This window comes from Schistocerca piceifrons, chromosome 1 (assembly GCF_021461385.2).
Source record: "Schistocerca piceifrons isolate TAMUIC-IGC-003096 chromosome 1, iqSchPice1.1, whole genome shotgun sequence".
Taxonomy (NCBI): domain Eukaryota; kingdom Metazoa; phylum Arthropoda; class Insecta; order Orthoptera; family Acrididae; genus Schistocerca; species Schistocerca piceifrons.
Window position 1 is genome coordinate 157,391,839 of NC_060138.1, and position 72,089 is coordinate 157,463,927.

General features: G+C 42.3%; 1 protein-coding gene across 1 annotated transcript; it reads right to left on the reverse strand.

Annotated features, from left to right (window-relative positions):
- Nucleotides 1-33,497: 33,497 nt before the first annotated feature.
- Nucleotides 33,498-39,204, reverse strand: LOC124730605 (trypsin-1-like). The gene is made up of 7 exons (XM_047248502.1): nucleotides 39,151-39,204; nucleotides 38,774-38,872; nucleotides 37,930-38,069; nucleotides 36,102-36,190; nucleotides 35,571-35,687; nucleotides 35,150-35,327; nucleotides 33,498-33,668 (listed from the first exon to the last, which is right to left on the reverse strand). Exons 1-7 carry the CDS (start codon nucleotides 39,197-39,199, stop codon nucleotides 33,525-33,527), a joined length of 816 nt encoding a protein of 271 aa, XP_047104458.1. The 5' UTR covers nucleotides 39,200-39,204; the 3' UTR covers nucleotides 33,498-33,524.
- Between the last annotated feature and the right edge of the window lie 32,885 nt (nucleotides 39,205-72,089).

A 72,089-nucleotide genomic window follows, 5' to 3' on the forward strand; every position in this document is an offset into this window, starting at 1 on the left:
GTGGGTTGTTACAAGGCGCCTGAGACCGCTGGGTACCCCGCGCGGCAAAATTGAATGTCACAGGGCCAAATTCATTCCTTTAAACGCGATTTACGCTAGATCCTTGGACAGGTTTATCACAATTTCAACTTGAGGAGAGTACTGTGGCATTTCACATATGAATACAAGAGTCAGAGGACAGTTAATAAAATTAATAACTCCAACTGGTATATTATAAGTGATAAAAACAAGTGGTCCTCAGTTCCTCATTTAATAAAAACTCTTACAAGATTCTATCACAACTGAAAATTCATTAGCATGTTAGCCAGGTGACATTGTGTGAACTTTGCTGTGTTTTGGGAAAAGATAGTAATTTTACCACGGTGATAAGAGAAATGTAGGCGCTACTCAGTACTTGCTACTGATGATGCTTTCTGATGAAGAAAATAGGTGAGAAGTCCTACTGACATAATTTCGACATTAGCCTGTAACGTAGTGCACTTTTAATAACGAACATTGAGGGCTGAAACTTGTGGACGATTTTATTTATATACCACACTGATCTGCGAAATATCAAAGCAATTGTGCCTATCCATACTTAAATTGATTTCCTGAATGATTTCGCGTCAGACATCACTTTATAAGTTAAAGATATAATCTATTTTCATCTTGATGAATTGATGAGATTGGCACAGTGTGTTTAAGCGAAAAGAAAAAGGCTTATTTCTGTCCCCTGAATAGTAGTTCTAGATAAAACATATTTCGTAACTCTGAAGGTGTGATCACACTGACAACTTGCAGCACCCTTTCGGCTGGACATAATCGGAAAATGGATTATCAGCATCTTTGACGAACTAAAAGATACTTAAGTTGAACAAGAAGTCTTTCACTCATATGATCAAAAACATGATGCGATATTTAGTGTGAATATTTTCATGTTCCTTGGATCATTGAGGTATAGAAAGTAAATCATGGCTAAGTTTCAGTAGAAGCTGTTCATTTAAAAACACATTGGCTTACAAGATTCCGTTGAAGTTGCAATAGAAGGAGCAATTTATTTTTGCCTGACCCATTTTACTTTCAGAGAAATGTCGTCAGTGGCGAGCTTTCTCTTGTTGCTATGTAAAAATTTGTTTGCTTTTTATAAAAAATCAGTGCATTTTACGTAATATCACCTCACTAACATGCTAATGTAGTTGCAGTTGTGGCAGAATCCTGAAACAGTGGTTTATTAAATGAGAAAATGTGGACAATTCAGATTATTAGTTTAAGAAAAAGCACATTATCGTTATAAAAAATAAGATGTTAATACATCCAATTATGCTACTGCTAAGCCCCGCTAATTCTCATTTCACAAATTATCGATGAGTTTAAAAAAATTCTTTTATTCTACTGAAGACGTGTGCACTTTCTCATGTATCGTGAGAAATAAGAAAGTTGCACATGTTGAACATATGGCAAAATACTCTCCTTTTTGCATGCTATCTCTTGTATCCCGCCTGGAAGGCGCCGCGTGGGTCTGCTCCTGAAAACTGAAAGTTTGGCCGAATGAAGGAAGCGAGCAGGAGCAGGTGAGGTAAAACACGTCGGTACTGCAAGTAAGTAAAAGTGGTTTACTGGTGCAAGAATATATACAGAGGCAAACATAACTTTGTATGTAGGTGCAAAGCCTTAGACGCGTCGTAAGTAGAACAAAGTCTCTATATGAAGAGAAGCTGAAGCGAGGTGTCCTGGCCGTCTGCTCTTGATCAAATGGGCAGAATCTGGAGCAGAGCTCGTAGAACTCCACGGCGCCGGCTAGAGGGCGCTGTCGTCGGAGTCTGTCGTAGTGCCAACTTAAGAACTTTCATCTACGCCATGGCATCGTAGCTATCGATACCACACTATAATTTGCCAAGAACTCGTTTATGTATCTTGATCCTTGCAGTAGATACAGTCCATGTTACGAAAAGGTGATTCTTGCTGTACCGTTTGTGCATGCGAGCAGAAATTATCTCGCTTCGTCCATTCGATTTTCTCGAGATTGAACGGGTATGTAGATCTCCTCAAGTTTCAACAAATATACAGTATGGTAGCTATACTTCGTACACAGCAATTTATAACCTAGTCTGTCTCTGCAGCTGAGTTATCAACATAATTGGCTACCATACAAAGGATCCCGGTTCGATTCCTGGTACTCACAACGATTTTTGCTTCGTAGAAGAACTGGTATGGGATTCACTCGGGCTTCTGATCACAATGATAAACTACTTGATGGAGTAATAGCAACTCCATACTCTGAAAAGTCTGCAAAATGGCCAGGACAGTGGTGCGTTGACAGCATGCCCCACCGTACATCTGCATGGCGCCTCAAGGCAGCAGATAACATAATGATCGGTAAATATCCCTAGTACCTTTACGGCCTTTCGAGGAGCTCGTAATGCACGACCTAACATGCACCGAAAGGGAACTAATAATGACTTGTTTTTCATTCCAATCTATTTTAATTTCATTCAGTCTGATACTTAATTGTGAAATGTCGCAACAGCTATGGCCATTAGCAAAATAATACGCTACCTATTTTGATGGTAACGAATGGAGTAACTGGATATGAAAGAATCAAATTTTATACCGAATAGGCCGCGAGAGGTAGCCTTGCCACGGCTCGCGCAGCTGTCCCCGTCGGAGGTTCGATTCTTCCCTCGGGCATGGGTGTGTGTGGTATCGTTGGAATAAGTTGGTTTACGTTAGATTAAGTAGGGTGTAAGCCTAGGGACCGATGACCTTAGCAGTTTGGACCCATAGGAACTTCCCACTATTTTTTTTATACCGGACAGTTTCTTAAAACTTGTGTGAGAAAGATTCAGAACAGCCTACGTGCCCACGCTGCGATCTCACTGTGTAATGCATCTGCCGCCTGCCACGTCAAAGTGGGCAGGCAGTGTGTCACTGATTATGGAAAGCCGGCCGGCGCATGTTTGCTGTGGTCGGTGCTGGCAATCGGTTGTCGCTGTATGCTGTCTCATTAGATGGCACCGGGATGTACTTCTCGCTAGTTTAAGATGCCTCACACGTGCCGCCGCTATGCAGTTAACCTGCTTTCTTGCTGGGCTCAAAGTGGCACTGAAAATGGTCGCCAGATAACGTCTTCAGAGGTTCCCGATAATATCAGTCAACAGCTTCGTCACAGTGCATTACATCTCCTTCGTCAGTTTTTGGCGGTATAACGGTTAGAATCTATTTCACCCGCTAACTGTTCTATACTCTTTGGATGGAATGGTAGTAAAAATATCTCCGTGAACCCAAGCGAGTGCTGAATTGTGGCTGTTATTATTAAAATTACGCTGAATGCATGAAAAAGCAGTATTTGTTTCGAAAAGAATGGGGCGACTGTTTAAACTAGCACTATAGATGTATCACTATAGATAACAAAAAAGTGAATGACAATTTACGAGAATAGTGGGCTGTAACATAGACATGTGCAGAATTTTGAACAGAAAGCTATCAGTAGTCGTAAACTTAAGACTGTAACACCCCCGACCCCTCAGTGTACAGAAAATAAACATACAGGCCGAGAGCGTTAGCTGCAGTCCAGGAGAGCGAGCCATCCCTCTGTAAACACACTGCTTAGACTTGAGTCACATGGTCCAACTGAACATACTGCCTGCCTGCCGCAGGTCGCTACAGGCATTCAAATGGTTCAAATGGTTCTGAGCACTATGGGACGCTACAGGCATTATTCACAGTTAGAGGTACACTATGCTCGAAGATGCCAGCATCTAAGTGCTCCGTGATGAACGCATTCGCCTCCAGTCCCCGTAGGACACCTGAACGTGCTGCAGCTCTTCACACACTGTGCAACAGAATTGAAAGATCATTTTTCCGAAACCCCGTATTTGTCTCCCATTGTTGTGCATAAGTTTGAAGCTCGATTGAAATGTGCCCACAACCTTTCTTTGAAATGGTACAATAGCCTGGCGCCCTGAACGTCACCTTCGGCCTGGACGATGCTTCGAACAGCGAGGTGTCGACACATTACATGAGAAGTTCATGAGAGCAGTAAGGCGAGTTAATGATGACATATTGGCACCACTGGCACCAAATTTCACCAGAATTCTGCCCAACGACGCAGTGGCCATATGAGAGGAAAATATTTCATACTCACCAACGCTCAGAAACTACACGAAAAGCCTTTAGGGGGTATAATAAGGGGCGTCAACGAAACCACACCTTTCCTTGTGGCACGGATGTTCACACATTTTGCGGTCGAAAACAACAGTTCAATGAGCGATGAGCAACAGAATGACGTCCTTGACAACTTTTGACACTGCTGACACACTTCTCTAAGTTTGTTGTGGGGCTGAATCCCCACTGAACGTGAACTCACCCATCTGAATTTCAGCGTAACCGTAAATTTTGCTTTTGTGTAGAGGTCTGAACGACTAGGGACAGTTCGAAACCATTCGACGAAATTTGAACATGATATGACATTGTGCTTGTGCTTTTCTACTCTCCTGTTTCGCGTCCTCCTGTAGCGCAATCACAGAGAATGTGACATTGACATAAGAGTGAATACGTGGACAAGGTTCCCTCTAAGACCACCTCCCGCCAGTCTGGAAAAACCCTCGATGGCACACGCCTACCTTTACTGAGAATTTTAAAATGCGCCTGTTCAGAGACACCCTGTGAATTAGAACTAGGCGCCTGCAACCTGGCAACCTCTTGAGAACCCTCCGATTCAGTCGCATCCAATCTAATAATCCCATCCTCTATTACTTCCTCTTTCATGTCGAACATATCTTTTTCACCTATACTATTGCTGTTCACTTCAAAATCCATAGCATACCCTGCAGAGCTCCAGCAGTGGCGTCAGTTTACAGTTTATAGTTTACTGCTTCAACGTGACTTTGTCCCCACACCACAGTATACCTTTCATGAAAGCAGCAACACGCCAGACGTTCTAGTACATCCCAACAACAATGGATGTCTCACTACAAAAGACCTCCATCCAGTTGGAAGTCATCATCTACCTATGTTTCTCACCATCTCCTACACACCATTTGTCCAAGTGCACCCCTGATCCCAATTTCTATGCAAAAGTTATCGGAGACTACTCCCATGCCAACTGGAATGCCTACACAGAATCCGTAGATAAACAAATTTGGTAGCAATATCCTAATGCTCCAGTACCCTTACGATATTCTGCATCCCATAGCCTTACTCCAGCAAACCCTGTCAGAAGCTACATCAGCCCACATCTTCACCAAGTTCTTATATCTTCATCGCCTCTTCGATTATAACCTTCTTGCTTATAAAGCTCCTTCCTATTGACTAATGGCTGGGAAACGTTCGCACACTATGGGAAAATATAGAAACATGTCAGGAATTTACTAAATGCTGAACATCACCGGGACTGGTGTCAGACAGGAACCAGACGGAATGCTACACACCCCAATAACTCTTCCATATACTGGAACGCGTTCCACAGACTTCTTCTCCAATGACTAGTTCCTGCATCTCACGCATCTCCTAGTCCATCAGCTCAACATCCACAAATCCGCTATTTTAACTCCCTCAATCAGTAGAAAGCCAATGGCCATGTATGGCATTTCAGTCTCCTTTTCAAACCGGGGAAAGGCAATAAAATTTACAGCATTTTGGTCTCCTTTCAAAACTCGAGACTTACGAACTTCAAGGTTAATTACATACACCTGACTTTATCCTCCCTCCCTAATCGTCCACCCTTCATCACCATTAACAACAATTCCCCTACTGCAGATGTGACAAATACTTCGTCCTTACTTCTCTCCTTATCGCTTCTACACTGCTGATATGCTCAAAGTGCCTCCAAGACTCCATCTCTTCCTGAATGGTGATGACACTGCATTCCTCACCCTCTGTCCTACACCACAGAAATCCCAGTGAACCCTCCAAATCCACCTCAATTACTGTACCTCCTGGTTTAACCAATTGCTCCTCAAGAGCAACCCTTCCAAAAGCCAGGCAATAATTGTAGGACAAACTACTCATACCTTCTGTTGCAACGACATCTACCTTACCATTTATGACCGTGATATGCAGTTAACTAATGCATTAACATATCTTGGACAAACAATCGATTGTCAAGTAACATGAACATTTGACCTACTAACCAACCAACAAAAGCACACCACAGATTTCAACTACTAAAACTACTAACACATCACATTAGAGGACTGTATCCTTCCACTCTCCTTCACACCTACAAAATGAACTCTGCCTCACTTTCTGCATCTGCTTACCTTCCCCCAAAGACATACTTTACCAACTCGTCAAATTTCCGCCTTCTTCACTCACACTGGACACCTATGAACAATCTGTACCATCTGCAAATTGGACTACAATAAAAATGGTTCAAATGGCTCTGAGCACTATGGGACTTAACATCTAAGGTCATCAGTCCCCTAGAACTTAGAACTACTTAAACCTAACTAACCTAAGGACATCACACAACACCCAGCCATCACGAGGCAGAGAAAATCCCTGACCCCGCCGGGAATCGAACCCGGGAACCCGGGCGTGGGAAGCGAGAACACTACCGCACGACCACGAGATGCGGGCTACTACAATAATCCTAGTGTTTCGCACCTACTTTTCAAACCTACTGCGCTCTTGTGCCTCGACCTACACACCCTGTCAACTCTTCACATCCACTCCCAACGAAATTTCAGCCATCTTTCTTTCTGCCAGACCGTGAATTCTGTCCCAACCCTTAACCATGCTACCAGCTATAAATCCATCCCACCCATTGCACGTCAGTGCTTCCTTTCCTCACCACATCTCGCTATCCCTTTTTTCCCTCCCCCATCCATGCATATCCACATTTCCTCTTCAAACTGTGGCCTTAACAATACCACACTCCTCCCCTCTTGTTTCCCAACACCCTCTCCTACTCAACTGATGCTACACATCAGTCCTCCATTCTTATACCCAACCTCCTACCCTCTTCAATGTTCAGCCCTCTCCTTGAACAACAGACAACCTTGCCCAAGCAGGTTCTTCAAGTTTTAGTGACAGTGAAGTACTGTATTTTTAAGATAAATGTTTTACGTCGTGTTTTAATTGTATTCTTAATGTTTTAGTTTTGCTTTTTTATTATTACTGTCAAAATTAAAAACGAAGAAAGCCACGTTTCACATCTCATTAAAGCCTCCAGAAATTTCACCTTTCTTTTTTTAATTCAGGTGTTAACAACTCACCTTTATGTAAGTTTTTTTTGTCTTTATTAGATTTACTTATTGCTTGGCTGAGAATGGGACTGAATCTACTGCTGACAGCCAGTACCCCCACCTGTATATGGCGAGGGGGATGAAATAACAATACAAAAAGCTATGTGTACAGCAACGACCACACACAGTTTCATATATATAACAGCATTTTGCTGCAAGTAACACTCATTTTCTTCTATAAGTCCAAAAAAAAGTCTCATCATACATAGAAAGAATGTAGCATTTACTGACAATGTGCACTCTCATGTTGAATAATGAGCATGGAAATTCTGTTCCTGGAAATGTGATACGTTTTTCTGGATATGTTTTGTGGCATTCTACTTAAATTAGCGAATTTTAGCACCGAATCTGCTGCCTCCTGAGCAGCGAAGAATAAAATGTAGTTAGTTACTCAGTTTTAGACTCACCAGTTGACATATGAAGGGCTTATTTCAACAGTGGAGTAAGTCCATTTTTGTTCATTGTGAGATACAGAGTCGTAAAGTTAAATGAGTGCTGAAAAATCTGCATTTGAGATACCAGAAATATCCAAGCAAACGGCTTCTTTCTAGAGATGAATCTTTCTTTCTGTTTGTTTCGATCATTAATTTCAGAACCATTATTGGCAGAAAAGTGGAGGTAATGGACTTTTACCACTATTGAAATAAGCCCTTCATATGTCAGCAACCTCGACACTGAATATTTACTTCTAAGGATTCCTGCTTCAGTATGTGTCTATGTTCTACGGATAACATCGGGATTTCTAAATAATTTCTTACGAATGGAGTTGTGGTTACCTTAACATGGGTGCTTGAGCAGGAAGTACGAGGGACACTTCTTTCTCTACCAGTTTCGTTTGAAAAAATGCCGAATTTGTAGTGGAATGTCGTGGAATATTCCCGCTTCAGTCCCACTAGTATAGTATAGTAAGGTATATATATCGGCGCTTTAGGCAGCCTTCAAAACAGGGTCTGTAATGGAGATGCGCTGCACGTAGAGCAGATATTCATAGGCACTTGCAGGATGTCTACGGAGACCTGTATGTGTTCAAATGCCCAGTGAGTCGGTGGACGACGTGTCTGTCATCATCGCAACAAGGTCGCGCATACCTGTTCATCTCCCGTGCCAGCCTTCCGCCCACAACTGTGACTCCTGCAGTGCTGGCACACACATGCTGCTTTTCGAGGTGATCGACAAGTCACTGTCAAATACCTCGCAGCCAACTGTATGTCTTTGTTCGTTGCGCTGACACAATTGTCCACGAGTTGGGGCACTAAAAATTGTGTATCTCTTGGTTCCTCAGCGCCTAATGGAAGACCATAAAGAGCACATCTGTCCGGAATTGCTTGAGAGTTATAGGGCTGATCGTGACAATTTTTGTCCAACATCGCCACCGACGATGGAACATTCATTCATCTCTTGGAACCGGAAACAAGACGTACCACTTCTCCTCAGGAGAAAAGCTCAAAGCAGCATGCTAAGCCGGCAAAGTCATGGCGGCTTTCTTCTAAGGATCTGAAGAGTTCATTCTATCCTCCCTCATGGTGCCACCGTCATCTCTGAAGTATGTTGTGTTACCTTCAGGAAACTGAAGAAACGACTTCAGCGTGTTCGTCGCCACCAAAATGCAAACTAAACTTTTCTCCATGACAACGCAAGGGTTCACACAAATCTGCGGATCCGAGACCAGCTCACAAAACTTGAGTGGACTGTTCTTCCTCATCCAACCTACAGCCCATACCTCGCACCTCCCGAATTCCATTTGCTTGGCCCAGTTAAGAAGGCACTCCATGGGAAGCAGTATATGGACCACGGGAAGGTTATTACTGAGGCAAGACGTTAGTTCTGACCACGACCAATGGAGTGGCATCATGTGGACATACAAGCCCTCCCAGGAAGATGGCGTAAGGCCGCCGCATCCAGCGGGGATTATGTTGAAAAATACAGTTCTGTAGGAAAAGGGGTGCATTGGAATCCTGAAAAAAACTTACCTGCTTACAGAAACAAATATATTGCATTACTTATTCAAGGTCCCTCGTGTTTCATTGGCCAAGGTTGCGACTGTTGGGCGTCACGCTATCTACTTGAAGGAATTCAGATAAATGATTCAGATGGCTCTAAGCACTATGGGTCTTAGTATCTGAGGTCATCAGCCCCCTAGACTTAGAACTACTTAAACATAACTAACCTAAGGACATCACACACATTCATGCCCGAGGTAGGATTCGAACCTGTGACCGTAGCGGTCGCACGGTTCCAGACTGAAGCGCCCAGAACCGCTCGGCCACACTGGCCGGCGAACGACCAATGATGTGTGTCATGTCAAAAGGTATAGTCTCGTTCCATATGGGCAAGACGGTTGATGGAGACATCATCTCTTTCTGGAAAGACCGTTATAGAAGTGAGAGCGCTTGTCATAGGCTGTAGAATTGGATTTGGGGCGTTGAGAGCTGGAGGGTTAAACCTGACATATATCTGAAAAAGTCTTATGGCATGTGCGAAACACCCTAATGCTGTTGTCCTCTGTTGTATTGAGTCCTACTAGCAGAGCGTGCTTTTTGCGAGTTAAAACATTTCTACAAGCTTTCTAAATCACTGTAATGAATGTCAGAAACTGAAGACATCCAACATGATGACCCAGATGTGTACAGACAAGGTGTGTCGCCTCCAGGAAGGTCACTGTACATTTACACCCTTGTCAGTGAGTGCTAGCAGTTTGTCTCTAATGATATCATTGTAGATCCAAATGATCATATGTTAAACTCCACTCATTTTTCCTATAAACAGAAATAAATCTACTGTTCAGTTTAGCGAGCACTGAATTTGTAAGTGATAGTCAAGAGTTTACTAACACAAATTGTAATTGTTTTACATTGTACCTAATATATCAGACATTTCCAACAGTTTTATAAATGGAGGCAGACGAGGAATCTAAAGGTTTGATCAACTTGGCGAAACTTTTTCGTTCTTGTAATCGACTGGTGGTGTAATGGGTCCTTTTTTTAGCAATGTGGTTTTATATGGAGCCTGAATGTTCCCATAGGATTTTTGACAGATACTGGTGTGGTACGTTCAACGAGGATTCTGGTTCGGGAAGTCCGTTGCCAGTCAAGGCTGCAGGTGTGAGAAGACACACACATGACCACTTACAAAAATCTTCCACTGCAGTTGTACTTTCAAATATTCCTGACTATTGTCCAACTTAGAGTTATGCAAGATCACGGGGACTTTGATTTTATGAATGCTACACTGAGGTATTTCACACAAAGTTCAGTCTGAATATATTACATGAAGTGGAAATAGCCAGGGAAATATATATATATATATATATATATATATATATATATATATGGGTAATAGTTTTGGGGGTTCTCTACATCTATATCTTTACTCTGTAGACCAATGAGAAATGTATGGCGTAGGAGGCATTCATTGTACCAGTGTACGTTCGTATATAGAGATTGGGAAGCTTAATTGATTAAATGCTTCCATGCATGCTATAATTAATCTAATTTGGTCCTCACAATATCTATGGGAGCAGTACATAGGGGGCTGTAGCATGTATACATGAAGCTATACAACTCTTATGTTTATTCACATAAACAGGGCAATATATATGAAGTTTCATGGAAATAGGTCAGTTGAGCTAAGTGTAGAATCCAAGATGAAGACTTGTAAAAATTCAAGGTGAAGACTAATTATAAAATCCAAGACAATGATCCAAGATCTTTGCCGAGTCCACTCAAGTAACAGTCCAAGGTAATGGGCCTTACTAAGTCTTCTGACAGCTTACGTCACTTGTGCTAAGTTTAGAATCCAAAATGGTAATCCAAGATGATGATATGGTTGTCAAATTCTCGATGACAATGTGAGACTCCAAAGTTGCGAACCAACACAGCAGACCTGAAGTTTCATATGCAGCCTGCAATGTTGCCATCCAAATTGATTACTCCAATTTCTGTGGCGCTGCAGACACATACTCAAACAAATCATCCACAGCATCCAGGCCAACTCGATATCAAATGGACTGAGCACTCATGGTATGCACACCAAGTGACAGATTGAACATCATGAAGTGCCATCCAAATAGATTATTCCAATTTCTGTGGCACTGCAGACACATACTCAAACCAATCATCCATAGCATCCAGACCTACTCGATGTCAAATGGACTCAGCGCTCATGTTATGTACACCAAGTGACAGACTGAACGTCATGAGGTGTCATCAGAGATCTGCAGAGAAAACTGACTCGCGCAATCGATTGTAGGTATCAACCTATTCCTCTCTCAAAATTTTCATTATTGTTCATTGTGTATATGTCTGTGTATTTTCATGGTTTTCATTTATTTCAGCCTCAGCACAGTATCTCCCTAACATAGATGATGCAGTGCCTAATACATTTGTGCTGCAGCAGAAATCAAGTCAGCACATAGCTGCGCTTGCTGATACAGCTCCCAACACGTTCGGCATTTTTTCAAACGAAACTGGTAGAGAAAGAAGTGTCCCTCGTACTTCCTGCTCAAGCACCCATGTTAAGGTAACCACACCTCCATTCGTAAGAAATTATTTAGAAATCCCGATGTTATCCGTAGAACATAGACACATACTGAAGCAGGAATCCTTAGAAGTAAATATGTCTGTACACTGAACTGTTTCCAGACTTGAAGTTTCCACTACTCCGACGTCTGCGCTACTTGTGGTACCACTGTTCAGTCATTTCTGAATTCTTATGTTCACCACTATTTACCATCTAACCACCAAAAGATCAAAACTTTTTAATGTTGGTGGAGCACCCGACATATACTTTGAAGTAATAGTAGAAGTAGAGACTGACCAGCTGTGTAGACATGCTACAGTACACTGATATAGATTGGAGTCAGCTGTACAACGACCTGAAATGCATCGAAGATTGCGTGACAACCATCTAAAACCCCTTCCCTCAAGACATCGATATCTTCAATATCAGCACGGCATCTATCGACAACATGTTTGGAAGTGGTACACTGAAGTTAACATCTCAAGATCCGGCAAGTGCTGTGTCTTCATGTCTCATGCAACAGCGTCGTAGTGTTATTGTCCAACAGACAGTTCTCGTCCACATATGATCTGTTTCTGAACTGCCTTCGTGATGTTGAGATACTTCCATGGCCAGCCAGATCCCCAGATCTGTTCCTGGTAGGACTTAGTATCACACAACTCGGATGTCAGCTCTGTCTCAGCGCCAGTAACCAGAATGTGAAGGACCAACTGCAACAGCTGTGGGGTACCTTGCCTCAGAAGAGAACATAACTGCTTTATAACTGCCTTCCCGACTGCATTAGGCTGGCATCCAGGTCAGAGGTGGTGCAACGTCCTACTGATAAGCGCGCTCATCAAGCCAAGTTGTCCGTCAAGTTGTCTCTAGTTCATAACCAATGAAATAAGTCACATGCCCGATCAACTAGCCTCATTTCCTTTTGTCCTCCCCTTCTGAATGCTTCGGTGGTGGTAGCGATAAGTTTCGTGTGGGACCTAACTGCTCAGGTCATCGGTCCCTAGGCTTACGCACCACTTAATCTAACATAAACTAAGTTAAGCTAAGGACAACACACACACGCACACACACACACACTCACATCCATGCCCGAGGGAGGAGTCGAACCTTCGACGGGGGAAACTGCGCGAATTGCTGCAAGGCATTTTCCTTTTTTTGTCAATTAATGTAGTTAAAGAGCGCAATGCGGTTGTATAGGTACTATATCACTGCTTCGTATGTCAACTGCACGTTTCCTCTACACATCTCCACACCAAGTTCTAGATCACGACGCTCCCGCAACCATTTCTATTAGGTGGAGTATTTAACGCGGACTATATGCTAAGGCGCTCAGCAACTACATGCTCCAGCGGCAGACTCACAGAGAATCTCTTAATGTTGCCAAGCACATATCTATTGAACAGAGGGCAGACTAATCATTACAGCACGCATGTAGCTGGACTATAGTTTACTTTTACGGGTTATGCTGAAGGACAGATGGTGAACACTAGATGTATACAGAACGAAACATTGCGACCGGCCACAGCTCTTCGTATGATGTATTCTGATTTGAGATTTTACCTTAATTACTTCAGTGCCCTAAATCACTTAAGGAGGCGGCTGCTGTGGCCGAGCGGTTCTAGGCACTTCAGTGCGGAACCGCGCTGCTGCTACGATCGCAGGTACGAGACTTGCCTCGGGCATGGATGTGCGTGATGTCCTTAGGTTAAGTTAGGTTTAGGTAGTTCTAAGTCTAGGGGACTGATGACCTCGGACATTAAGTCCCATAGTGCTTAGAGCCATTTGTACCATCACTTGAAGGCTAATAACATTTAAGAAATGTCAAGACAGATTTCCTACAGCATCCTTGATTTATCTGATTTTCTACTTAGTCTTTTATGAACTCAACATCGACAGGAAAAAGAGCTAATCTCTCTTCTTCGTTTTTGCTTACAGTTACGGCGAATCCCCTTAGTGCCGCGCGCGCAGCAAGTAACGACCTAATGCTCTCATTAAGAGCCAGATCTAACGTTACAACCACATTGTGATATTTCAGAAATTTGAATTTTTTTCCAAGTACGAGTACTAGTAGTGATTCTGTTAGACAACTACTTCTACTATAAAAATCCTTTGAGTCCTCCCTACAAATTGTCAAATGTTCAAATGTGTGTGAACGCTTATGGGACTTAACTGCTAAGGTCATCAGTCCGTAAGCTTACACACTACTTAACCTAAATTATCCTAAGGACAAACACACACACCCACGCCCGAGGGAGGACGCGAAGCTCCGCCGGGACCAGCCTCACAGTCTCCTCGGCGCGTGTGCAAAAAGTACTGTCTCATAGAGTAAGTACCTCTCTTGATAACACATCACAACACAGAGATTACCACATGAGCAGGAAACTATGCACTTGCCTTCTAAGGTTACAAGTAGGTATGTGCAGCTGATGACTCGACGTATATTTGGCCAGTAACGAGTACGTCGGAAGTCAGATGAGGCAATGGATTCTTCTTACCATCCCAGGACAATAATGATATTCTCATGTGGGAAATGTTTATGTGAGAGAAATAAGGGCCATGGTATACCAGTGACTCTCCTCAAAGACGAAAGCTAAAGAAACACTACTAGGCAGGTAATGCTCAATATTTTGTTTTCCGTGCAAGAAAAGTAATTTCAGCACGACATACAACCTCCTAGGCCCAATCCCACCTTATGTCGGTGAATTGTAAGCGGCTGTTGAACAGTCATGCACGAGTATAGCCCACCATCGCTAATGGTATTTTGTGCAGTGCATACCACGTCCAGTCACCGCCGTCTTTACAACGAAAGAGTAGCATCACCCTACTGTAAAGTAGATAGGAGCGTTGTCTAGACCTGATATTTAGCAGCGCTTGTATTTCTAGAATCTAATAAAAAATTAAAAAGTACTCCATAAAACACAGGAACATGAATTCTGTGGTTTTAGGTACTTCAGTGAATGACTCCGATGGGTTTCAAAAGACGAAATACATTTCACTCATCGGTAACAATCAGTTTGGCGTATAGGCTACTTTTTAACTTTTTTAACTACGTCACCCAAATTCTTCGAAAATAAAGATATTTTGACACTGTATGAAATGGCAGCTTTTACTCCGCCACTAATGACACTGATATCGCAGAATGAAGAAAATATTTGATTTGAAAACTGGCACAAAAAATCACAATATATCGCCAAGGTCACGCCCAGGAAATAGACCATTCAGATTGAACTTGAAAAGCTATCCTTGCAGTTCTAATCTAATCTGACATATGATAATCGCCACAAAAAACCCAGCGAAGTAGCCGCCTAAGAGGCCAAAGTTGGTTGAAGAGAAATATCGCTTAATGTACGACACCGGTGTCTCTAATAAGGCGGAGCTATCCTCCAATATTTTCCATCAAGCATAGAAAATGAGGAGAGCTACCACACCAAACGGTGCTCACTTAAGCGACACGCGGGGACGCGCTACTGACCGACACCTGCTGATCGGTCCGTGTGCAAGCACGTTCAGATGATTGCGCAATTTTATTTCTACGTCTGAAGATATACTTAGCGAGTTTTTTAAACCACTTACAGTGGTTAACGCGTGCAGTAAACTATCTTCAGATCAAGTGTCTCACTGAAGATTTAAAACGTTGCTGTTATTACGTTTCCACACATCAATGCCTCGTCCAGATTATTTGTAACGCAACATGAAATATTAGCTGTATGTTTCGCTGCGACGACAATTGATTCAAATACGAGGTGTGTCCACAAAGTAAGTTCCGTTTGGTTATATAAAACAAACATGTACAGATACAGAGAAAATATTTATTGTACAAAAATCTACAACTGTTAAATTACTTTCCTACATAGCTTCCGAAACTTTGTAGGCACTTGTCATAGTGTGGCACAAGTTTTTGTACGCTTTCTTCATAGAAGGTTGCCGCCTGTTTATTCAACCATGTGGTAACATGTGCTTTCAGCTCGTCATCATCATTTATGTGTTGACCACCAAGGACAGATTTTAGTGTAAGAAGAGATGAAAGTCGCTAGGTGCGAGGTCCGGGCTGTCCGGAGGATGATCAAACGCGTCCCAGTGAAACTCCCGTAAGAGTTGTTTGGTCACATTCACCGTGTGCGGTCGGGCTTTATTGTGAAAAAAAAAACACCTTTTGACAGTAATCCTCGGCTCTTGTTCTGTCATTAAACCTCGCAGATTTATCGATGAATTTCCTTTGGTTTAACTTTCTTTGCGTTTAGAAAACGAATCACAGATCTGATTTCACACATGGCGTCATTTTCAATTACGGCTGACATTATAAAGAAGCACTACAAAGCACACGTCGGCAGCAGCGATTTGAAAATGGCGTACATGTCTTCTCCTTGAGTCAGAGCAACTGCCGCGCATGATCGGAACTGCGATCGTAGCGCTGCCGCGGATAGAAATAGAAGCGGAACTTACTTTGTGGACGACCCTCGTACCATGTTTTTAGGTCATTGCATATTAGAAGGGTGGACCATCTATGTACGGAAGATTTTCTGATTTTTAGTATTTATGAACACATTTAAACTTAACACCTCATTTGCACTATTCACTGTATTTCAGTTTGAACTGTTTACAATACGCGGTGTTGATAATTGTCGTTTTATGTCTTTCGTTCGCCTTTCTTTTGTGTTGTGGTGACTGTATGCACTTTAATATTATTTGTGTGTTTGTGCACGTGTGTGTGTGTGTGTGTGTGTGTGTGTGTGTGTGTCAAAGAGAGAGAGAGAGAGAGAGAGAGAGAGAGACATTTTACAGGGGGTTGTTCGTGGGTACTGAGTTACTATTTAGTCTGTTAGAAAAAAACTAAATCTGTAATGTAATAATAAATCCGTAATTATCTGATTGGTGCGTTTTTGTTTTGCATGATGGTGTTCCGGTTACTTTGGGTTTATTTATCGTCTGCCATTTTTTATTTTAAATTCACTGTTGCTGTTTGAATTTACGATTGTCATTTTGTCCTTTACATATAATGAGTGGAGTGCCAACTAGAGAAATCGCAACATTTCAGACATATTCTTGTGGTTGCATTCAATAGAGGGATGACAGCAACAGAGGCAGCCCAAATGACTTGCATTGTTTATGAGGATAATACTACTCGACAAAGCACGGCAAGAAAACGGTTTTCTCGTTTCAAGGAGGATCATTTGACATTTGTGACACTCTTCGTTTAGGAGGTTTAATGAACATCGTTTAACGCGCTAATCCATAATAATCAGCATCATTGTACTCGAGAAATCGCAAATGCGGTGTTATCTGATCATTCCACCGTCGTACACATCTGTATGAATCGCGATAGGTTCAGAACCTCGTGAACAGGTACCGCATGCTCTAAGCCAGAATCGCAAAAGACAGAGGGTGGCCAGATGCGCATCTCTGCTTTCTCATCATTAGCTGCCTTGTGAAGAAAACCGACCCTTCCCTTTCTGTATTGTTACTGGTGACGAGACGTGATGTCCTTGCGCTAATGTAAGGAAAAGAAACGAATGCTTGAGCCCAAACAAAACACCAACTGCCTGTGTAAAGACCTGTTTTCATTCCCAATAAACGATATTAAGCATCCAGTGGAACAGCGATGGTGTGATGTACTACCAATTGCTTCCCCGAGGTGTTACCATCACTGATGATATTTACTATTAACAACTGAGACATCTTGCCGACGCAATCCAAAACAACGACCAGAAAGCCTAGTCACTTTATCATTACCTCGACAACACATTTGTTGTCCAGTCTCAACGCCCGAAAAACTGGAATACTTCTTGGACCACATCACCGATATCCATGACCACATTAAGTTCACAATGGATTGGAGACAGATGATGGTATATCAGTCCTTAATCTCCTTGTCTGCTGAAAATAAACTGGGATGCCTCAGTGAAAGAGTTTACCGGAAACTGCACGCTACCAGCTACCATCACCCAGCACAGATTCATTCTGCTCTGAGGACCGTTGCTGCATCGAGCGAAAGCCTTTTAAGACACAAAAATCTTGCTGAAATAACTAAGTCACTTAAAGAAAGTTTTGAAGGAAAACTGGCAAAACAGCTAACTAATTTCGAGTACTATTTCACCCATGACTCGTATGCACAAGAACCTTGACTGTTTGCCGTTTCTGTGGCTCAGCAAGCGGGAAAGATCAGCTACCACCTAAAGAGGCTTGAAACCGATTCAGTCCTCACACCTCTAACAAAAATTCGAGAACTCCTAGTGAAAGATCATGTAGACCTCTGTATGCAAAGAATATATAGAATACCGCGTGGATGCGGAAAGTTACATTTTGGGTAGATTTTGTGCAGTATTGAACAGTGCCACATAAAACACGAGAGGTGTTTTGGCAATGGTATCCTGAAAAATTATTATAGGAGAGTATGCTCTGGAAAAAGGATATCGAATAGCATTCGACGAAACAGTTACTATTAAATGAACATGGGCTTTGTTTTACCGCCTCATGAAAAAAACAGTCAACATAAAAATTTCTGAAAACACCTCAGTAAGGACAGTGATGTGCAGATAAGCAAATCTTCGGACCTGGCAACTGGAAGTTTGAACCAGGTGCAGCGGCCTTGCATCCTAAACACACCTTATATAACGTAGGAAACCACTCAACGATCACCACTTGGCAATGGCCGAGCAATACTTGGTCAGTAGCACATGGGTTTTAATGTACTTTAGATGTCTGGAAGCCTTAGACAATTTTATCGACAAATCTCTTTCCTTACTTTCCCATATTCTTACTTTTCAATTTATAGCTGAAAGATTGTTGTGTCCTGTCTACACCTACATCTGCCTGACTCATCTGTTTCTTACTAAGATAACATGTCAAACTTATTTTCGCCTACATCACAAAGCTGTCAGATTATGATGCATGACTCTTCCTTCTATTACCTGTTGCCATTACCCATCCCCCCCTTTCCCCTTCTTCCCCCTCAACACAACTGTATCTATGACTGCTCAGAGAAACATAATTATTAATCATACATTTTATTGAAGAACAAACTATAACACTCTTAGCAATATACTGCAGCGACAACGCCACACGAGCGTGAGTGGAAGCAGTGATTGAGAAGGCGCTGATGCAGCAGGGGGCCGATTGTCTGAGGTGATGCCAATGGTTTGGCAAGAGCGCCAATATGCAGTGTGTTTAGCAGTGCACTTTTTGTCAGAATTCAGAACAGGGAGGCATGTAAACGCACCTTGATCCTTGTAGAGAAAGGCACCTATCAGCAAGAGTGCCCACCCATGTGAGTCAAAGCATACAACGACTGTATGTCCTTCATAGTTGGAGGTGAACGGGGAGCTGCACCCGTCTGGTATTGGATACTTGCCCTCCAGGTAAAAAGGCTGGAGGGGCTGGAAATAGGCCGAAAGTGGCCCACTGCTTGGACGGCAGTGGCATCACAGCGAGCAAAAGACTTGCAGATAATCAATAACAAGTCTCTCGGTGGCAGCTTGTGGAATCATGTCGTCTTGAAGACGTAGACCCTCATAGACGGTGGCTGTCAAACTGCGATCCCTTTGACTAAAAATGAGCGTTATTTATATTAGCCCAATACGTTCTTGTTCCGACTTGCATTGGACCTGGCCACGCAAGCCACAAGTCCAGGCCTATGGTGTGATGTAAACAGGACGCCCCTAGCCTTCCTGCTGCATTGATGTTATTTAAGAACCTGGTGCCTCCACTTGGTTAAAACAACAGATAATCATCCTGATCCTTCAGCAGTCGTGCTCGTTGCATCAGCAGGTAGCCCTGGCGTATCTTCTGCCCAGTCGTTAGCCATGACCTGTTTCTTTGCTTACTGCGTTAGCCAATGAAAGTGTCCTAATTTTACAGAGCTGCACTAAGTAATTTATTTGCAGTGCAACATATTCTATTTCACTTTTTACCAACAGTAGGCCACCCTGGTTCATAAACAAACATTCCCTATTTTCATTGCACAAATATGTGAGAAATTGATATATTTTTAGAACTGTAGGACTCTTACAAATGCATATTTTTGAAAATGTCGTAAGTTATGAGTGTTGTGGAAAATTTGTTTAATAGCAGATAACCGTTTGTTGCTTACAGTTATTGGAAAAGAATAGTTCACACACTGTTTCAGTGTATATTAACATGTATGATAGTTTATTTTTTTGGATTTTTGGAAGTTTGTATAAAATATTTCATAGTTACAGTAGCACATGCTATAACTAACACATGGTGTTACATCGAGTTTACCCTCTCAAAAGAATATACAGCATCTACATTTTTCGTTAATTTATGCAATTTTATAGTTTGTTAGCGGCCATAACCTCAAAAAACTTTGGGTAACTAGTAATTTTTACCTCAGATTTTCGTGTTGTATTGACAGAAATCTCGTTTCGTGTACTAACTGCTTCGGATCTTAAAACGAATTAATAATTTTTTAGCTCATCAGATTAAAAGATAATCAGCAGGCTTAGTTATTACTCACCGCCCTGAAAACACTGCAGCAGTCACAATGCGGCCTCACTGTGAATTGTGCGCTCGAACATGGGATGAGTTAGTTGACGTTCGTAAATCACTGGAAATCGCACTGACTAGTGCCAAACGATTAGCTGCTGTTGTGATTCGGTGTGTTGGGAGAGCTCACCAGATTCGTGTATCAGATGTACCAAAGGTACCTCAAATACAGTCCTTTACTGTGGAACCTGTTTTCACTGTGGGAAGTACGGGATCTGTCATTACGCGACCAGGTGACTGCGAGTGGCGCATCAATGGTAAGTCTAGGCGCACTGTACATCTTAGCCAGAGACCGAGGGAGACTTAGGGTCTTATATCGATTCCCCTAACGAACAGGTTTGAGGTGCTGTCTTCCATTCAAACTGAATCATAGCCCGTGCTATTCACTTCACCCATTGGAAAACCTCCTTCGTCCTTTGTCAAGAAGAGGCAAACTCAAAAGAGTAGGAGTCTGACAGCAGTCGGCAGTTCAAACGTACGGCGAATAAAGGAATCCCCTAGGGAAATGGCAGCAAAGGCCAGGAAGGAATGCAAGTTGCACTCACTGTGTATGCCTGGGGGCTCCATTCAAGATGCGGAAGAAGCTGTTCCAGCAGCCGCTGAGTAACAAGGTGCAAGAAACTGCACTTGATGAAGTACATTGGAAAAAAAGATGCCTGCCGACTTGGCTCCGAAATCATACTTGAATCATTCTAGCGACTTGCAGAGGAGGTTGCGAAGACCAGCCTTGCCCATGGTGTTTCACTGAAGCGTACAACTTGCAGCATTGTCCCCAGGACTAATGGTGACCCCTGGTGCTCAGTCAAGTGGAAGCATTGAACCAGACACTTCGAATGTTCTGTGACAAGGCAGGCTGCGACTTCATGGACATGGACATGGGTCTCCCCAAATTGGTCAGGTGTGCACTACATATCAGAGGTACGTGGTATCCCTTAGGGAAATGGTAGCGAGGAACAGGAAGAAACACCAACTGCACTCACTCTGATGTGCCAGTGCCCACTTTCGACTTTGCTGTGTACTTTGATTGTGCGGAGACGTAGTTGTTTCTTCAAACATACCAGCTTGCTTCGTTTAGAGGTGTGCCAATCGACCCGATCGTAATCTAAAGTTTAAAGGACCACATTTCGTTCGTAAGTGGAGCAATACAAGGAATAGACATGAATTGTGGTTGTGCTGTTTACTTTTATTGTTGTGTTTTTGCCGTGTGGGATTAGCCGAGCGGTCTTAGGCGCTGCAGTCATGGACTGCGTGGCTGGTCCCGACGGAGGTTCGAGTCCTCCCTCGGGCATGGGTGTGTGTGTTTGTCCTTAGGGTAATTTAGGTTAAGTAGTGTGTAAGCTTAGGGACTGATGACCTTAGCAGTTAAGTCCCATAAGATTTCACACACATTTTGTAGTGATTTTGTTTCTGTCATTTGACTAAATTTCCTCTACTTTACTTAGTGTCCGTTCTTTCCCTTCTTTCCTGTATTTTTCATAGCCTTCCAAACCGCAAACGCTCAGACATTAGAGTCACACTACATCAAAGGTGTTGTCTCTACACAGGGCTACGTAATCGCTCTGGTTGTTGCTGCAGCATATCATGACCTAAATTCCTCCCGTCGACAATTATTTATTGTTCACATTTCCTTCCTATTTTAAAGAAATTATGGCTGGAACAGCCGGAGAAAGCGGTTATGTGTGTGTATGATTATATGAATGTGTGTGTGTGTGTGTGTGTGTGTGTGTGTGTGTGTGTGTGTGTTTGTGTGCGCTTGCTTTGGTTCCCTTCCGAAGAAGGATTTGGCAGAAAAGTTACGTCTTTTCGTCGTGCCTGTCTGCTGCTAGGCGCATCAGTATCAGTCTTCACAATATTGTTAATCTCTGATGAAGTTCAATACAATTAGCTCATTCACATTAACAGGAACAATGATGTACGTATTTGCAACACCAGAAGAAAAAACTACATTCATTGTCTGTAGCATTAGCAGGGTTTCAAAATGGTATCTCAAAAGTCGTGATCACTTACTCATTGATTTAAAATGCCCGACAGAAAGCGAAATAAAATTTGAAACTAAACAGAAAATGTTCCTCTCTGACAACTCCTCGTATTCTGAAGAAGCCTATCTGTTACTGTTATGCATTATGGTGATGGATATGAATTACAAAAATCTATTACTTTTTAACTAAAAACAAAGATCTAATAAATGAGAAGCATTGAGGCACATTTCCAAAAAAAAATGATGTTAGAATAAAGTGACTCACTCTATATCATTACGATTTATTGTGCCAGTGGTACATGAAACATCAAACTAACTAACTAGTAGCTAACTATTGTTATATCACAAAGCATGGTATAGAATTATATATCCTGAAAACCTCAAAATGGAATTCGAATGTGAAACCAATCAGATGATCAAGGTAGACGTACATTAGAGCTGCTATATGTTTGATCATTCCTCAAAAACTGACAGACTTGCTGGTGAGAAATATTCCAGGAAGAGAAGCAAATAGGCTACTGTCGGAAAGATAGGCGTACATGTTGCAGAGGTTAAGCTATCATTGGTTATGCGAAACATATCAACAATACAAAACAAAGACAAGTTATGTTAACGAGGATAAATGAGTCGTAATACTAGAGCACAGACTCTTTTCAGTACAGAGAAACATTCGAAACTGCCTCCGTTACATTATGTTATTCATGTTGACATTGTAATTTTAGTATTTAAAGCAACTGTTGCGAGCACACGACAGAAATAATGAACAAGACGCAATCGTAAACAGTAGCCTGCTAATGTTTTGTGTTATTTAAGATGGCAGCAGGCCACGCTCACTTCAGCTTCAAAACAACGAACACCGAAAGTCTATGGTGCCATCATAATTCTTTTTTTAACTCCATGGGCACGGCTGTCTTTGCTATTTCCTTTCTGTCAGAGTTTAGGTAACACTCATACGCTACTGTCACTGCACCACCGACATTTTTTAACTTGCCTTTTATTAGTAGGCTAATTTTTTTACCTTCATCTTATTATATCAGCTCATTTTAGACAATAGAATGTGTAAGTTCATCGATCAGTAAGAGTATATTCCCTACCAATGAAACAGCCAGCCTTCTTTTTCACATTTAGTAAATAATGAATTAAACGGCAATGTCACTTCAGGTAAGTAAATAAAGCTTAATACACTACTGGCCATTAAAATTGCTACGACATGAACATGACGTGCTACAGACGCGAAATTTAACCGACAGGAAGAAGATGCTGTGATATGCAAATGATTAGCTTTTCAGAGCATTCACACAATGTTGGCGCCGGTGGCGACACCTACAACGTGCTGACATGAGGAAAGTTTCCAAACCGATTTCTCATACACAAACAGCAGTTGACCGGCGTTGCCTGGTGAAACGTTGTTGTGATGCCTCGTGTCAGGAGGAGAAATGCGTACCATCACGTTTCCGACTTTGAGAAAGGTCGGATTGCAACCTATCGCGATTGCGGTTTATCGTATCGCGACATTGCTGATCGCGTTGGTCGAGATCCAATGACTGTTAGCACAATATGGAATCGGTGGGCTCAGGAGGGTAATACGGAACGCCGTGCTGGATCCCAACGGCCTCGTATCACTAGCATCGAGATGACAGGCATCTTATCCGCATGGCTGTAACGGATCATGCAGCCACGTCTCGATTCCTGAGTCAACAGATGGGGACGTTTCAAGACAACAACCATGTGGACGAACAGTTCGATGACGTTTGCATCAGCATGGACTATCAGCTCGGAGACCATGGCTGCGGTTACCCTTGACGCTGCATCACAGACAGGAGCGCCTTCGATGATGTACTCAACGGCGAACCTGGGTGCACGAATGGCGAAACGTCATTTTTTCGGATGAATCCAGGTTCTGTTTACAGCATCATGATGGTCGCATCTGTGTTTGGCGACATCGCAGTGAACGCACATTGGAAGCGTGTATTCGTCATCGCCATACTGGCGTATCACCCGGCGTGATGGCGTGGGGTGCCATTGGTTACACGTCTCGGTCACCTCTTGTTCGCACTGAAGGCACTTTGAACAGTGTACGTTACATTTCAGATGTGTTACGACCCGTGGCTCTACCCTTCATTCGATCCCTGCGAAACCCTACATTTCAGCAGGATAATGCACGACCACATGTTGCAGGTCCTATACGGGCCTTTCTGGATACAGAAAATGGTCGACTGCTGCCCTGGTCAGCACATTCTCCAAATCTCTCACCAACTGGAAACGTCTGGTCAATGGTGGCCGAGCAACTGGTCCGTCACAATACGCCAGTCACTACTCTTGATGAGCTGTAGTATCGTGTTGAAGCTACATGGGCAGCTGTACCTGTACACGCCAGCCAAGCTCTGTTTCACTCAATACCCAGGCGTATCAAGACCGTTATTACGGCCAGAGGTGGTTGTTCTGGGTACCGATTTCTCAGGATCTATGCACCTAAATTGCGTGAAAATGTAATCACATGTCACTTGTAGTGTAATATATTTGTCCAATGAATACCCGTTTATCATGTGCATTTCTTCTTGGTGTAGCAATTTTAATGGCCAGTACTGTAAATATAAAAAGAGTATTTGTATAACACTGCTAAAAGAAGTAGAAGTATGCACGTTTGACATTGCATCCGTCATTATCAATATTTTCCCCAAGACTAAATACTGTAACCTTCTCACGGGGCGTGAGCATAAGCCCCTTTTGAATCTCTTTCTCCTGTTCCTTTGACAAGCAATGCTCCCCTCGTTACAGAACACAACACACCTACCACACACAGCATCCGTAATACCTTGCACAACACACTATGACCAATCTTTCTTTCTTTGACGGACAGAAGTGCAGACACTACTTTTTATACTACGTAATTAGACCATAGCACTGTGCTCCAGTATTCACTTCAATTACCACTTTAAATATCATTACAATTAAGACCCTACAACACGTTAATGCTGCAACTGCTGATCACTTTTCCTCTCGATACACAGCTTATAAAGCTCAAATCGTCCTCATAGTATTCTTTATAATTTAAATACTTTATGAAGTTAGGGCATCGGTCATCATAGATCCTGGTAAGCTCACCTGGATATGAATATCCTGTGTTGAAAGGATACTTTAAGCTGAAACAGTGTCTTCTGTTCCCTCTTGTATCTCGTACCCCATTCCTACGCGTCTGCTCTTCAATATTTAACATCATAGATGACATTTCGAAGTCATAAGATGTTTAAAGTGCAGTGAAATTAATGCAATGACAATCATGCGGTAATAATCCATCAAACGATTCTAAAAATACCGTGGGGTGTACGGTATCCTTTGGATCATATGTAGCTAATTCTGTACTGCTAATTTCGTAGTTCTTCTGCATGGATAACCTTAAATGCTCTTATTACTTCTTGCCTTGCTGCATCACTATTTTCTGTCAAGAGACTGGATTTTGCTTGCTTATTTCACACCATCTCACCAGAGCCCGTAAGTTCTGATACTTTAGTGTTGATAACTTTCAAAGACTCATTTTTCTCCTTTCTTCAGTTTCGATTTCGTTCGTGTTTTCATTACTTAAACTACACATGAAATTAGATATCTCTTCCTTAAATTTAATAAAACGTCCTTGGCATTATTTTATATTTATTGTCAGTCCGCATCAACTATATATTGCAAAGAATCAAATTTTCCCTTTTATGCGCGAACAGTCTGTTCCAGATCGTCCCACAGATTTTCCATTGTATTTAAATCCGGGGAGTTTGGTAGCCGGTGGAAAACTGTAAACTCATCCTTATGTTCTTCAAACCACACGTGTACACTGCAAGCTGTCTGACACACTTCATTGCTGTGCTGGTAGATGCCTTCGTGGCAAGGAAAAACAAACTGAATATTGGAGTGGACATGTTTCCTAAGGATAGATACATACTGTGTTGATCCGTTGTGCCTTACAGAATGACGAGATTACCCAGAGAATGCTACAAAAAGTTTCCCCAGACCATAATACTCCCCCCTCCAGTCTACACTTGACTTTCAGACGTTTCACGCTGTACGTGCCAACAGCCTCTGTCTGATGGAGCATAGGACGTGATTCATGTGAAAAGGCTGCTCAGTGAATGTCCATTTGCGGCATTGACGTGGAAATTCCAGCCTTCATAACTGATGAACGGTAGTCAGAATGGGTGCATGAGCCAGGGCTCTGCTGTACGCCCATGTACAACAACATTCGCAGAATCGTCGTTGAGGAGACACTGTTGTTAATCTCTTGATCACCTGGGTGGTGAGTTGCTGAACAGCTGCTGGTTTATTGGCGTTACACAACTCCACAGCCATCATATATAACTGACAAGGCATCTCAGTTGCCGCGGTGCTGGTATGGATAGAACTATTTTGCCATGCAAGGCATACTACAAACACAGCGGAGATTGAAGAGTTTACAAATTTAGCCGTTTCGGAAATGCTTCCTCTCTTGGCCCCAAAACTAATGATCATACCCATTCGGACGTCAGATAAATCTCTTCATTGCCGTATTACGACAAAGGTTGTACCATTTTCCACATCCACCCGAGAAGCTTCATATGCTCCATTACTGGAGCTACTGTCTGTCATCTGTGAGTGGTAATTTCACATTGATACATAACTTAGTCTGTGGTCACATTAATGTGACTGGACCATGTTTTAATCGAGACTAGCGACTCATGACAAATAACTCAGCTTTAGTAACTCGTTAATACTCTTTTCTATTTTAGGCTCTAATTTTTGATAATCAGCACGCAAGCTCTTAAATATAACTTCTATGATTAATAAACCGTCTCGAAGACCCCCTTTTACCACACACCTCCTCGTTGCAGGAGTCCAGAGATCACTTGTCAGCAGAACGTATGTCACTCCCACCACCTATAGTTTCTGACCTAGCCTGAAGCCGTTTACTCAATACACATGACGCCGAAATCACTCTCATTACTCTTTCATCCTTCCTGCATATGGGGTCAAATATGTCCATGTCTGTGACACTAACAAAGTTTGATTGCCCATGTTACCACCACTAGTCTCACCAGGTATATCAACTATGCCTGGGTAATCTCTGTCCTTCCCCTCCATGTTTATTTACTTATTTTACACCTGTAGTGACGTATGGTCGATGGAGTAAAGTCTGCCAGCATGATGTGCCAAGTTCTACTGCAGAACCCACAAACACTTGAACTGTGACCTGGAACCAGCGAGTCTCGGTTTCTGCTGGTCAACGTTGAACGGTGCGAAGTACTGCGTGCACCTGTGGACTGCTACACTGCCACAACAGCTGTTGCTGGCGGCCGTTTAGCGCGATTTCCCGCTGTCACAGCTGCCGTTCACACACCACGGCACCTTTGAAAATGTATTGCAGCCCGCATACCCGTTGGCTATATAGGAGGGCTAAACAGAGTTGAGCAGTCCGCCAAGGGCTACCAAGTGAGCTCGTCTGCTGTCGCCCGTCTCGTGGATACCACAGACGCACCGGTTCGCCTATCCTGCTGCAGTCTCCAACTTCTGCGGTAGCTGCTCATGCTGCCGGCTGCCCTCGGAACAGCGATGCCAGTTCCAGACTCCTACTGGAATGCATTGACAGCGCCCACAGTGTGTCGAGCATGCCACATGTTGCAAAATGTCGACCATACTCGCCGCACCACCGAAGAGAACCTATCACTTCTCCTACACTCTCTCGACTAATATCAGCTATCGGATCCTGGCTTAAATGGTTGCCAGTGTGTCGGACTTCCTATGTTGGGTTTATGATGGAAGATCCACCAGTTGGCCCAGCAGAATCTGAGTGCATTTGGTCAGAATTATCGACTCAGGGAGATACTGCAGCAGAGGGGCCTGAATTAATTCCTGAACTTTTGATGTTCTGTAATACACAAAGTCACGAAATTAAAATCCTCTCACTTACATGGAGCAGAAAATTTGGCAGTTTTGTAAAATATTCAGCTATCAAAAGAGATTCCAATCAATCCTGACTTTAAACCAATACACCAATTACCACATCAGTCAATGAGAACATCACCGAAGTTCAATCTACTAATTGCTTTCAGCAAATGTGGAACCCACCATCAATACATATTGTCTGCTAATGCATACTACAAAGTGGCCATTCAAATACCTGACTAAACATCGATCCAGTAAGCACATTCATGTGCGAGTGAAATGATCAGGCTTGGCGCTGATAGATGGCAGAAGCGATATGTCTCGTTCCATTAAGGTAGGGCTTGCTAACCTGTGGTCCGCGGGACCCTTAGGGGTCCACCAGCTCTTTGTAGGGGGTCCGCGGCCACCTTTCACCAAATCTTGTAAAATAATGACTAAAATTATCGAATAAAAACGTGAAAATTAAATTCATCACTATTGTTTTTTTCGTGTTAAAGCATGTGTACTTTTACTTCAGGTCGTATCCCCAAGCAGCCTTTTCGGTTCCTAAGTAAGAACGTATACACAGTTTGGTGCCGGAGAATGCGGCTTCTGTGATCGACTGTTTAGCGACAATACGGGGGTCGTTTGTGCGCCGGCTCACGGCGCTAGATGCGCGGAGCGAGCTTTGTCGACCAATCACAGCGCTCGCTGGAACGTATGCGGCCCCAGGCATCATTAAATGTTAAACTTGCCTTGTCAGTGCACTACCTGTTTCATAAATCGATTTTTGACCAATTACTTCTAACATGGATCGGTGGCTGAAGTCAGGATCATTGAAGAAGGCTGCAGTTTCTCCATCGCCTTCACAACAAGGGAAGTTTCCATTTGAAATGAATGAGGAGGGATGACGACCAAAGGAAGACTTTACATACATTTGAACATTTATCTTCGGATTTCACGAAAAACCACACACACACACGCCGGCCGCGGTGGTCTCGCGGTTCTAGGCGCGCAGTCCGGAACCGCGCGACTGCTACGGTCGCAGATTCGAATCCTGCCTCGGGCATGGATGTGTGTGATGTAATTAGGTTAGTTAGGTTTAAGTAGTTCCAAGCTCTAGGGGACTGATGACCACAGCTGTTAAGTCCCATAGTGCTCAGAGCCATTTTTGAACACACACACACACACACACACAAACACACACGACTGTTACGAAATATGGATGCTCCTTACACAACAGTAGCCAATTAGTGGAAGTGAACACACCACAAGCGACAGCTTGTCAACAGCGAACAGTTTGGACGTGACGTTGATTGCTCTTGGAGGACGAAAGCTCCATCGTGTGAAATTTCAAGTAATTTTAATCAGGCTTTAATGTGTTGAACAAAGGGAGTAAATCAACTAGTAAGTGTCAGGATACAGTGGGAATTCAAATTGGATCGTTAATTGCAAATTGTTTTCATTCATCTCTAAACCAAAAACTATTGATACTTCATGGGGGGAGGGGGGAGAGGGAAGTCATTGGGAACATGGCACCTGCATTAAGAAGCTTTCAGTTCCCATGGGTTTCACTCTGAAATTTGAAGTTACTGTGCTCTTGACTGACTAGGGGTCCGTCATGGATTTTCGACTGAAGAAGGGGTCCGCCAGATGAAAAGGTTGAGAAGCCCTGCATTAAGGTATTCTTTCTGTAGCATTATCACATTGATTAATATCCAGAAAATTCCTCAGACTGGACTCTAGTTGTACTCTCAGCCGTCTGTTTTATGTAGCGTCACCCCTAACTGATTCACATTGTTTGACTAACGAATTAAATTAGAGCGGTCGCCATAAGCGTATCGTCACACGGTTTGACTTGCATTGTGGCATCAGTGATTTACCATGAATTATTGTGCCTTCCCACTGCATTACGCGGGAGATGCCAACAATATTCTTCAAAAATTTGCAGCTGTCATGGGCTTGCTGAGCATGTGCTTTGAGACCCGTGACGCCAACGTCGTGTTACACGACCATAAATGCTTTAGTCCTATGGTTTCCGACAGCCAAAGGAAACCGCACCAGTGGGGGAAACTCTGCCGACCGTTTTGTGATAAGAACATCCCTTCACATTGTATTCAGGGTCAGGACTGTCTATGGAAATACTACATAGGAAGGTTCAAATGTTTTCTTTATTTTTCATTTTTACTTTCTTATTTTTTTGTTTTATTTTTTTATTTTTATTTTTACCTCTATTTCCTACATTGCTTCAGCAAATGAATAAACATTTTTACTTATTTTCTTAATTCTAATTTCTCTTTTAATTTACTACTACAAAGCCAGACATTTTTAAGATCCTGTGAATCCCCCGAGTCATTATATATTCGTGTTACATCTTTTAGCCTATTATGAAGATCTATGTATCTTTTTCTTCTCTTTTGAAGAGGCAAGCCTGTGGAATCTTTTTTTAATTTCAAATATAACATTCCTCCTTCAGCTTACTTAGCCAAAAGTATGCATTAAGTTGCTTTAGATTTGTTGAAGAGTTTAGTTTCCCATGCCATCCTTCGACCGCGTGCGTGTTCCAAGTTTAATTGGTAAACTAGAATTTTCCATCACTTAATTGACCATTAAGTCTGCGTATTTCCTCCACTGGACATTTCCTCCATTATTCACATGCACGCTTCATCAACACCATTAAGTGGCAGTTGTGCCACTCCAGTACACATGCGGAGACACAGCCGGACTTCTCCCGTATGCTTGTATTCCTCCGTTACTCGCAGTTCTTGTATTTGCTTCTGCAGATTTTGGCCGAAGTGAAACCTGTCCCGTCCATAAGTGCACTTCCATTTAACCATTGGATTTCCTGGACATAGGATTTACGCAACCGAACGCTAGTATTCTTTTGTCGACAACAGAAACATTATCGCTTTTCAATAAAACTACTACCTTCAGTTAATTTCCCTCAAATGTCTTCGCTCAAATTGGAAATTTGTGGTACGTTCCTATGGGACCAAGCTACTGAGGTCATCGGTCCCTTGGCTCACACACTACTTAACCTAACTTAAACTAACTTACGCTAAGGGCAACATACACCCATGCCCGAGTGAGGACTCGAACCTCCGACGAGGGTAACCAAGCGAACAATAGCAAGGACCCTCAGGCCGCGAGGCTACCCGGCGCGGCTATCTTCTTTCTGTTGAATCTGTGAACTAGTGGCTGGGCTCTGGGTTTTCGCAGTCTTAGAGGTCTCATAACCTAGCATACTTGCGACCAAATCTAAACTTTTATTTTTCGAATCTTGAATTTCCCGTTTAAAACTTGGAAACAGGCCCTGATCTTTCCTCGTCGACTACTTCCCTGCAGTTACGCATTCAGTTGTTAATCTGCACATCTGCTTCTTCAGAGGCACAAGAGTGTTTCTGTTAAGCCACGGTTCTGCATTTCGCCATTTTTAAACGGCCTCGGCACTTGCTTCGTTTGGAATTCATGCACTCCAGTTCGTATACTCATCACGTTTTCTGAGCACCCACTTGTTGTTATCATTTTCATTACTCACAGTATACAGAAGTCAGGTAGCTTAGGTACAGACATCACCGACACCCTTCAGTACACGGAACACATCCACTGCTGGTGAACGACTGGCGTACGTCAGCAGTGGGGGACACAGTGGTAGGGAAACGCCAGCTCGGTCGGAAGTCTCACGATTCCTGCGGCTCCTACAATAGTGTCAGAAACGCCACGGTCGGAAAGTCCACGTAGCCGTTTGCTACTCCTTCTTTCCCTAACTAGTTTGAAAACATTTTACTTAAATTACTTTTCATTGCGGTGCGGAAACGAAGTTATGTGCATTTCTTTGCTTTCTCTGCTTTCGAACGGTAGTTTCGTGACATACATTAACGAAAAAATGTTTCCTTGCAGTGTGTACTTATAAGATAAGGTGAATTCTGTATACTGTTTGCATTCATGAGGTTCTTATTGTTTAAAATCGCGCACTGATTATTTATGTGTCAGTTCATTATCATGACAATAATTTGCGAGGGCATGCTGCACAGAAGTCTCACCAAATTTATGTGAAACCTCCTAAAGCTTTTTCAATAGAACAAGTATCATTAATATTCTACATATATATTCTTCATGTCTACATACATATTTTCAGTCTTCTGCCACTAGAGGTCTTCGAATTGTAGCGGGTCCTATGGGCATAGTCATTTTTAACTTAACTATGTCGGTGCGTAAGAAACCGAGTGCTGTAAACGAGTTTCGGAATCGATTATGGAATTTGAAGAGTTCATCTACACACGAGTCCCCCCCCCCCCCCTCCTTTAGCATGACAATGCCATACCACACACCAGCGCTACATGTACAACAACCCGTCGCCTTGGGATCACTGACATCATCCCCCAATCCCACATACGCTCCCGACTTGATCCCATCCGTTTTTCTCCTCTTTTCAAAACTGAAAGCTCACCTCCGATGAAATCAGTTTAATAGCGATGAAGCGATTCAAGGGAAGGCGCAGTTGTAGCTGTGCCAACAAAGACAAACATTCGACAGTGGCGACATCAAGAAACCGATTTCTAGTTGGGAGCAGTTTGACTGCTGTGAAAAATAAATATGTAGACATTAAGAATGATGATGCAGGATGTTAATAACGTTTTTTTTCTTTAAAAGAGTTATAAGATTTTCACATAAAATATTCGAATTTATTACTTTTCAGCACGCCCTTGTAAAACAGATTAAACTTTCGCTTCCGATTCGTAAATTCAATTTCGTTGCTTCTGTTTCAGTGCCAAGTACAACATACATAATAAGTATTAGTCTTATTTTATCCACGCTACACCTTGTTGAATTCCGTGGCTGCTACTCAGTTAAGTGTTGTTAATGAAGAACAGGCAGCTTTTAAGAAAGCTTTATTTTATTACCGTAACCGTTTGTGGCTGCCTAACCTTATGTTACTACACTATTACGTTCGTCAGCAGCCCGTCATCCGCTCCTCGGCTGCATAAGAACGTTTGTTGTGCTACCACAGCAAAAAACATTTGTAGCCGTCTGAAAATGAGTATACCTCCCAGAAACCCCTCGTGGCAATACAATAAAGCTTTTATAAAGGTTTTTGTTGCTGGCTGCGTTCCACGCCATTACTGCATATAATAAATGTGTTTCAGATGAGTCATGCCAAACTTGTTTTGCAGTGTGAATGGAAAGAAATGGAGACGGGAAGAAAACGCCAACAGAGAATATTGTAATGCTATTTTGCAGTTTCTGTAAAACTAAATTATGCAAGCTTATTATGAAACCGGTTGTGTATCCCGGTTTCAACCAACAACTTAGGAGAATTGTGGATTAAACGGCACACAATAACGAAGAACGCAGATAAATTTTTAGAGTATTTTTATTACTCGAGTCTCAGATCAGATTACAATTGCAGCACGACGTATTCAGGCGTACTGGTTGACAAAGTCCAAGAAAGCAGACACCCTGGTGAAGACGGAAGGCGCTCCAGCAGAGCCGCAGGGCACGATGCCCCAAGACACGACTCCGATGAGGGCTCCGTCCTGGGCCAGCGGTCCGCCGGAGTCTCCCTGCAGAAAACAAAGCCACGTGGTCAGCACACCCACTCTCGTTCTACGACACACACTCTGCCGTACAACATATGCGACATTTTAATTATTAATTGCTCCACATTTATTGATCTCCGAACATTCACACATAGCGGAGACAATGAAACTTCAGTATTTCAGTTGGTCTGTAAGGCAGCTCTCAGACTGATCACTCGTTTCACTAAGAATTAACAGACCGTATATCACAAAGAAGTCCCTTGTTGAAACTCTAGCGTATGCTGACGAAATAGTGAATAAAACCATCTTATTAATATGGCACCTGCTGAGGTAGATATGGGCAGTGTATGTAGGCCTGGCAATTAGAGCGGACTGATCGCTAAAGCCATTCACTTACGCCCAGCAGTCAGAAAGGCCTGACGGTTCGGTGCAGGAGGAGGTAAACATACTCAACAGATTGGCGACTCCTCTTGACCCCATTCCAGCATTCATGCCAACACGGTCTTTAACAGCATTTCTTTGTTATGTCGGAAAGCGCTACAGCTTTCACCTGCTCATGTTTCCTTTCTGCATACGATTCCATCGAACACGTACAATTTGATTTCCTAACGTACTAAAGAAAAGTGACACAAACATATATAATCTGAAGAGCATGAGTTATCCTAATGAACTGACGTATCAGATGTTACTAACGGCCAATAGTGCACCAAAATACGTACACTCTCGGGTGCGTGGAACAGAAAACGGCATGCTCGGCCAAATAACTGTAATTTGGTAATTTGATCGCCAAATCTACAAATCACACATAATACAAACAGATATAACGTGACACGGCATAAATTATCCTACGCAACTCACGTATCTGATGTTTCAAATAATGTTGCAATAATATATTACAGGCACGTATACTGCTAATGTAAATCTCCAGTTACAAAAATTTACAACCATAAATATAAAAGTTCCTATCACTTTTCTCAGCCCGGGATAAACTCATAACAGAATGCTTGCATTAGATACGAGGAGCGCCGGAACAAAAACCGATAAATCCGCGTTTGCTTTTAATACAGAGAGTAACAAACAGTGATCTCTAAATGGCTCCACAAGATATAAAAAGAAGAAACACACCATAAAGCACTTAATGTCGCGTTGTACTGAAAATTATTTTGTGGCAGCATGTATTATTAGTCCCGTATCTCCCCACTACAGCTCAAAGACGCGAATACAGCAAAAGTGGTTTTGTTCCGGTGCTCCTCATATGATATTCTCTTTCGTGTTTCCCAAACATAGGAACCACTGTGACTACCATGTGATATTGATTTTATGGTTTTAGAGCGCTGAAACATGTGGTTAGCCTCCAGTGGATACAACTTGCAGCGGTCTGGCAGCCGCAAAGTATCTTGGACCCTCCATCCGGTCTCGCAGGCTGGACTGCCCTAGCATCCGCGAAAGGGTTAATACGCTTAGCTCACCACCGTTCATGTGACTTGCAGTGTTGTGCTACGTACCGAGCAGGCGGAGATACCGTCGTTGACGGGGCCGGTGCAGATGTTCTCATCGTTGAGCGGGCTGTTGCCCAGCAGCTGCGCGCACTGGGTGTTGCTGATGATGCTGACGTCGACCCACTGCAAGATGTCGGGGTAGTTGGGTATGATACCCGTGCTGACGCTGCCCCAGCCGGACAGAGTCGCCGTCGAACCAGCTGTAAAAAACAAGGTCTAGCCGTAAACCCTTCTGCAGTGCGCTACGTAATCGCATTACGGGTTTCCGTTTGGTTTAATCAGCTTTAGCAGAAGAGGACGAAAAATTCTGATTCCTGTTGATGGTTACAAATTCATCAGAAGAAGTAACGAGAAAACGAGTAAAATAATCGCGAATTTCCAGCGTCCACACATTTTTTTATAAATAGCCATCATGCCGGAAGAGGTGATTGACTTACCACTGGGGACGGATCCAGCGGTGGGCAGCGAGATGGCCTGTACGTTGCCGCTTAGAGAAAAGCTGGACTGCAGCAGGAAGACGGCGATGTCGTTGATGGCGACATTACTGTAGAACAAACGACAAATTAAATTTAACATCCATCGTCAGTTGAAAAACCATTATTGCAGACATGAGTACGTATGTCATATTGGTACGTAACTTGTGGTCATACAATGTACCAGAAACAGAGTCCTGTATCCTGAAAGACAGAGCGACAATCTGCACATTCGTTATTAACGATTGTTATAAGACTAAATGATTGGGAACTCGCCGTCGGCACTGGAGAATAACACTTCACGGTGAATTAAAACCGTTTGCAAACTCCACACGAGGATACCTCTGAGTAATCAGAACCAACTCATTATTGTAAGTCTTAGTCACATTCCCAAGAACAGTACCGCCAAGAATAACAGGCTATAATGTATCCATTCCACACAAGTTTAGACCACACTTAATATAGAATTTGTGTGTGACACTTACTCAACGTCCGCGTAGTCTGGGTGCACTACCTGCTGGGATACGCGCACCCTCTGGCCGTTGGAGTTCAGGGAGTTGATACCAGCCACGGCCTGAAACACACGTCAGAAGACAACGCAGTCAGAGAGAGTTATTTCCGTTTCTTAGAACAGTATTAGCTGTCAGGGCATTCGAACGTACTAGGTGACTAGAGTTATGTTATACTATCTAATACATGTCTACCCTCTCAGGAACTATATGCAATTGTCCGATGCAACAATTGGATAGTGGACTTACCGACGTATACAGTGGTCTCATTCAAGTGGAGTATGACTCAGCACAATTGAGAAGACAATGTGGACATTATGTGTTGCTTAATATGGGACCGTAAAATTTGTTCTGTAGCCAAACACCTAAAGCAAGTTTCTCCATTCCCAATAGGCAATACAAAAATGATTCCAACAGTTGTCAGAGAAGGGCGAAGCACACTGAGATGACAGAAGTCATCACAGTCTGATTTTTACTCATGTGATCCATGTGAAAAGATTTCCGACGTAATTAGGGCCACACGATGGGTATCAAAAGACTTTGAACGTGGAATCGTAGATGGAGTTAGACACATGGGACGTTCCACTTCGGAAATCGTTAGGGAATTCAATATTTCCAGATACACAAGGTCAAGAATGTGCTCAGAATACCAAATTTCTAACAATACATCTCACTAACGACCGAGAACTCCGGTGTCTTCGTAGAGTTGCAGTGCTAGCAGACAAGTAACACGGTGTGAAATAATCGCAGAAATCAATGTGGGGCGTATCCGTTAACAGGGAATGGCAAGAAATGCCTCACTCAAGCTTCTTTGCTAACAGCACGCAATCGCTCACAACGCCTCTCCTGGGGGCATGGGCCCTAGACGACCGGAAAACTATGGCCTGGGCAGATCTGTTAGTAAGAGGGATGGTAGGTCTCGCGTGTGGCGAAGAACCACCGAGCCATGGACCCAAGTTGTTAATAAGACACTGGAAAAACTGGTGGTGGCTCCATAATGGTGTTGCCTGTGTTTACACCGAATGGACTGGGTTCTCTAACCAATTAAGCTAATCATTGATAGAAAATTGTAACGTTCGGCTACTTGGAGATCGGTTGCAAAATTCATGGATTTCATCTTTCCAAACAACGATATGCCCTGTCACTCGGCCGTAGTTGTTCGTGATTGCTTTGTAGAACATTTTGGACAACTGGAGTGAATGATTTGGCGAACCATATTGCCTGATATGAACCTCATCGAACATTTATGGAACATAATCGAGAAGTCAGTTCGTGCACAAAGTCCGACATCGACAACGCTTTCGCCGTTATGGAGTCCTGTTGATTCAGCATGAGAGAGTGTTTCTGCAGCGACTCCCAGTGACTTGCTGAGTCCATGCCACGTTGAGGTGCGACACTACGCCTGTCAAAAGGAGGATCGACACGGAATTAGAAACTATCCCATGATTTTTATCAAATGGTTCAAATGGCTCTGAGCACTATGGGACTTAACATCAGAGGGCATCAGTCCCCTAGAACTTAGAACTACTTAAGCCTAACTAACCTAAGGACATCACACACATCCATGCCCGAGGCAGGATTCGAACCTGCAACCGTAGTGGTCGCGCGGCTCCAGACTGAAGCACCTAGAACCGCTCAGCCACTCCGGCCGGCTGATTTTTTTCACCTCACTGTATGTACTAACATCCTTCATCGCGACAGTACGTTATAGAGATGGGGTGTATTTACTTAACTACATTAATGATATTTTCGTCATTACTTACTGCCTTCCGTTTTGATAAACGTCAGGCAGCCTCGTGCTCACCTCGTAGTGCCCGATGAAGGCGGGGTCGGCGCAGTGGCCTGCGGTGACGACGGCGCTGGCGCTCACGATGGAGCCGCCACACGTGTGGGACGCCAGCCCCAGCTGCACCCACTGCAGGGACACCTGGTACGGGAACTGGCCTGCACACACAGAACGCCGGCTCAGCGCGTCTACCAGTACCAGGAAGCAACGTCAACAATACCGGCAGTAAAAGACTTGATCCCATCACCAGCATACAGGCCGAATGCTTGTGATTCTGTCCTCCTGTACGACGTCGTTTCTCTCTCCTGTCTCCGACAGAATGACCGTGTCAGATGAAAACCTCAAACTTTTTATTTCTTCTCCCTGAACTTTAATTCCTCCTCAAAATTTTCCTTATTATGCATATCATGGTGATAAGAACTTCGTTAGCAAAGACTGAACTATATATATGAAAGGGCTGGCGCGGCAGAGGATGTCCTAAGGAAGCAGACCACACGACTCAGAAGACAGAAAGGCATATTACGAGTGTCTATCCCAGGGCAGAACTATATAACATGTTTTGGAATAAATGGCTGATGACTTAGTACATAAGAAAACGGACAGGAAAGAAGATTGCAGTTTAAGGTCTCATCCAGATTAAGATCATTGGAGACGGAGCACAAGCTCGGAATGTATCAAGGATGGGGAAGTAAATCGGATGTTCCTTTTGAAAGAAGCATTTTCCTGAAGGGATTCAGAGAAGTCGCGGAAAGCGTAAATCTGTATAACTGGACGTAGAGGTGAGTCCAGGCTGCCACAAAATGCGCCACATCGCTCGCTGGTATTTATGTAGTAGGCAACACGACATGAAGGAGCGACTTACCTAGGGAGGCATCTGAGCCACCGGTGATGCGACCGTGCTTCAGGCCAAACTTCCTGTGGGGTCCGCTGTGTGGAATACGGCGGACTGGCAGCTCAGCAGCTGAAACAGAATTAAATCCACTCTCAGTGACCTGTGGGCATGCCCGTCTCTCATGAATAAACACAAATAAGTATAAACGTTCTTCAAGCGGAAAATAGAAACTGTGGAAGTAGAAGAAACCTTAGGTCCTATACTGCAAAAACACTGTTTCGGTTATTTCATGGTTTCCCTACGTTAGCTAGAGACACAGACAGAGCAGCAGAAGCTGTATGAATGGCTGCGTGCCCTGACATAGTACAACAGAGACAAAAATATCTCCTGCTGCGACAACCACTCACCCAACACGCAGGCAGCGAGCGCCAGCACCAGAACGGCCTGCCTCATCATGTTCGACTGTTGGTGTCTGGAGAGGAGATGCCCCGTAGCGCGACCACACGGCCTTATATACCGGTCCGCTAAGTGCCAGGGGCCCAGTTTTGCACTTTTGATCCAGGGATGGCGAAATTCAGGAAATTGAAATACTTGATAGCGTGACGCAGGGCTTAGATTACAGGTGGCAACTTTGGCGACCTCGACAACCCAGTCTTGTCGATATGTATTGCAACACACATTCATATCAGTATCGGTGCCCCTGTAACGCAGTAGCCGTGGATGATCACGAGGTTTCTACTGCTGATGTAAAGAATTGAATGACATGAAGATGTATATTTATTAACCCTGCAAGTGAAAAGGAACGAAGAGCTGTGAACGCACAGAAGTGAAAGGCATAACAATGAACGAAAAAAATTATCTACAATTAGCGTGAGGAATGGAGTTGTGCCTCGAAATGTTACAATCAACTGCGATAAAAAAAACGTACAAAACACAGGGAATTAGTGCAGCTAACGATTAAATTTTTCATGAAATGTTTGCACTAATTGAAGCGAGTAATAGTAACCGTTGGATACAATTGACCTCGATCTATATCATAGATACCAAAAAGGAAACAAATTTATTTATACGATACTGCAGTGCCCGTGTTATTCTGAACTACGATGCGATGTTCCTTTGGACATTCATACATGTCCAAAGAAACAGGCCGTGAAGTGGCTGCAACAGTTATGAAATACATTAAACGCATTTGTAATTGCGAATATGGACAACCATCAGCTGTGGAATGGAATGACAAGAATGAAAATGGAAACCGAAGAGAAGTTGGAGAAATTGGAATAGGTTAGTCCACAGTAAAACAGGAGGTCAGGAAAGAAGTAGAGAGAACAAAGGCTTTCATTTTCCAACGTTCGAAGAAAATACTCGCAGGGAAGTTGGAAAGTTACGTTAAAAGTTTGTATTCCTCACATTCAGATTTACGGTCACAACTGTTGACACAGAATAGGGCGAAAGGGACAATGAAAACTCTCAAAGGGAAAAAATACATAATTAATTTTCACAAGATGCACATATTAATCAAGCGATAATATTTCTGCGATGTGGGGTAACTATCTTAGAGGTTGCCGAATTTTCCTTCTTCGTTACCCGTAGTCTTTATGTGCGTGATATTTCTTTCAATGACACCAAAAGCGTTTCGACTATTTGGCATCCGTGTTCGCGATCTTTTGCAACCTCGTTTCATGTAGCATTAATACTGATTATCTGTATCCGAGGCTTACGATGGTCATTGTATCGTCTCATAGGATTACCATGCTGTCCTGAATATAGGTGCATTTCACTGTAATACATGTGTCGAGAAAGCTTGGTGTTACTCGTACTGCAACAAGGTCTCAACTGTCCAATAACACTGACCTCATTTCTGTCGGTTTCCACATGTCATAGGTTATTCTTTGATATCGGTGTGATATGCCTTCCAACAGATTGGCAGCAAAACACATATTTTAGATATGCTGGAGTAGGAAATGAGTGAAATGTTTGGGTCGTGGATGCTTGGATCTAACGAACTCCTTACAGGGTTCTGCTGAGTGCAACACTGGTCACGAACCATTAAAACGAGAAAAATTGCACCTTGGGAGCAAAAGTTTCTGATCAGTCGTCTCTGTTCATGCTATAGAGGTCAGCCTTGTAAGTAAACAAGCGCTTCACCTGTAAATTGTTTTTCACTCTATTTCGCTAAAACAATGTTTACTTCGAAACAAGCTAATGAGAGTCAAACTCCCACTAAAATGACTATGTTGTCCAATCAGGACACTGGACAGCTCCCAGGGTAGTGATCGCGAAAATATTTCTTAGGGCAGTCATTCCCACTGTCAGTGGTGTAGTTAATGTATCTTTCGTAAACGGTAATGAAGTATCAGGAACCTTACGGCACGTGATAAGATCGATCGATGCATATCGGCCGAAGCATCGTAACATGACCTTCCGTCCAGGTATTACGCAGCAAATGTGTTTATTTATTTATCTGTCAGGATCAGGGGAGCCACAGTTACTTGGTTACAGAATGCGTCGTAACATTACAGAAACCTGATTAGAAAAATCTGTAATCGAAAGAATTAAAGAATTAAAAAACACAAAAAAGTGAATAATACAGTGTAGGCTTTCACAGCCAGTATTAATTTCACTTACCGGTGTGACAGATTATACGAGTAAATGAAACACTACATAGAAAACTTCTCAACTACTATGAGCAACTCATGTGTAGAACAAAATGAGTGCGCCACAAGGAAACTTTTCAACTTGGATTTAAAGACTTAACGTTTAGCATTACAGCTTTGAATGCTACTGGAAGTCTGTTGAAAATGATTCATGCTTAATAGGCAAACCTTTCTGTATAAACCTGAAGGAAGTATTATCCAAGTGTAGTTCGTTTTTCCGTCTAATGATCTCTGTATGAATGTTTCAGTAGCTTTTGAATGAGACAATATTTGCAACAACAAATGTTACGATGGAATATGTCGACAGTTTAGGAACAAAAAGTTCACCAACTGTCGCAGCAGATCAGTCTGATCGCTCTCTCTTGATCTGGTAACGTTCTTGGTGATTGCACAGAGTGTCCCCGAAATACAATATGATACCAAATAACGGAGTTAAGGTAATGGAAGTAAATGTGGTTTCGCCTTTGACACAGACAGTGAAGATTAATTTTATAGTGAAGATAGTAGAATTCAGTTTCTACGCAATATCTTCTATTTCATACTTCCAAGAAGGCTTCCATTTATCCTCAGACTCAAGAATTTAGAACATAATTCACAGTGTGACCACGCTGGAACAGTAAATCTGAGCGTTTAGACGATTCACATGTCAGAAAAGGTATGCATTGCGTCCTTAGTCTTAAACTCGCTATACTGCGTACTTGCTCTCAGTTTGCTTTGGTTTCCATGTCTTAACGTCGCGATACTGCGTACCTGCTCCAGAACAGCACTTCGCGTTTTCGTGTGGAATTCTAGCAGCCTACATCCTATAGACCGCACTTGCTTCTTGAATATCGTGACAGGCGGCCGAAATGTACTGGCCAGCTGCGTTGACCAGGAACACGTCTCATCCATTTCGGCCGTACAGGTGAGTCTCAGCCATCTCAGCGCTACAGATGACTCCACTTGATCACATCATTCTCAGTTTTCTTTTCAGTGTTATGGAGTTTATATTAATTTCCACCATTTTCTTTCATCTACGATATTATTTTCTTCATTCCCTTCATTACCCACTCTCACGACAGGCCTATACAGGGAGAACATTAACAAAACCGATAAACTGCAGGGGCGAATTCCTGACTCAAATCATAGGAAAAAAGGTCCTATGAACATGTCTCCAGAATTGCATCTCTTAAGACAGTAGATGGCGCTGACGAATGACAGTTCCTCTGACCACGTACCGTGTGTTCCTTGTGTGATACAGGCCGTGTGGTAGACGCAGTGTACTGTAAGCAGCACAACGGTCCGGTAATCACGTCAGGAACAAGCCGGTATGGTCGTTGTGGACGGCCAAGCAGGTGGAAACGGTCGAGAGGCAGCATGGTTATACCAAAACAAATACCCTCACAGACACCAACCACAAGGCCTGAACGTACGAAAGCGTCCATTGCATCCTATGGAGGCTATTTCGAACATCTGTTGTCACGAGGATGCGATTCAGCTCTGTACTGTGTTCCCGAGCGATTTGCTGTCGTTGCACACGCATCTTCCATTTCCAGACATATCTTCATAGGACCTTTTTTCCTCCACTTCTAGTCAGGAATTCTTCCCTGTAGTTTGTCGGTTTTATTAATGTTCGCATAGTATCCACCTTGCGTTTCATTTTCACATTGATGTATAATAGTATAAGCTAACTATAAAGTTATCAGTGTATTACCCACCTGTTTGTTTCTTTAACTTGTAGTTCAGTCCTTTTACAAGCAATTTTTATATTTTTTCATGCAACACCGAGTCGGCGCAGTTTTACTAGTCTTGGTTCAAATGGCTCTGAGCACTATGGGACTCAACATCTTAGGTCAGAAGTCCCCTAGAACTTAGAACTACTTAAACCTAACTAACCTAAGGACATCACACACACCCATGCCCGAGGCAGGATTCGAACCTGCGACCGTACTAGTCTTGGATAAAAGTAATTTGTGTGGGTAAAAGTGGCATGTATCGGATGACTGCACTTCATTTGTGGTTTCTGGGGTGTGTTTACATTTTATTGCTTTGTTAGAACAGCACTTTCTCTCATGTTGCTTTGCTATGTTTCTCTTTGAACCTATATATGCAACTCTCAGACTTCCTGACAAGAAGGGAAGAAACAGTAGTGTTATTCGGGAACTTTCGAGATAAAGACTGATTTCGTTTAGCTCCCTATTATAGCTTTTCTTTCTGGACTAAAATGATCTGTTTTACTTGTTTACCCACATTTTCTGAGCTGTCTGCTAAATAAAAGTACAGTTAATGCGAAAAAATGAACAGCAGTTACTGTTGTGTCTAGCCAAGACAGCCTAGACACAATGTGAGGAAGCCGAAAGGCACGCGCTTAAACTCACGCAGGCTGGCGTGAGGTCTGAAACAGGATACGTAATGAATGCTATAAAGAAAAGTACGTAGCTTCTGGAATACTTAACTTTAATCCACATTTGTAGAACATCGCTCTTGATGATACATTAATAGAATCTCAACATCAATTGAATACGGCGCCTTGCTAGGTCGTAGCAAATGTAGCTGAAGGCTATGCTAACTATCGTCTCGGCAAATGAGAGCGTATTTGTCAGTGAACCGTTCCTTGCAAAGTCGTCTGTACAACTGGGGCGAGTGCCAGTACGTCTCTCTAGACCTGCAGTGTGGTGGCGCTCGGTCTGCAATTACTGACAGTGGCGACACGCGGGTCCGACGTATACTAACGGACCGCGGCTGATTTAAATGCTACCACCTAGCAAGTGTGGTGTCTGGCGGTGACACCACAGTTACATAGCAGCCACTGGGGTAAATTGTCGCCCAGACACGCACAAGTAAAAGGCATTTAAAATGAAGTTCATCTACGTTATCCAAGAACAATAATTAACTTATCAGTCGTGTCCCAAACTGTAAACAATCTATCGATGTGAAGACTACCGTTTCAACATAATTTGACGTAGTTTCGAGTGTTAGGAATTAGCCGGAAAAATCTGTACCACTCTGCAGTCTGTTGGAAGGAATAATTACTTATCTGCTCAACATCGAAATTAATGAAACAGATTACATGAGCAGTCGTGTGCAGATTTATCGTCCTGGAACACCATGAGGTGCTTAACTAACGTATTCCACGGTTTAACGAAGATAATAAGCAAAGAAATTCTTTTCAGTTTTGGATATTACGTCGACATGATAATGGTTGTCTTACTAAAATTAGCCTTATGATGTGGAATGGATTGAGTAAGCAGCTAACTTTGTCCCACAGGGATGTTAGTCCATTAATAAAACAGTATTTTACGAAGTCTTGGTGTTACTTTACTTCTTACAAAATGTATATTTGCAATTTCTATACTTCTACATTTCAGTGAAATAATGATAATAAATTGTTTATGCAGACATCGACTCCACGGGAATCAACTTTGTCAACAGTTAAGATAAAACGACATCACACCATTTAGCAGACTGCGGAACCGCAGACTTGTCGGAAATATGTTTTCTTATGCACTGAATAAGGACAATATGACGCAATGGAATTTCTAAGGCATTTCACACTGAGCATTGAAGAGAAGATACACTTGTCTTCAAAACCATATTGGCAGGCAGTTGAAACAGCTACAGTGGCTAAATATCTAAGATGGCGGCGGTGAGAAATTTTAAAGTGGTCGGTAACGATGGTGAGAAATTTTTAAAAAATGGAGTATGGCAGTGGCGCGAAACTGAAAAATCCCCGATGGCGCTGGTGGTAAATTTAAAGGATTCAAAGTGGTTGTGATGGGAAATTCAAAAATATAAGGTGGCAGAACTAGCCCAGTTGTGCTTCGTACTGTCTAACCTCCTAACCTCTCTTCTTTTCAGGCAATCACATTAAAATGAGACAGCCAATCATAATGTAGCTATCAGACTACTGAAGCTTCACTTGAATTGCATAAAATGGCATGAATGTCAAAGATATAAGGTATCTCCTCATCGAAAAATGACGCCATGTTAATAAAAATAGGTCACTTCACTTTAACTGTGTAACCTGTGGACAGTATTGTCAGCACGAGATAATTTCCGAAACACTGTCACCTGAATTGTGAAAACAGGTGCCACCACACACACAAACACACACACACACACACACACACACACACACACACACACACACACACATGAATATTGCATTCTGTTCGATCTGATGTTTTCGTGTCATGTTGGAAACAGCATAAATACAAAAGCATCATCGTTAGTAACATACGCCTCAGAAACTTATTACGGACTTCAATGCAGCAACTGGCTCGATGGCCAAGAGCGGGGACTTCAATTTGAGAAAGAGAGAGAGTATTTAGGAGGTAGAGTGCAAGCTGTCTTGTCAGTTCTCCTATGCATTTCAAGCGAGTAATAGTATTTAAAGCCATACTACAGAACTCAGTTTCCCTGTGTTAACAAACTATTGATTACACAACATCAAGGTAAATCCCTTGCAACACATTTGTCCAATGAAAGCATGCATTTCAGATACCGGCCTTCAGCCCCATCGCTGCACATATAGTATCCATGCAATGTACAGTCCAGCTAGATAGACCTTAGGTGTTGGGGTAGCGTCTTTGAATCATAAACTATACCTTTTTCGCTCCTGGGTTCGAGTCCCGCTGCAGCTTACATTTTGATTAATAAACAGCGTTGGTGACAGAAGACATTCGTCATAAGAAATCAGCCTCATTCTACCAACGGCCTTGTCAAACAGGGCGGAGGAGCGGACAGAGGTTCCGTGCACTCTCTTGTCCTAGGGGTGGGAAACTACAGCTAAAGGCGGATGAATCAGCAATGATCAAAGGCATGAGGATGCAGAGAGCAGTGTACACCGTTGCATTAAAGACACATACCGTGTATCCATGGGATACACAGCCTGTAACTGAAGAAGTGTCATGTTGATCTCTCCATTAGCAAAAGATTCCAGAATAGTCCCCCATTCGGATCCCCGCGAAGGGACTACCAAGGGGGAGGTGACCATGAGAAAAAGATTAAATAACAAACGTGATAGAGAAACTACAAAATCTGAAAAGAGAAATGCAAAGGCTCAATCTAGATATAGTAGGGGTCACAGAAGTGAAATGGAAAGAAGACAAGGATTTCTGGTCAGATGGGTATAGGTAATATCAACAGCAGCAGAAAATGATATAATTGGAGTGTTGTTGTTGTTGTGGTCTTCAGTCCTGAGACTGGTTTGATGCAGCTCTCCATGCTACTCTATCCTGTGCAAGCTTCTTCATCTCCCAGTACCTACTGCAACCTACATCCTTCTGAATCTGCTTGGTGTATTCATCTCTTGGTCTCCCTCTACGATTTTTACTCTCCACGCTGCCTCCAATACTAAATTGGTGATCCCTTGATGCCTCAGAACATGTCCTACCAACCGATCCCTTCTTCTAGTCAAGTTGTGCCACAAGCTTCTGTACTCCCCAATCCTATTCAACAACTCCTCTTTAGTTATGTGATCTACCCATCTAATCTTCAGCATTCTTCTGTTGCACCACATTTCAAAAGCTTCTATTCTCTTCTTGTCTAAACTATTTATCGTCCATGTTTCACTTCCATACATGGCTACACTCCATACAAATACTTTCAGAAACGACTTCCTGACACTTAAATCTATCCTCGATGTTAACAAATTTCTCTTCTTCAGAAACGCTTTCCTTCCCATTGCCAGTCTACATTTTATATCCTCTCTACTTCGACCATCATCGCTTATTTTGCTCCCCAAATAGCAAAACTCCTTTACTACTTTAAGTGTCTCATTTCCTAATCTAATTCCCTCAACATCACCCGACTTAATTCGAGTACATTCCATTATCCTAGTTTTGCTCTTGTTGATGTTCATCTTATATCCTCCCTTCAAGACACTTTCCATTCCGTTCAACTGCTCTTTCAAGTCCTTTGCTGTCTCTGACAGAATTACAATGTCATCGGCGAACCTCAAAGTTTTTATTTCTTCTCCATGGATTTTAATACCTACTCCGAATTTTCTTTTGTTTCCTTTACTGCTTGCTCAATATACAGATTGAATAACATCGGGGAGAGGCTATAACCCTGTCTCACTCCCTTCCCAACCACTGCTTCCCTTTCATGCCCCTCGACTCTTTTAACTGCCATCTGGTTTCCAAACAAATTGTAAATAGCCTTTCGCTCCCTGTATTTTACCCCTGCCACCTTCAGAATTTGTAAGAGAGTATTCCACTCCACATTGTCAAAAGCTTTCTCTAAGTCTACAAATGCTAGAAACGTAGGTTTGCCTTTCCTTAATCTAGCTTCTAAGATAAGTCGTAGGGTCAGTATTGCCTCACGTGTTCCAATATTTCTACGGAATCCATACTGATCTTCCACAAGGTCGGCTTCTACTAGTTTTCCCATTCGTTTGTAAAGAATTCGCGTTAGTGTTTTGCAGCTGTGACTTATTAAACTGCTAATTCGGCAATTTTCACAGTCAACACCTGCTTTCTTTGGGATTGGAATTATTATATTCTTCTTGAAGTCGGAGGGTATTTCGCCTGTCTCATACATCTTGCTCACCAGATGGTAGAGTTTTGTCAGGACTGCCTCTCCCAAGGCCGTCAGTAGTTCTAATGGAGTGTTGTCTACTCCCGGGGCCTTGTTTCGACTTAGGTCTTTCAGTGCTGTGTCAAACTCTTCACGCAGTATCGTATCTCCCATTTCATCTTCATCTACATTCTCTTCCATTTCCATTATATTGTCCTCAAGTACATCGCCATTGTATAGACCCTCTATATACTCCTTCCACCTTTCTGCTTTCCCTTCTTTGCTTAGAACTGCGTTTCCATCTGAGCTCTTGATATCCATACAAGCGGCTCTCTTTTCTCCGAAAGTCTCTTTAATATTCCTGTAGGCAGTATCTATCTTACCCCTAGTGAGATAAGCTTCTAGATCCTTACATTTATCCTCTAGCCATCCCTGCTTAGCCATTTTGCACTTCCTGTCGATATCATTTTTGAGACGTTTGTATTCCTTTTTGTCTGCTTCATTTACTGCATTTTTATATTTTCTCCTTTCATCAATTAAATTCAATATTTCATCTGTTACCCAAGAATTTCTACTAGCCCTCGTCTTTTTAGCTTTTTGATCCTCGGCTGCCTTCACTACTTCATCCCTCGAAGCTACCCATTCTTCTTCTACTGTATTTCTTTCCCCCATTCCTGCCATTTGTTCCCTTACGCTCTCCCTGAAACTCTGTACAACCTCTGGTTTAGTCAGTTTATCCAGGTCCCATCTCCTTAAATTTCCACCTTTTTGCAGTTTCTTCAGTTTTAATCTACAGTTCATAACCAATAGATTGTGGTCAGAGTCCACATCTGCCCCTGGAAATGTCTTACAATTTAAAACCTGGTTCCTGAATCTCCGTCTTACCATCATATAATCTATATGAAATCTGTCAGTATCTCCAGGCCTCTTCCACGTATACAACCTTCTTTTATGATTCTTGAACCAAGTGTTAGCTATGATTAAGTTGTGCTCTGTGCAAAATTCTACCAGGCGGCTTCCTCTTTCATTTCTTACCCCCAATCCATATTCATCTACTACGTCTCCTTCTCCCCCTTTTCCTACTACCGAATTCCAGTCACCCATGACTATTAAATTTTCATCTCCCTTCACTATCTGAATAATTTCCTTTATTTCATCATACATTTCTTCAATTTCTTCGTCATCTGCAGAGCTAGTTGGCATATAAATTTGTACTATTGTAGTAGACGTGGGCTTCGTGTTTATCTTGGCCACAATAATGCGTTCACTATGCTGTTTGTAGTAGCTTACCGGCATTCCTATTTTTTTATTCATTATTAAAACTACTCCTGCATTACCCCTATTTGACTTTGTATTTATAACCCTGTATTCACCTGACCGAAAGTCTTGTTCCTCCTGCCACTGAACCTCACTAATTCCCACTATATCTAACTTTAATCTATCCATTTCCCTTTTTAAATTTTCTAACCTACCTGCCCGATTGAGGGATCTGACATTCCGATCCGTAGAACGCCAGTTTTCTTTCTCCTGATAACGACGTCCTCTTGAGTAGTCCCCGCCCGGATATCCGAATGGGGGACTATTTTACCTCCGGAATATTTTACCCAAGAGGACGCCACACAGTAAAGCTGCATGCCCTCGGGAAAAATTAGGGCTGTAGTATCCCCTTGCTTTCAACCGTACGCAGTACCAGCACAGCATGGCCGTTCTGGTTAGTGTTACAAGGCCAGATCAGTCAATCATCCAGACTGTTTCCCCTGCAACTACTGAAAAGGCTGCTGCCCCTCTTCAGGAACCACACGTTTGTCTGGCCTCTCAACAGATACCCCTCCGTTGTGGTTGCACCTACGGTACGGCTATCTGTATCGCTGAGGCACGCAAGTCTCCCCACCAACGGCAAGGTCCATGGTTCATGGGGGGATGATAATTGGAGTAGGATTCGTTATGTATACGAAGGTAGGGCATATAGTGTGTTACTGCGAACAGTTCAGTAACAGGGTTGCTCTTATTAGAATCGACAGCAAACCAACACCGACAACGATTCTTTAGGTATACATGTCAACGTCGCAGGCTGAAGATGAAGGGATAGAGAAAGTATATGAAGATACTGAAAGGGTAATACAGTACCTAAAGGGAGACGAATTTCTAATAGGGGACTGGAATGCATTTGTGGGGGAAGGAGCAGAAGAAATGGAATGAGAGAGAAGAAAGACTAATTGAGTTCTGCAATAAATTTCGTCAAGTAAAAGCGAATACTCTGTTAAAGGACCACAAGAGGAGGACGTATTCCTGAAAGGCCGGTTGATAGAGGAAGATTTCAGCTGGATTGCATCACAGTCAGACAGAAATTCCGAAATCAGATACTGGATTTTAAGGCGTACCCAGAAGCAGATAAAGACTCATTCACAATGTAGTAATGATGAAGCGTAGGCTAAAGTTTAAGACATTAGTCAGGGAGAATCAATACGCAAAGAAATGGGATACAGAAGTGCTGAGGAATGACGAGATACGCTTGATGTTATCGAAGGATACAGATATATCATTAAAGAATAGCTGAGTAGGCATTATAGTTGAGGAGGAATGGACATCTCTAAAACGGACAATCACAGAAGTTGGAAAGAAAAACATAGGTGCAAAGAAGGTAACTGCATAGAATCCATGGGTAACAGAAGAAATACTCCAGGTGACCGACGAAAGAAGGAAGTACAAAAATGTTTCGGTAAATTCAGGAATACAAAAATACAAGTCACCGAGGAATGAAATAAATAGGAAGCGCATGGAAGCTAAGACGAAACGGATGCATGAAAAATGCGAAGAAATCGAAATAGAAATGATTGTCGAAAGGACTAACTCAGCATATAGGAAAATCAGAAAAACATTCGGTGAAATTGAAAGCAAGGGTGGTAACATTAAGAGTGCAACGAGAATTCTGCTGTTAAATGCAGAGGAGAGGGGGGATCGGTAGGAAGAGTACACTGAAGGCCTCTATGAAGGGGAAAATTTGTCTAATGTGATAGAAGAAGAAACAGGAGTCGATTTAGAAGAGGTGGGAGATCCAATATTAGAGTTAGAATTTAAAAGAACTTTGGAGGACTCAAGATCAAATAAAGCAGAAGGGATCGATAAAATTCCATCAGAATTTCTAAAATCACTGGGGGAAGTGGTACAAAACGACTATTCAGTTTGGTGGTTAGAATGCATGAGTCTATCGACATACCATCTGACTTTCAAAAAACTATCATCCACACAATTACGAAGACTGCAAGAGCTGAAAAGTGCGAGAACTATCACACAATCAGCTTAACAGCTCAAGCATCCAAGTTGCTGACAAGAATAATATACAGAAGAATGTAAAAGAAAATTGAAGATGTATTAGATGACGATCAGTTTGGCTTTAGGAAAGGGAAAGGCAACAGAGAAGCAATTCTGACAATGCGATTGATAATGTAAATAAGAGTAATGAAAAATAAATACACGTTCATAGGATCTGTCGACCTGGAAAAAGCGTTCAATAGTGTAAAATGGTGCAAGATGCTTGAAATTCTTAGACAAAGAGGGGTAGTTATAGAGGGAGATGGATAATATAAAATATGTACACGAGCCAAGGGAGAATAATAAGAGTCGACGACCAAGAACGAAGCGCTTGGATTAAAAAGAGTGTAAGGCAGGGATGTAGTCTTTCACCTCTACTGTTCAATCTGTACATCGAAGAAGCAATAGTGGAAATAAATGAAAGATTCATGGGAGCGGGGTGGGGGAGGGGGGCGTTAAAATTCGAGGTAGGAGCATTTCAATGATACGATAGGCTGATGACATACAGAATATGGACTGAGAGTAAATCAAAGAAAGACGAAAGTGATGAGAAGTAGCAGAAATGAGAACAGCGAGAAACTTAACCTCAGAATTGACAGTCACGAAGTAGATGAAGTTAAGGGATTCTGCTACCTAGGCAGCAAAATAACCAGTGACGGACGGAGCAAGGGACACATCGAAAGCAGACGAGCACAGGTAATAAGGGTATTGCTGGCCAACAAAAGTCAATAGCATCAAACGTAGGCCTTAATTTGAGGAACAAATTTCTGAGAACATACGTCTGAAGCACAGCATTGTATGGTAGTGAAACATGGACTGTTGGAAAACCGGCACAGAAGAGAATCGAAACATTTAAGATGTGGTGCTACAAACAAATGTTGAAAATTAGTTGGCTGATATGGTAACGAACGAGAACGTGTTGCGTAGAATCGGAGAGGAAAGGAATTTGTGGAAAATACTGCCAGTAAGAAGGAACAAGATGACTGATATCTGTTAAGACATCAGGGAACGACTTCCATGGTAGTAGAGGGAGCTGTAAAATGGCAAAAACAGTAGAGGACGATAGAGATTGGAATACATACAGCAAATAATTGAGGACGTTGGTTGCAAGTGCTATTCTCATATGGAAAGGTTGGCACAGGAGAGTAATTCGTGTAGGGCCGCATGAAACCAGTGAGAAGACCGATGTCTAAATAAATAAATAAATAAAGATAAATAAATTTAAAAAAACCTGCTACTCGTGTCCAGAAACTTCACAGTCAAACTCAATTTCAACCTCTCTAGACACAATTTTTTCGTCGACGTCAGTGAACACGCGTCCTCCTATGGTGCTAAATATTTCGAAGCTTTCTACTTCGGATATCCGCCAGCTGTCGATTTCAATAATAATTTGAGCAAGATACAGAGAATCAATGTATGTTCATGCCCATTAGCATCACCATTCCTCGAATTCTGGCATCATCGCATCTGGACAGCTGCACCAAGGCTGTGACGCAACCGCTCCCACAATTCTGAAGTCATCGCAGGTGGGCCATGTCACTGTACTGCCGACTTTAACAAGTCTGTCTGTTGTAAACATCGGTCAGAGAAATGTACTCACATCTATCTAGATCACGAACGGAAACGTATGATATGGGAGAACGTGTGACTGTAGACAGGAGCGCTATTGTTCAACGAATAACAACAACGCAACAGAATGGCAAGAAGATTCACTACCTGACGGAATCCGTTAACACAACGTGTTGAATTTGGTGTAGTTGCTCACCTTTTCTAAATGTCTATCCAGTCTCCCTAAACACAAGAAGCAATAGCGAGTTATGTATCGAGAAAATAACAGCAATGCATTACACGTGTCGACCCTCTCTGTAAATGCTGAATCGAATTGTAAGTATTCATTCATAGGTAATTACATTATAGCGTGTATGATGTTATACTGAGGGCAGTGTTATTATTATAGTGTTTGCAGAACCACAACTGCACCTGACACAAGTGTTCCACAAGTCACTATAGCGACCAGTCTGTAGTGTAATGGGCCATGGAAGTGTCCTACACAACTCAGCGGTTGCATTCTGCAAGTGTGTATAGCAATCAGGGGGTACATTGTTCTCTATAGGAGAAGCAGTTATAAAATTGTCGCTATGTATATATAATGCCACGCTTATATTTTATTTTGAACCCAATCAATAAAAGCACACGGAGTTTATAAAGTGCCAAATGTTGAATGTGTGATGTTTCTTTGTATGGCAGAGCCTAGATAAAACGGTTAACACAGAGTGTGTTTATATAGCTATGAAAAGAGGATTGCCTTGCCTTCATCTGCCAAGTTTAGGCAACTTTGAAAGGACACCCAATGGACGTTACATTTCAGATGTGTTACGGCCCGTGGCTCTACCCTTCATTCTATCCCTGCGAAACCTTACATTTCAGTAGGATAATGCACGACCGCATGTTGCAGGTCCTGTACGGGCCTTTCTCGATACAGAAAATGTTCGACTGCTGCCCCGGCCAGCACATCCTCCAGATCTCTCACCAATTGAAAACGTCTGGTCAATGGAGGCCGAGCAACTGGCTCGTCACAATACGCCAGTCACTACTCTTGATGAACTGTGGTATCGTGTTGAAGATGCATGGGCAGCTGTACCTGTACACGCCATCCAAGCTCTGTTTGACTCAATGCCCAGGCGCATCAAGGCCTTTATTACGACCAGAGGTGGTTGTTCTGGGTACTGATTTCTCAGGTTCTATGCACCCAAATTGCGTGTAAATGTAATCACATGTCAGTTCTAGTATAATATATTTGTCCAATGAATACCCGTTTATCATCTGCATTTCTTATTGGTGCAGCAATTTTGATGGCCAGTAGTGTAGCAATCAACAAATACTTACGGAACAGTTGCTGCGCAGTGGTAACTTGCCAGAATGCCACCATCGTGGTTCTCTATAGAGTATCAAAGGAGTCTTAACAGCCACAACCAAACACAGATTTGGCTTATGGCTATTAAGCGTTCTTTTATACTCTAGGATACTAAACTGGTGGGGCTTTGGCAAGTCACCACCGCACAGCAGCTGTTCCGGAAGTTATTTGTTTACTGACATTACAAGGAAATGATTATCAGATAGTACAGTGGGGCAAATTGTAAGTACTGTTTGTTGGTATCTACACTGAGGTGACCACAGTCGTGGAATACCTCGTAATATCATGCTGGGCCTGCTCCTTTTGTTCTGCATAGTGCAGCAACTCTATGTGGCACGGACTCTGAACTGACCTCTCGATCACGTCCCATAAATGTTCGATGGGATCCATGACAGGCGATATGGATGGCCAAATCATTCGCTCGAATTGTCTAGAATGTTCTTCAAACCACCCGCGAGCAACTGTGATCCAGTGACGTGGCACATCACCACCATCCATAAAAGTTGCATCGTTGGTTGGGAATATGAAGTCCATGTATGGTTGAAAATGGTTTCCAAATAGCCGAACGTAACCAGAGGACCCAGTCCATTCCATGCAAACACAACCCACACGATTACGGAGCCACTGCTAGCTTTCACTGTGCCTTGTGGATAACTTGGGTCCATGGGTTTGGTGAGGTCTGCACCACACTCGAACCCTACCATTAGCTCTTACCAACTTAAATCGGGACTCATCTGACCTGGCCAAGGTTTTCCAGTCAGCTTATTCCAATCAAAATGGTCACAAACCCAAGAGAGGCGCCACAGGCAAAGCCGTTAACAAAGGCATTCATCTGCTGCTACAACCCATTAACGCCAAATTTCGCTGCACTGTTCATTGTACATCCCACACTGATTTCTGTGGTTATTTCACGGAGTGTTTTTTGTTTAAAAATTTAGACAGCATTGTCCATGGAGTGCAGCGATCTGGTGCTATACTTTGGTTAAAACATATTCGTGATTGCAATAACATTTGTTTCTTGTGATCGGTTTTGGCTTACGTTAAAGCCATCCCCTGATTTTTTGAGTCCCCTATGGTTGGTGCTGGCGGCTCCTTGGTTTTTCACGTGATATCACTCTACACTTTACTATCGTGGTACCACGTGAAAAAATGAAAAGCTGCTAGCACCAGCCATAAGGGGCTCAAAATTTCAGAGGATGGCTTTAACATAGCCAGAAACCAGTCACAATAACCAAATTTTATTGCGATCACGACTGTTGCTTTAACCAGTGTTGTTTATTTGTTAGCACAGACCCACCAAAAATTGCAGGAAGCTTCCTATTCACAATCTTATATGTGCACGTATTTTGAGTAGAGGAGGTGGGTAGCTGCGTGACTTTCAAAAGTTGTAACCCTCATTTCATACCTATACTAACAAATCCTGTATTAACGTTTTACATTAGCATCATCGTATAGACTGTTCCATACTTAGCGACAGCACACATTCTCTTACTGACACTTTATAAGCTCAAAGCGTGTGTGCCATTATTTATTGGGTTGAAAATGTTGTGACATGTGAAACTCTTCTATATCCTGATCTAGTAGCAGCTCTGCTATAACTGTAATAACAACCTGGTAAGACTGCATATCCACATAATTTAACTACAGGAAAACGAATACTTACTGATAGGGCTAATAGTTCTTTTCAGCAACTGCAGCAGGCTCCATCCAGGCAAAGCATTCCTATTATTTTTTCACTGCACAACCCTTACCGCTTCCTGCGTGATGAGAGACTGGACATTTTAAAAAGGGTAAATAATTACAGCAAATGCAACATAATGTGTTGGTGCATCCAGTCAGGTAATGCATCTTCTTGCCAATCATGCGAAGTCATTATTTGTTGAGTAATATTCCCCCTGCTAGAGTAATACACTTCTCTGTTATCATGCCTTTCTGTTCGTGATACAGAAAGATGTGAGTACATTTCTCTAATAGATGTTAATGACAAATAGACTTGTTAAATTCTTCTTTACTCGACGCAAGTGTCATCTCAACTGAATACATGAGACCTAGATGTACATACAAACAGTGAAGAATTGATAGAGCTCATGCAGTCGAATTATAAAAACTGTAATTGCTTCGGGTTGGGGTGCTGAAATTGCATTCCATGTATGTGCGTTTACAAATATTAAATATATTAACGTAAAATACACCCAAGTGTCCTTACATCGCAATCACAGGCTTGCCTAGCTCACATCGTCTCTGCAACACAGTCGTAGTTCTTGTAAAACACATTTATCTGATCTATGTTTAAAACAATTAGACTTGTTAAACTCGACACTGCAGTGACCTGAACTTTTCGCATTTGTCCAACTTCGATGATGTTAGAATTCTGGGAGTGGCTGTGTCACGACCCTAGTGCAAATGTCTGGATGCGACTGCATCAGAATTCCAAGAATGCTGATGCTGATGTCAGCAGCTCTTGGGCTAGAACATACACTAACCCTCTATTCGCAACAACTTTCCTGGATGGCAGTAAATTCAGGAACTTCGTTTTGAACTGTCCAAGAATTTACTGAAATTTGGACAAAAGTCTCTACATTGTGCACGTTCTGATTTAGCTGTCCGCATATGGACTGGTGAGAGTTCATCAGAAGACGTGAACGTACTTCCTAGCCTAGACAAAGCCTCATGTGCACTCCACTAGTATTCTGCTACCCGAATAGCAACTTCCTATGTATAGTGTACCCCTGACCTATCAAGGAGAGTCAAACAATTCTGCGCTCCCGAATGCAGGTGCGGATATCTGCAGCAAAGACCGTCGCAGAGTCAATTAAGCCTCTTACTGAGGACCTCCACTCACCTCCGATCTAAAGGATCCTGATCAAATCTGGAGACAACGCTGCAAACTGCGTGACCTACTTGCACCCCACATATGAGGGCAGCAGTCTTCACCACTCCTGCCATCAATCCATATGAATTGATATTAGCCTCAGAACCCAAGTGAGAGACGTAGTTGGTGATGACATGAACCACAACCTGCAGATGGCTACATCTTCCATGCTCAACTGCTGCAGGTAGGGACTACTCGATATCTCAGAGGAGTTCTTCTAGCATGGACACTTATTACACATTCGTTTTCTTTCTGACCCTGGATGATTTCTCCCTAATACCCTCCATAATGTGCCTAATTTTGGTGGCCCCAATAACTTGTAACCCCCCGTTGTGCGTGCTTGAACCCTTCTGAATGAGCAGCCACCTGTCCACTCACAGAGTGATTGAGCGAGGCCAGCCTCCATGCTGACTGTCTGACTCGAGTAACACAAATGCGTTAGATCTGCCACTCATCTTGCTGTGCATGAAAATCCCTGACAATGGGTACTCTGCAAGGTGCCCTCGGCAGCAGAGTCTGTGGGCGAAACAAGCGCCATCTGAGGTGCCCTGTGCTATGAACCAGATGCTCCGCCTCTGCTGCACCCTGAGGCGGCCGTCTGCAAACGACTGGCCCTGGCAGTAACGATCTTCTGATGCTCTCGAACTGCGAACTGCTCTTCCTACGCCAACACACAGGAAGCACACATCCTGTCCATCCTAACAGTACTAATTAATTTATGAAAGCTCATAGAAAAAGCATAATCTATAACTTCCTAGAAGTTTTCCCGGCGTATCGAATATTCCACAAGATTTCGGGATTGCAGCTGGATCTCATCGACTTCTTTCCACGATATTTCGGCTGACAACCTTACAGCCATCTTCAGGCGAGTGTTTGACACTGGAGATTGCTAGTGCAAGTCGCTCTATTTATACGTAAAAGTGCAGCAGGCGCGCATGCGCAAGTTACCGTAGCATGCGCGCCACCTGTCGATTCCAAGGCCCTCTACAATATTACTGCATCTATGGAGCGCAAAAGAATGCGTAAAAAAAGTAAAACATGCACGCAGAGGTGTCCAAAACAATAAAATGCAAAATTTCAATATTAGAATTAAAATTACTTGTCGCTCGACATGCCAGAAGCCATAAAAAGTTTTCTTTTGGTTGATATTAAAGAAATCAACGGGTCCCAGGCCTTATTCAATAGAAAGCCGCCATCACGATTAATGAGATTATCCGCCAAACGTATTTCCACGGATTCCTTCACAACTGAATCCCAGAAGGATCTCGATGGGACCAAGATTTTCGTGGCCGAATAATCCATAGTATGTCCTGTGGAAAAACAATGTTCGGCTATGGCCGACTTACTGGGCTGTAAAAGGCGAGTGTGGCGCTCATATTCAACGCAGCGGTCGTGTACTGTGAGTGTGGTCTGACCAATGTAGGCTTTCCCACACTCGCAAGGTATTTTATAAATTCCAGCCTTCCGTAATCCCAGATCATCCTTAGCTGAGCCCAGAAGAGCACGAGTCTTTGTAGGTGGCCGGAAGATTGCTTGCACACAATGTTTCTTTAAAATTCTGCCTACTTTCGATGAAATGTTCCCGACATATGGGAGAAATGCTCTGGACTTAAACACCTCCTTATCCTCTTGATCTTGTGGGTGGTCACGTTTTTTCATCCTTAAAGCAGTACTGACCTGATGTTTGGCGGATAATCTCATTAATCGTGATGGCGGCTTTCTATTGAATAAGGCCTGGGACCCGTTGATTTCTTTAATATCAACCAAAAGAAAACTTTTTATGGCTTCTCACATGTCGAGCGATAAGTAATTTTAATTCTAATATTGAAATTTTGCATTTTATTGTTATGGACACGTCTACGTGCATGTTTTGCTTTTTTCACGCATTCGTTTGCGCTCCGTAGATGCAGTAATATTGTAGAGGGCCTTGGGATCGACAGGTGGCGCGCATGCTACGGTAACTTGCGTATGCGCGCCTGCGGCACTTTTACGTATAAATAGAGCGACTTGCACTAGCAATCTCCAGTGTCAAACACTCGCCTGAAGATGGCTGTAACGTTGTCAGCCGAAATATCGTGGAAAGAAGTCGATGAGATCCGGCTGCAATCCCGAAATCTTGTGGAATATAACTTTGCTCGTGCGTCACCAACAGTGGTTGACGGCCGACTGCTGTGATTAACAGTCATTTGCCTTTGAAAACAAATAACAACGGTTCTACAGACTGTGGAAACATTCAGCATACAGATACTAACACGTGAGACTACCCTCCCAAGTACAGAGACACGCAACGAATTTAATAACTAAACCATGCAGTCACACAAAACAGCGCAAAGAATTTGAGATAAGCTGTTAAAACAAACAGAAAAAGTTAAATATGTGACTTCCTGCTCCACTGGTGCATCACCAACGGAGTTTGGCGGCTTACTTCACTAGCTGTGTTGTGGCAGTAAACCAGATTTTGTGTTGTGTCTGGTGGCTCCAGAGCTTACCAGGAGGGGACACAGTACTGCCTCTAAATTTCATTCGGTGAATCGCAAATGAACATCGCAGGTGACATCAACGAATGGTTGCTTTGCTTTCAGTTATGCCTGTGAGTGGTCATCGAGCAATGCCCCTTGCTGCTGCACGACGGAATGAGCCACAGTTGCAGTCTACATACCACGAGTGTCCATTAGCAGAATCAATGACCTGTCAGTGGCTGATATAATGGTGGCTGTATTCCAACATCTTTTTGGCATACTTAAGCTGTAAAAAGCAGTTTTTTAATAATTGATCGAAGGAACCATAGAGGTGAAAGATGAGTATGAGATGGACTTGGGTTTCTGTGTGGTGAAACAAATACTTGTGTAACACAGTCAGAGCCTCTATCAAGTGACAGTGATAAAGACATATGTGACAAGATATCGTGGGGTCTAAAGAGAAGGAAACTAGTAGAAAAGGTAACGACTCTGCGGGTTAGGTAATTAGATAGCAATTTAGAATCTAATAGTAACTGGCATAGTTATATGCTAATTACGAAAAACTGAAATTTGTTAACTAATAATGAAGCGTAGAAATGTGAGCAAATTATAAGGAACTGAAATCTGATTTTGCAGATAATCTCGCATCTATTTTCAAAGAATTAAAATCATAAATACAAATTTAAACTAGTGAAATAAGAAAAGGTAAAAATGAAACTATCCAAATAGAAAAAGCTGTTCAGGAGGCCAGGCAAGAGATGACAGAGATATTTTAAGTAAACTTTAAAAAGAGGATAGCTGCAGATCAAGTTATTGGTGTAAGTAGTAGTCAAGAAACTTTAGTGATTCAATTAAAAAACTGAGTAGGTCGGAGTTACTAAGTACAAAAGTAAATCCACTGTTGAGGACAATCTATGTGATAAGTCAATGGAAATCTAATGTATGGAGCTATTTATAATGTGCAAGAAATGTTATTATTTCTGTTCAACTATCTCCAACTGATGGAGAAGAAGCCTAGTTGTTATAATAGTATCGTTGGTCTCACGCAATAGAGCATATGCCTGAAGTTAAAGAAAATTCTGTTCTTGAGTACGAATGCCTATACCAGTTTCTGTGGCGTTTCAGTGTACTACACTGAGTGGGCAAGCACGCAAGCAGACTGGTAGTCTGAATGTAGCTGATCACCCCTCCTCTTGTAAGTCACAGTCCATCAGCATATTACATATTTCCCCGTTAAAATTGTACTCAAGCACCACTTTAGGATGGATAAAGATAAAGCATCGTGTTATTCACTAAAAGAAATATAATCGATGATACTGATTAGTAATTATTGCTATTATTACAAATGACAAAGGCATATATTCGACAAAGATGTCAACCAGAACAATGATGTCAGGGCTCTATAAAGCTTTATTTCCCGCAACTTTGATGCCACAATTTTCTAAAACGTTTGCAAAGTACATACGTGATGTCACAGTATTCTAAAAATCCGTCAAAAAATTAAGTGTTTATGCAAGAGCAATACCTGAATACTTAAAGTGTGTATTCAATGTTTGCAGCTGCATTCGGGGAAACTACGTCTAGCGAAAATAATAAATCAGTACATCACACTTACACCCACAAAATAATTGCCTTATTCTGGAAGGAAGAAATAACGTGCTTTCATCATATAGGCCGTGATATACAATATATCACTTAAACTGTGAACGAAAAGAACAGTTGATGCGTACACGACCGAAGGCTGTAGTAGTGAGAGATCTGACATTTCCAGAGACGTTGTCCGATTCGCTGTATCGGAAATAAGTAATTTTACTCACCATTAATTGCGAGACGCGGTGTTGCTGAGGATATTAGGCGTCTATTTCAGCCGTAGCGTCATCAAGGGCGAGTAGAATCTCTGAGGTCGTTTCTGCTTGTAACTCCCTTAGCATTAGAACACAACTACGTCCGGATCTACATCTACATATCTGCGCGTTATAGAGAATAATAATACTTTAATACGTGTTGTATCATTCGGTTATATTGTATAGCAATGGAGGGTGATCACACAATGTTGCGCTGACATAGAATGTCTTGTGTCAGGTGTTTTGCGTCATGTATTAGGCGTTATGCTTTATGCATTAGGTGTTAGGTGTTAGCAGTTAGGCGTTAGCCATTAGGTGTTGGCGGTTAACATGTAATGTTCTTAGCATGAGTGCTGAGGACTGTCTAGGGCAGTATCGCACGAAAATACACATTGTCCACTTTGCTACGATCATTTGCACTAGGCTGGTTGCTTCCGCAAAATACCATCATGTAGTCCACCTGTAACACCTATTTTTGACCTATTTTGTATCTGTGTTGATAATTCTATTTCAGTTTATAGTGTTGTTTATGTAGGGTGATGTATCTATCATGAAAACTTTTTGGTTACTTATACAGGTTTCAGTTATATGAAACTTCTGAAGGACGTTCTTTAAACTGTACTCCTGAATTTAAATAACTAGAGGAATTATTGTTGTATAATGTACTGTAAATGACTTGGCCCACAGCTAGGGAACGTGGGGTTGAATGTAAGAGATATAGGGAAGCCCCGCAGCTACGGAAGTAGCCTGGTGGAGTGGAAAAGGTGTGGTTAGCGCGCAAGTGGCACTTCGTCCTTTGTGATGGGTAAGGAGTCTGGGCTGAGCAGTGCTGTGGTTAACATCTCGATAGTAGTAGCGGATCATTGTGGCTCATACTTTTGGAATTTTGAGGCCAGAACAGCTTAAGGGCCTCGGTTGCTGCATTTGGTGATGCCATTATCATGGCATAGTTTTTTGGTCCTATAAAAATATTATTTCGACACCAAGAAGATCAGTAATAGGACGAGGCCTACAGTTCTGCCATGACTGCATCGCTGCTAGGTGAACAGCCACGCCAATTATGTCATCAGTACCACCAGCCTTCCACTAAATTATTTATGTCTGGCACTCTGTAAGTGGATCAGGTATTTCTTAAATTTCGTTGATTGTAGTGTTGCTGAAAACTCTAGCTTACACCCGTGATTACCCCAAATCACAAACCTGGACAGGAATCCTATCCTAGTGAATTTAATTCCGAGTGTCTTAATTTATTATGAGAAAGTGGTTGAACTTGAATTTAATGTTGTGTTGTCATTTGCACTTTTGAATAGGTCAAAAGCCTGCTCATTAAAACACATTTGTTATTTAAAGAGTTATAGTTTGTTGTGATTTACTTAATTAATAATTAATGATAAGAATACTTACGATTTCTCATACAAACTGGTGTAGTTTTGTTAATGAGCGTGGTTCTTTAAACCATGAAAGTTTATGGGTCCTCATGCCCTAGGCTACTTAGTTAATGAAGCAATACAAAGGCTCCTTCAGAGCGAGTGTAGTTAAATAGTTAGATCTGCATTCTGTTTATCTGCTTCAAACCGGGGTTAATAAAGAACTATTTACTATGTTATCTATTCTAATGCAAGTTGGTTAATACACAGGCACAGATACTCTGTACTAAGCAATGAAATTATACATTATAATCATCAGCAGACCCCCTGATTTAAAGTCAGAATCATTTCAAGCTTTTCCCTGTTCAGTAATGCTACTAGTTTCATGCGTGTCGGTAATTGGTTTTATTAACTATTACACCTAGTTCATTTAAGGTATGTGTCCGTGGGAGTCATATGTCACTGTTTATTATCTCATTGGCCATTTGTTTCTTAATAGCACATTTATCTACAAAGTTCGGCCACTGTGTTATAGTATTAACACATTTGAGGAAAGATTTTAGTGTGTGTGTCAAGAAAGGTTAGGTTAGTCTTAACACTGCCTTCTGCTTTATTATTTTGCTTGACATAAGAATCCCTAATTAAGCTGGCGACCAGTTTTAATATTAATGTTACAACTTGCTTTTGTGCTGGGTGAAAGTTTGTTCCTGACCCACCTGTTTACTGTTGGTCATAATCTGCTGGAGTGTTTCGGAAACGAATCCCAGTTTGACTGTTCTATTTCCATTAGGTTATCTCACAGTTAACCTTTTAAAAATTCCTCACAGAGGTATAGCGGCAGCATCGATTGCCGTTTAAGTTGGTCGATGGTACCGTTACACACCAACATATAAATTGTTGTTAATAACACAAAATTTTGTATTTATTTATTCACTTAATTTTCCCACCTCCTCACTTACATGCTGCACGTAAGTACTTGATATACTTCGTCAGTGTTTCTCTTGAAGACTAGGAGAAACTATTCGGGACACATCGTCAATATGGCGATCAAAGTGCAGCAGGCGATTGCTGCTTGCATCCAGCGTCCCTTGTGAGGCTCTCTGTGTATGTCAAAATCCAAGTCGTCCAATACATAAACTGATGAGCACATTGGGTCCGGAAATTAAATTCACTTCCTGGCAAAAGTGGCACAGTTATGGCTGTTAACCAGCAGTCCCATCTGTTCTCCAGCGTCACCAGTAGGTCTTGAAACGCACAGTTCCAAGTCGACAGTTCTCAGGTTCTCGGCCTTGGATGATACCGAGAAGAGCCTTGCCGACCTAGCCTGTGCCTCAGGTTGTACTGATGGTAATGGAAGAGGCCTGCAAACTCACCCTGCTGTCTCTGCATGTGTCGGTACTAATACACCCGCAAACAGATGACCACGCATCCGAGGTGCCACCTGTATATAATCATTCTGCTCTTTCTGACTGCTTAGAGTGCATGTCGAGCTGCCGGGCATCATTTTCTGCATCTTCCATGAGATTTTCACATCGCTTCGTATTTTAACGGCCATCACTATAATCCTTAAACCAAAGATGCCACAAGATGAAGTTACTGAAATGTTACTTAACAGCGACAGACCGTACTGCGTTAATGCACATATTGCTGAGAACATAAATGAAATGGATGCTATGTGCCAGCCTGGACACTTATATCATATGACAGTGAACATAAAAATTTTGTTCAGTAGGGAAGAAACACTTCACGACGTCATGTAACTACGAAAGACAGTCATCAGTGGTTAGAGACCGACGCAATGCACCGATTAAGCTGACCAGGTTGCAAATCAGACCAAAGGCAAAAATATCACCTACGTTTTTACAAATGTACTACTTACGAAACATTTAATGAACACTACCAATTTCATTTATCAGAGTGTAGACACTATGACAGGTTGATGTTTATATTTTATGTCACAAATCTGAAATTAGAGAACATTCCAGGGTGCTACGTAGACAAACGATGCAATTTCAAGTAAACAGATACTTTAGTGAATCCTTGTTGGGGACAAATTGGTGGTCCATGTATTGCAGATGTCAAATTAGCAAAGTTCATTATACCAATGACATTCAGACATTATGTCACGATTTCTACTTCAATTACCTTCTTTCATGCACTGAAAATATTTCATTATGTATGTTTAGTGACAATCACTTAGACTAAAAGGTAGATTGTAATGAAGAGGCACGAGTGCAACAGGAATTCGAAAACCTGCATGGTGAAATTAAATGCCATAATAAAGAAAATATGTTTCACAGAATTCGCCATATGTAACAGATATTACTATGTGGTAGGTGTCCAAAACAGTGGTTTGTCTTTCGATTAACTTACTGTTTCACAAACGCTATAATTACACAAGACACCACTGTATATGGTAATCACACAAGACAAAGACAAAGACAAAGATTGGTTGCCACCCAAGAGGTTTGTTTAATTTTTCAGAGTATCATACAATTAATACAAGAAAGTGTGTGAGTCCCATTAGGTTATATTCATCAAACCAAAGCTTGGTTAGTGATATTTCAATACCCACATTATCTGATTTTTCTCCCTCTTTTTCAGAAATGTACTCATACATGTTCAGATAAAATAAAAGTACTTTACTGTACCTGGAATGTATGCATTTATGAAAGAAGTGAAACCACACACCGTCAGGTGGCTTGCGGAGTATGGATGTAGATATAGATGTAGATGTAGAATAATGATAATGGCAGTAGATTAATAAATTCACCACTTTTGGACTGCACAAATGTGTAAATAAAAGGCAGTAGATTAATAAATTCACCACTTTTGGACTGCACAAATGTGTAAATAAAAGAGTAAGTATAATGGATGATCCAGATTTTTCGATGGAAGTTCACTTGAAGTGCCAAATTTCATTATGCCAAAACTCCTGTACTCCTGTGTTCCAGTACTGATATGTTCAGTTTTTTTGCAAAATATGTGAAAAAACTACAGGAAATAATGAAATCCAATGACACCGTACAAACTTTTTTATTTATTATAATTTCTCTTACACTAAATGATGAATAACGATCTTTACAAATAAATACCTTCCTCTGTTGCTTTACCAATCATTTCCACATCTGCACCAACGGGTTCTTGCTTTGCTGCAAGTTCGAACCTACATACTCGTAATACTTGCCTTCATATCTGTGAGGTTGAATAGATGTAATAATGTGTTTGTTGTATCGTGGATATCATCTTAAATTATGCTGTATTACAGTAGTAGGTGGGGTGCCCTGCATATTGTTAAATTCCAGAGCGAAATTAATTTGGTATTTCAAACACCTGAATACTCAGCTGGAAAGGAGGACATTTTGCCTGAAAACAGCTCAAAACAAGTAGCTATCAGTTATTATTCAACGTACATGATGACACCCTCCTTCCTTTTCAACTGCTCTGTTATCTATACTACCATATAAAGACAAGTTGCATATTTTAATGTTATTACCAAAAATCTCCGAAAACTGTCGACCGATTGTCTTCACATTTTCAGATTTTTGTATGATATGTCTGGACAGACATAAGCAGCATATTTTGTCCAAACGTTTATTAGAGTCTCATATGAAGACAAATCGGACTTTAAAGTTGTTACCAAAAATCTCGAAAAGTTGTTGGTCGATTTTCTTCAAATTTTTACACGATACTCTAATACACTTCCGGAAAGATGTGGGCTGTAAATTTTTAATATGCATTGTGTACAGATACACTGTATATATTATATAAAAGGGATAAGATTTTTAGCAACAATCTCTGAAAGTTGTTTATCAATTTACTTCAAGTTTTTACACAGTAATCTAATAACCAATTAGACCGACCTAGGTTACACATTTTTGTTAATGTATATGGTGTAAATACGCACTGTTCAAAAGAATTAGGGAAACACACGTACTAGCGTCTGGTACGTTAAATCGGTTTTGGTATAGACAGCACCTTCAGTCTTATTGCATGACTTGAAACTTTGCTTTGCCATCTGCTGGCTGTGTTATGCATTACAGTGTCAGGTGAGTACCAATGTCCCAGTGTTTTCTAGCGAGGTATAGAGATGACAGTTATCATTGGTGGACGTTGTATTCAACCATACACATGTTTTTACGACGTCCTAATCGAGTGCAAATTGCAAAATCAATCTTTTTAATCTAAAAAGGGTGGATTTTCGCTTGTGTTGCTGTAGATGCCAATGCCTCTCCATGTGTCACCCATAGTTTGTGGACACGCTACAGGGAGACATGTCGGTACACGAGGCGACTTGGACAAGGTCGTAGACTCATTACAACTCCACGAGAAGACCGATATCTGACCATCTGTGAGTTGTAGCGTCGTACAGATACTGCCAGGGCACTGTAAACGATCTCAGAAACGCCACTTGAGCCGCTGCACCTCTTCAGACAGTAACGAACAGTTACAACCGATACATCCTGGTAAAGCACTCCCATTGACATGATAACATCTTGCTGTTCACCTCCATTTCTCCCATTCCCATGTCAACTGGCAGCTTCGTCACAGGCAAAACGAGTTATTTGCAGATGAGTCCAAATATCCTCTGATGCAAGGTGATCGCCTTGTTCATGATTGGAGAGCCGTGGTGAGTGGCACCTGCCAAATGTTGTCCAGGAAATCGACAGGTTTCCAACGTTGTGTAATGTTGTGGGGATGCTTCAATGTTAACAGCCACATGGGTCTTGTCATTGTCCATGATCGCCTTACTGCAAGGCAGTACATTGGAAAGATCCTGTTGTACCATGTGGTGGCTGTTGTTTATGATGGCTGCCCCAAATTGCTTCTAGGGCCAGGGCCTATGTGGCGGGCGTCAGCAGGGGTGTCTTTCAAAGCCTGGAAACTGAAGTAATGGAATAGCTGGCAGTGTGTCCCAGCCTAAACACCATCATGCATATATTGGACATGCTTGACAAACGTGTTCGTGGTTGTCCTGTTCCACCAAAGACTCTCCAATTACTCTCTTGGGCTCTCATTGAAGAATAAGATAGCACAGGGTGACCACTGTTGGCTTACACACATCATACCATATATGTGTCAGCTACTTATAAACGCTCCTGGGGGACATACACCCTACTGAGATTCTCAAAGGCCAATGAAAAGCACCGAGACTGATGGGATGAGCGGTTGTTTCCTGTTTGTTTTCGACTCCCGTAGGACTGTTCAATCCTTTTTACATAAACGATCAGGTAAGTTAGATATTTTGTAGCGTACTTTATTTTTGAAACATAAAAATATAACTTGCTAACATACTCAGTTCTCACTTACTGTTTAGTGGAATATGGTACAATCGTAAAGCTATGTTCTCCTAATTCTTTTGACAAGTATACATTTCTGTACTACATAAAGAGGAAATGTTAGAAAAAATCTCGAAAACTTCTTCACCGATTTAATTTAAGTTTTTACATATTCAGACAGCCACGTGCTAAATTTTTAATATATGTATGGTACATAAATATACAAAACCTACGTAAAACAGAAACATTGTGGAGAAAATTCTTGAAATTTCTTAACTGATTTACTCCAAATCTTTTCATGATACCCTAATAAACGGTCAGAGAAACTTAGGTTACATATTCTTTAATATATGTGGTATTATTGAGGATAATGAGGATGATGATAACTATGATAACTCAGCAACCAGGAAAGGAGCTGGGCTTTGGAAACTTCTCAACAAAGACCAAGACTTGATCTTGTGGCTTGCGTTTTTCAATAAGGTCCTCCTTCACTACAACATTTTGTTCAATCATCTGCAGCGTAGAGATTTTCATGTTATAAAGCTCTTAATAATTACAGTGAGCGATACAACTGACGAGAAATTGACTTCATCTCATCATTAGCGTAACGGGAATTGAAACAAAGAGATCGACAGCCCACAACGTCTCTGTTTTGTAGACTCCAATCAAATTGTTACAAAGGAAATCTGTAACCTTGTTTGGCTAACATCGAGGAGCGTTTCGCATTAAGTAATCAAATGTCAGCAGCTATATTATTCCAGCCCACTTTGTTTCCAAAACACAGGCTGTTGTTCTCTGACAAAGAATTTCAGATAACAGTTAAATTATTTGACCTGAATGAAAAAGAACTATGACAGGAATTAACATTCATATGCAGTAGAAATGATTTCCAAACTGCAAATGCAGCTTTAACACTTTAGAATTGCATGTACGAGAATAATTTAGGAGCCTTTTCACATCAGTCAGTGAAAATATTGAAATTATTATAAATACCAATGACAGCAGTGGAATGTGAGCTATGTTTCTCCAAAATGAAAAGAATAAAGTCTTTCACTAGAATTATAATAAAGAAGAGAGTCTGAGTGTCTTAGCTACGTGCTCTACAGAATAAACACTTTTGAATGAGCATAATTTTAATGTTCAAAATGTTCAAATGTGTGTGAAATCTTATGGGACTTAATTTCTAAGGTCATCAGTCCTTAAGCTTACACATTACTTAACCTAAATTATCCTAAGGACAAACACACACACACATGCCCGAGGGAGGACTCGAACCTCCGCCGGGACCAGCCGCACAGCCCATGACTGCAGCGCCTAAGACCGCACGGCTAATCTTGGTGGCAGTTTTAATGAACTTGTAATTGACCACTTTGCTGAAGGGAAGGAGAGGAGAATTGGCTTCATCTACAAACATATTAGTTAAGATAAGAATGTCCTTTTCATTTTACTCCATAAATTACTGTCTTGCCTGAAGAAAATATTACAAACTGTATATTTGTGCATAATTTTTTACATTTTGGTATCGGAGTAAACAGTTGTGTTATATGAAGGTTTAAATCACGTCGCTTGTTAATTCACTAAATGCTACATATTCCCCATTCAAGAAACGTTCTGAAGAGACAAAATGCAACATGGGATTTTTTGGCCAGTCGGGCTGCCCCTCTTAATCTAAAGCCCACCAGCCACCAATGTTTATGACTCTGTTATATTTTCTTTAACTTTGGAGCCATTTGTTGGTAACAAAACTACTCATTGTATAACAAACTAACAAATCAAGTTTTCTACAGTGCGCCATCTATTGGTGCCAGTAGTGCTAATGATACTGTCAGCGAAATATTAAGAGAACAGTTCCATGACCATAGTAGGATTCATGAAATGGGCATGAAGATAAGAAAGAGCTGGTCCTGCTGTCGAAGAATTGCTGACCAGAACTCTCCATACCACACTACTTATGTTTGGAGAAATTCTCATGTTTTTGTTACTCCAGATGTCCTAACGACATTGATGTCAATAAATAGGTAACACAGACTCAAGTAGAAAGTGGATGGGCTGAAATCTATTGCAATCTTCTTCCATTATTATCATTTATAAGTAACTATGAAACTTCCTAGCAAATTAAATCTGTGTGCCACACCGAGACCCGAACGCGAGGCCTTTGCCTTTCGGGAGCAAGCGCGTTAGCATCTCTTTTGAAATTTTTTTAAGGAATGTACGAGACACAGAAACCTTTATTATTCCCAAAACCATAGTACGTCTTCGTACATTATAACTGTCTTGAAAGGAACCTCGCTGCCATCCTAACATGCAGCATGAAATAACAACAAAGTCGCAGTGGGGCCACCTATGGCGCCTTCGATGATCGTCCCCGTAAGCGAGTAATTCCTGTTGCGCCACCGTTTTAGCAGAGTATTAATATACATGGCACGCGCCTTCTCGTGTACGTTCACCAAACCAACGTCCCCTTCTCGCGCTGGGAGGGTAAGCGTGCTGTACTGTACCTCAAAGAGCTGTCCCAGGCTTACATAGTACCCAAAATCCGCCTGAATCCTCATAGCCATCGTGCGCCTTAAGGGCAGAATGTGTTTCAGATGGCACATCATGGAAGCGAGATAAAGATTGACGGGTGACGCTCGCTGCAGCATCCATCGACCGTAAGGCGTTTAGTCGTACTGACGTGGGGACTCTGAGCGACAGCCGTCGGTAGTTGTCCGCAGCCGTTCCTGTCGTCTCATTATGAAAGGTGATACCCAATCATCGGAGGTTTTGCACCACAGGTAAGAGCCCTTCCGTTCCTAGTTCTAGTCCACGTCCCACAAGCATGAATTGGGATTTTAGGAAGTTTACCTCGCTGTCACCTGCCATCCCATACGTCTGTAGCCAATCCAGTGCTGATCGAGTCTCCTCCTCATTCCGGACGAGTAACACAATGTCATCTGCTTATGTTCTACATTTCAATTATAGACGACGCAGGAAGACCCTGGTAAGACGGCGGCGAAGGCCTGCGAGGCACGGTTCTAAGGCCATCGCGTATAGGAGAATCGACAAGGAGCAACCCTTTCTGACTGATCTTAAGATCTTAAAATACTCTGTTCTCCCTCCGTTGATTACCATCGCTGCTCTGGCGCCGTGCAAGAGCCGTATCACTGCATTAGGCAATAACGACGAGACACCCATCCTATTCATCAACGCCGCGAGGTACACATGACCCACTTGATCAAAAGATGATCGAAATCTACAGCAATCAGGGCCTCCCGGAGGCGGCATGCAGTCGCGAGGGCAACGACGTCACGATAGTCTCCCAAGACAGTATGGATATATCTGATGCCGCAAAGGCAAGGCTGATCGGCATGTATTGGATCCGCCAGCGACGTTTTGATACGGCTGCCCAGTATGCGCATAAAGATATTGTAGTCACTATTAACGAGGGTCAAGGTGCGATAATCACAAGATCGTTTCCCACCACGTGATTTGGGTATCGGGATCATGAGCCCCTCCACCATACGTCGGCATTCTGCATCGCGCGGGTGGGAGACGTTCATTTCCAATTACCTCTCCGTCTCCATACCTGCCGTCTAGCAAGAGTAACCGAACAAATACGTACCTCGTGGTCTGTAAACGCGGTCGGCCAGATTTCTGCGTCCATCGTCGACATCGCTAACGCCTGTGTAACGTAGATCCGATCCAAACGGCTCTCAAAGTGATTAGTAAAAATGTGTATCCTGGTTGGTCGCGATACTTCAGGTCCCATGTATCGACTAATTCCGTGCTGTTGACCAGCTCGCGAAACTCTTCGCTAGGAGTATTGTTAGGATGTTGGTCCTTTCTGTAGAGCACACAATTAAAATCTACGCCGAGTATGCAAGCATCGTATCATCCCCGGAACAAAGGTGTAAACTCATTGGCGTAAAACTCTGCTCTGTCCCTTCTCTTATCCGAGCCTGACGGTGCGTATATATTGATCAAACGTATTCCAACTATGGTCACGGCCTTACCACGGGCAGAAGGCAAATGCTCTACTTCAACTGCACGTATCCCTTCCTTCAATAGTATCGCACTGACAACGCCTCTCTCGTCACACTGGGAACAGTAAACATTGTAACCGTAAAAGTCCAAGGGGAGAAGCACCCGAACATCCTGAAACAGCGCT

What these genes read in the sequence shown, in the direction of transcription:
- LOC124730605 (XM_047248502.1), bottom strand. Translation starts at nt 39,199, where the DNA reads ATGATGAGGCAGGCCGTTCTGGTGCTGGCGCTCGCTGCCTGCGTGTTG. An exon ending in CCTTCATCGGGCACTACGAG is followed by an intron (nt 36,191 to 37,929) that starts GTGAGCACGAGG and finishes CGTGTGTTTCAG; the next exon opens with GCCGTGGCTGGTATCAACTC. An exon ending in GTCCCCAGTGGTAAGTCAAT is followed by an intron (nt 35,328 to 35,570) that starts CACCTCTTCCGG and finishes TTCGACGGCGAC; the next exon opens with TCTGTCCGGCTGGGGCAGCG.